We start from the raw sequence: 72,089 nt of genomic DNA on the forward strand, positions 1-72,089 counted from the left end.
CGGAGAGCGAGCGTGCTTAATCTAAAGCGAACGCCGTGTGCAGCGACCTCTTTCACCAGAAGGAACTTTGTGGTGCCTCGCAAACTCGATAGGCCAAGGTCTTCCCGGTCCGTCCTCGCATGCTCGGCCTTCATCCTGGCACCCGCAGCAGATCACATGACCTCACATTTCTCCAAACACGACCGACGGGCCGCGTATGCACTCGCCCGCGCGGGATGCATCACGTGACCTAGCACGTTGGGCGTGCGGGAATAAGTCGGCAGCCTTCTGGCTCACCCTGGGATTTTCGCGCACGCATCCACAATGATCACATGACCTCTAAAACACGGCGCGTAGGTCGGCCGCTCTCGGCGGGCTGTGCCACACGGAACCCGCTTGCAGCCTTGTACTCGAGACCACCAGGTGGTGGTGGTGAAAGCGTGGCTCGAGTTTCTATATAATTGCTTAGTGCAGTAAAACGAAGTTGTGACACTGCGTATGAGCTGTCAGAGTCACGTCCTTTGAAGAAAAAAAAAGAAAAACATATAGTGAAGCTTGTATATGAATATATTGTATTGACTCTAGACCAATATGTTTAGCTTTCTGGAAGATCGTTTCTTTGTTTCATGTTTTGGTGGACGCTCCGTTTTGCTGCCCTCTCAGCATGTGCTGTCCAGCTGTAGGGCTTGCTATCTTCAGGAAATGAAGTAGTTGGAAGTGCGTGCCTCTCCGTGTGGCACATCAAACTGCGCCCGGTGCTGGATGTCCTTGTAGTTTCATATTTGATTATAAGACCAGATGGCTACGTACTGGAAGATAATAAGAAAAGAAGTCAGTACAATTTACTAGACATTAGATTAGGGTACCTCATCCACACTGTACAGGTAACCAATGCATACGTCTAGCTACCTGACGTGTATACTAGGCGGGAAATGTTTTTTTTTTCAGTTCTTTCAGCATAGCGGGTCACTTGATAAAAGAACATGCAACGAAAACGTGTAATGCTATTATCACCTACATATTTCCAAATATCCGAACAACGCGATTTACTTTAGTGTCGTTGCGTATTGTAAAGATGCCATAAGCCGCTCATTGTTGTGTCACGCGCTGTTGTCTCGCTAGGCTTCTGTCTTGGCGCTCGTTGGCCATACGTGGCCTTTGCGCCACTAAACAACACACATTAATTCATTTTACGCTAGGCTTGACGCAATGGGAGCTATATTTAGCCCCTCTCTCGGCAATCAGAGCGAGAGGAATTTTTTTCGTCGATCCGAGCAATAGTGATCGCGCTTGAGAGCTCATTGAGCCATTATAGGTATAATGCGGGAAACTCAAATCTGTGCTCATCAGGACTTATAAGATTCAAAACTTTATCCGCCGCGATGACTTCGTGGCGGTGTTGTTCTGCTAAGCACGAGGTCGCGGGATCGAATCCTCGCCGCGGCCGCCGCATTTTGACGAGGGCGAGATGCAGAAGCACCCGCGGCCCATGCATTGGGGGCACGTTAAAGATCTCCTGGTGGTGGAAATTATTCCGCAATGCCTCACAACGGCATGCCTGATAACAAAATCGTGATTTTGGCACATAACACCCCGGAGTTCAATTCATTGAAGATTTAAAAACTTCGTAATTTATTGCAGAGTATGGACAGGCGCTCGACTATGGCTGCACCGTGTTCTACATGTGCTGCTCAGATATGGCGTGAAGAGAATCGAGCAGCAGTACGGAGCCACGCCAATTCGCGCCTCCATCTTTGATCAAGGGCGCACTACGAATATAGAGTGAGCGCGATTACAAGGTTAGGCGGTGGGACCCCCACTAGCTATGTGATAAGTTTCACGTGTGAGCTTTGTAATGCGTCAGTAACTACGCAAATGTTGTTAAGTCGTTTTTTAACCCAGTGCCCATACACCCTCAGCAGCATGCCTAAGAATGTTCATGTACCCCACTGCGGCTGTGTACTAGACGCAGCCGACTCCGCTGTATTTTCAACCGTACAAATAAACCAATGAGCAATTTCTAGGAATTACGCAACACCAATAAGCTATCCCAGGTTTTTTTACTCATTGCGCATAATTTACTAAAAACACGCAATCTTATCAAGTCCCTCGGTACAGGAAAAGTTGTCGATCGCTTTTCCAGGCCTTTGATGCGTTAAAGGGCCCCACACCAGACCCCATGGCAAATTTCGATTATGCGCTGGAAGTTGTTGCGTGTCCTCTAGTGAGCGTTCTGCCGCAAACATTTTCCAAATCGGCACGTTAATAGACGAGATAGAAATATTTCAGTGCCGCGAACCCATGATTTTGGGAGGCGAGCTCCACTGCCAAGCGAGACACTCTGTCCACTCTCCCCACTCTCCCCATCTAGCCTCCGCAAGCGAAATCCATTCCCTGCGTTTTCCCATACCGGACTTCGAGGATCACGTGACGCATACGTCACGGGCCGCACTTTCATTTTTTTTTCTCCTCGCTTTCTTGCGGCTCGGCGTACCTCCGCTGACCGCATCCCGCGTGAGCTGTCGTGATTGTCTCGCTGCGCGCAGGGCACGAACTTGCGCGATGTGCACGAGGACACCCGACTGACCGTGTAAGTCAGAGCTACACGAATACTGAGGCAGACACAAGCGAATCACAGAGCGTGATCTCGCGCTTGAACGCAGTACAAAATGACATAAATTCAGTGTCTGCGCGAGCGATTGCACTACGTTGGGACAAGCAGACGAAACGGAAGTACATCTCTCTTGCAGCGGTGGGAAGCAAAAAAAAAGAGCATGCAGACATTCGGTTTGTGTGTTGCATTACGCCTCTAAGCTTTAATTAGTCTATTCAAGCTACGTATTACACAAATAACACATGTTGCCTAGAATAATTCTCGAAGTCACGTGTCACCGCGAGGGACGTCACAGCAAACGTGTGTGTAGGCGCCCTAGCACGTGTACGTAAGCCTCCTGCTTGGAACACGGCGGCCGCGAGGAGAAGAGAAAACGGCATTTGGTTTGAAAATTGAGGTGTTTCCGCGGCGCGTAACGATGTAATACTTCGCAGACATGATCGTTATGGCGTATTGTATGCTCTGCGCTTGACAGCTCAAGGTGGCCAGATCTAGTGAGGGACCCTTAAACATTCATGGACCACCTCACGAGCTTTCTGGGGGCTGTCTGTGTCTGTTTGTACGTTTCATTTTATGCGAAGCGTATTACGAGAGCTCAACCCAGCTCCTCAGGCGCGGCGGTGTCGCCTTCAATACCACGTGACACCGTGACGTCAGGACAGAGGAGAAACGGGGCTCCAACTCGCGCCGTCGCTCGCGGCGTCGCGGCGGTATATAAGCAGCTGCGCTTGCCTCTGCTAGAAACTCACGAGGTGAGATGCCTCCTGGAGACAGAGCTGCTCGTTGGGATGAGAAGCGAAGGTTGCGGCGTGCTACAGAGACTGTTTCTAGGTGGCTTTGCTACGGCGCAGCGACTACGCGCCCCGCATCGGACGCGGTGAGCGTCGAGCAACGCAGCGTTCGGCGCGACAACGAAATGTGCGCCTGAGCAAGCGCCGACGCCGACGACACCGGCTTTTCTGCGACACGAGCTCCTTAACGCTGTCGCGTTAAAATAAACGCTAGTATGCTTCGCATCCTGGGCTTAACCTTAGCTAAGCCACAGCCATTTTTATTCAAAAATACCTTACAGGCCTTAAAGTGAGGCATCTATGTGTCCATGTATGTTTCTATGTTTGTATCTAACCATTTTCCCGCTTATTTGGGTCGCTGATAGTCAAAGGTCGCGGCGGTAACGCATCAAGCTGCTGTGTCGAGGGACCAAGGTTCGCATGCAACCGTCAGGTCAGCTCGAGCCAGTGAGTATGTCGCAATGCGTACAATCGTGCCACTCTTTAACGAACCCCTTTCACACCGACATGGATCAGTGAGGACGTGGGACTCGGTAGCGTGTCGCTGTTCGCACTGGGTGTGTGTCACTCAGTCTGCGCCACTCTGCAGTGAACCTCTTTGATGCCAACTTCATGTGCCGGCAGGTGTGTACCGCTATTCAGTGAACGTCATTGGTGGGGCCTAGTTGAGTAACTAGGCGTGCGCCACTGACACTGTGCCGCTACGCAATGAGGAAAAAGATCCCCTAAATTTATGCGATCCCCAGTGGAAACAAGCCCACGCGACACGGGTTCCTCAAGCACAGCAACAACACTACGCATGAAAAGGCTGCGTCCGAAATGCGCTGGGAACATGTCGCTCTTCAACGAACGCATTTCACGCCAATGCTTTGGCGAGCGGCGCCATGAACGCACTGGGTGTAGCTGCTCTTCAATGAAACCTATCACCAACTCGGCTCACTCAGTGTGCGACTTGCGCGGGAGCAATCCTCAGCGTTTATAGGAAACGGCGCGCCGCGCTTATCGTTTTCGGACGCTACGCGCGGTCTTCCCAGCAGTGTCACTAGATGGCTCAGCACGCCCAGCAAGAAGCGCGAGAGAGAAGCCTGGTTGCCGCATGACGCGCGTCTCAGCGTACGCAATCGCAGGCGCATCGTATATTCCGGAGGTCACGTGCAGGCTAAGCGTAGGCGGCGCTAGCTTTTTTTAGGGAAGCTCGAAAGAGGTCTCCCGTGGTGGTACGCGCCTCGTACATAACTCGTTGCTACGGTGGCACTTCGCTGTGTCGCTAGATTGATTTCATGCTAAAGCATTACCATCAGCAGTCGTCGTGAGATGTGTACGGCCAGAAATTTTCACAGCGCATCTCCTAGGCAGCCGTTCCTGAAGTGAGCGTCGGCCCGGTGTAACCGGGCGAACGAGCACAGCGAAAGATGAGAACGAGCACAGCGAGATGAGAGCGAGCTGAGAGACAGCTTATCGTGGAGCTTCGACGCCTAACTGATAAATGCAACTTCGGGACCATGTTGGACCGTCTGCCGCGAGACAGGATCGTGTGCGGAATTCGTAGCAGTGACATGCAGAAGGCACTGCTTTCTCACCCGAAACTGACATTGCAGGAGGCAGAAAATATAGTGCTTGCAGCAGAGGCTGCACGACAGGCTCTTCAGCTTATGAAGCAGACGGAACCGAAAGAAGAGCCCGAGCTGCGCAGACTAGCGGGCGATCGATGGCAGCGACAGGCAGGAAAAGCTTGCAGTCACGCGAGTGGATCGTCTAAAGGTTGTCATCGGTATGGAAGCCGTGAGCACGGTGAGGCGACTTGTGCATTTAAACACGCCAAATGTTTCAACTGTACGGAAACGGGGCACCTAGCTACAGCGTGTCGATCTAAAGGACATAGACCGCAGCAGAGCTTGGCGCTGAGCAACGGCTTAATGGAAAATGCCGAAGCCGAGCTCTCCGCACAGTTGTATACACTAAAGCCGTGACCAACCGCAGACAACGGAATTGTCAGCCCGGTACGACGCAGTTTTTGCTGGGGTGGAGCCGACATCGTGATGGAAATTGGCACCGGCTCACCCGTGTGCGTGGTGTCCTGGGACGTCTACTGCCAACATCGCACAAGCTGGCTCTGCTTTGAAAAATCCAGCTTGAAGTTGTCATGCTACTTGGGTCCGTTGCCTATAGCCGGGAAGCTAACGCTCCCAGTTTCATACTTCGGCACGACTGTTACGGCGTCACTGACCATTCTTCGCGTCTCTGGACCGAGCCTGTGCGGCCGTGATCTCATTCAGGCACTGAACAACGAAGGGGCTGCGGTTTTGAGCGTGTCCAGCATTAAGGAGCAAGGGCTAAACATGCGAGCGATCCTGTGTGAGTACGAGGACGTGTTTGCACCTGAACTGGGTATGTTCAAGGTTCATCTCTATGTCCCGCTCATCTATACATGAAGGAGGATGCGGTTCCAAAGCCAGGCCACTTCCATATGCAATGCGAGAAAAGGTTTTTAACGAGCTGGACAGGCTTGTTAAATCCGGAGCACTGTCCCCGGTGGCTCGCTCGGAGTGGGCGACGCCGATAGTTCTGGTAATTAAGAAAGCCGGAACAGTTCGATTGTGGGACGATTACAAGCTAACGGTAAATGCCAGCTGTGTGACGGAGCAGTACCCACTCCCGGTAATCAAAGACCTTTTTGCTGCACTGCACGAGGGTGACGTTTACAGCACATTGGACCTTCGAGACGCTTACAGCCAGGTTCCCCTGGATGAGCAGTCAAAGAAGCTGACGGTCATTAACACACATCGGCGATCATTCTACTTTAATCGCCTGCCATTTGGTGTGTCTTCTGCCCCAGCTATCTCTCAGCGAATAGTGTACAACGTCATGAATGGTTTGCCGGGAGTCCAGGCGTACTTGGACGACGTTCAGGTTGCCGAGAAGGGGAATGACGGCGGAAAGAACCTCAAGGCAGTTCCCCAGCGCTTTCGAGAGTATGGCGTCATGCTAAGGAAGGACAAGTGCACATTGAGGATGCCTGAGGTTTCATATCTTGGCCACAAGATCAGTACTGGAGGGCTGCAACCTCTGGAGAAGAACATGGACGCTATCATGAAGGCGCCAACACCCAAGAACGTGAGCTAACTGCGTTCCTACTTGTCTTCTCACGTATTACAGCAAGTTCCTTCCCAATATGGCCTGTCTGGTATCCCCGCTCTACGATTTGCTAACCAAAGAACGTCGCTGGAATTGGGGCTGTCAACAACGGGAAGCGTTTCAGAAGTCAAAAAAGGCTTTGTGCAATGCCAAATTGCTCGCTCACTTCAATCCCTCACTGCCGCTGCGCTTGGAGTGCGATGCGTCACCGAACAGAATCGGAGCGCTACTGTGCCATCGCATTGACAACGTTGACAAGCCTATAGGTTTCCGCCCTCGAAGACTTGTCAAAGCGGAAAGGAATTATTCCCAACTGGAGCGTGAAGCGTCGGCCCTAGTGTTCGGGGTACCAAACTTTCGGGGCTACCTACTGGGAAGAAGATTCACCTTGATCACAGATCACAAGCCACTGGTGGGTCTATTTCGCGAAGATCGTCACACGCCCATCATGGCTGGCGCAAGAATTCAGCATTGGTCCTTGCTGCTGGGAGCATACCAGTACAAGATAGAGTACAAACCTGGCTCGGACAACGTGAATGCAGACGCACTCAGTCGGCTTCCTCTAGAAACCACCGAGGACACATCAGAGGAGCTACACGAGTACGTGCACTCGCTGCAGCAGCTGGATGACACGCCCGTTTCGTCGCAAGCAATGAGACAGTTGACCGAGAAAGATCAAGTACTTGGAAATGTCAAGTCCTACGTGCTTGATGGTTGCTTAAAGGAGCGCAAAGCACCCGATCCGCGGTTGCGCCCATACTTCGCACGAAAGAATGAGCCAGCCATTTACAAAGGTCACAGAGTCGTTATTCCCGAGGCTTCTCGTGGTGACATGCTGCAATTCCTGCACGACATGCACCAGGGAATGTCTGCAGTGAAGTCATTGGCCCGTACTGTCGTGTGGTGCCCGACATCGACGGAGCTATTGAAGAAATCAGTAGGAATGGTGCTGCATGCATACAAGCAAGCGCAATGCCGCCAGGCGAAAATACCAGTAAGCTGGCCACTAACGCACGATAATTGGTCACGTGTCCATTCGGATTATGTTGGTCCAGCAAATAACACCATGATCCTAGTGGCCATAGATTCACATTCGAAATGGATCGAAGCAATTTCAGTGCGTCATTCCACAGCACAATCGACAGTTACATCCTTGCGTGAAATCTTCAGCAGGCTGGGCGTACCAAGAAACATTGTGACAGACAACAGAACTCAGTTCACGTCAAAGACTTTCACGAAGTTTCTGACAGGAAATAACATAAAGCACTTTCCTATGGCACTATATCACCGCCAATCGAGCGGGCTTGCTGAACGCGCATTGCGGACGCTGAAAGATGGCCTCAAGAAGGTTAGGTCAGGTGACTTGTCTGAGCGATTGGCTAAACTGCTCTTTAGCTACCGTAGAACGCTCCTGGATGATGGACCATCACTGTCTCAACGACGTTTGGGATACCAGATCCCTTCTTGGTTGGACACATGCCTTCCACCACCCATAACCTTTCCTATCTGTTCACAGGCAGATCAAGAAAGCAAGCTAAATCCGGGCACTCCTGTTTGGGCTCGCAACATCGGAGGGAGAGAAAGGTGGCTGCCAGCCACAGTGAAAGAAGCAAGGGAATCCCGAATGATCACCGTCGAAATGGCAGAAGGGGAGCTTCAGCGTCACATGGATCAAGTCCGTCCTCGATACAGTCCTGTGCCGGCACAACCTTCGCAAAATCAACCAGCTGATGTACCGACGCTACCAGAAGAGGCTGAACCAGCTGCGCTTTGTAAATCGACCCGTATACGAAAATCCCTACAGCGGTACTCACCTTAAGTAGGGAAGAGTGCTGCAAAGTGAAAACGACAGCGAAGACAGAGAAAGCCGCGTTCGCCTTGGTGCGAGACCAACGTCATCGCACGTGCCGGAGCGGCTTGAGAACGTCTGAACAAAGGACTGTCACTGAATAAACGGGCGCAGTGTTTCCGTTCTTGTGTGGGCATCATTATGCTCCTGGCCGTGCGGCCGGATGCCGTTCCCGTACGGTAGCAGTGTAACAGTTGAGTTATAACACTTCCTTTTGTGTGCGTTTACAATTGTGACAAATTACATGTCTTTCTGTTACCAGGAGCCAGCAAGGAGCATCATTATCATCATCATCATCATCTAGAATGTGATTAGCATTCCTTGCCTGCTTTAGCGGTTTTGAGTGTCTGTCTGTCTGTCTGTCTGTCTGTCTGTCTGTCTGTCTGTCTGTCTGTCTGTCTGTCTGTCTGTCTGTCTGTCTGTCTGTATGTCTGTCTGTCTGTCTGTCTGTCTGTCCGTCTGTCCGTCTGTCCGTCTGTCCGTCCGTCCGTCCGTCCGTCCGTCCGTCCGTCCGTCCGTCCGTCCGTCCGTCCGTCTGTCCGTCCGTCCGTCCGTCCGTCCGTCCGTCTGTCTGTCTGTCTGTCTGTCTGTCTGCCTCTCTGTCTGTCTGTCTGTCTGTCTGTCTGTCTGTCTGTGCTTCCACGCTAACACAGTGACCTCGTTGCCTACTAGCTTGAACCACTAGGAATGTGCACATGGACCTTATGCCTTCATGGTCATCTCATCGTCGACATTGCAGCTTCGTGATCTGACTCTCGTCATGCCAGCGTCTTCAGGCCTTGTACGACTACTCAGTGGCATAAGTTGTTAAATAGTTTAAGCCACTAATTATGTGACGACAACTGCGGTTACTAATGGTCCTTATGCCATCGTGGTCATTGAATCGTCACCAGAGAGTCGCCAATCATTCATTATTACATCATATGGTCACCCCCCCCCCACTTGGGACTCCTTCGCGGTAGTTCAAATGTCGTTCAAACTTTAATTTCGTCTTCCGACTGTCGTCATGTTGTCTGTGTCTTACCACCACCTTCACGCAGCCTTGCTGATACAGTCATCGTCATACTAATTCCGTCATACCCTCGCCGTCATCCTATTGTTTTATGCGACCGCCATGCCATTGTCGTAAAGCATTCGTTGTGTAACCGTCGTTGTGACAGCGCCACGGTCATTCCATCGGCATCATTCTAAATATCTTTTCAACACTCGTCAAGCCATCGTCGTCGTACAGTCATCTTCACACTATTGTCGTCATTGTGTCGTCGTCACACTCGTTTTACCACCGTCGTCACTTAAGTAACGCCATGCCACTCTGGTCAAGCCTTCATCATCCTACCATCTTCGTCAATCCATCTATACGATTCTTTTTCATTCAATCGTTATCATTCTGCAGTCATTCAGTCATAATTGTGCACCGTTGTCATGTCATCGGCACCTTGTGTCATCGTTAGACAGTCGCCATCACTCATGCGCTGGCATGCCGTTATCGTTAAGCCTTGTTGGTCATAACAACCTCGCCATTCCAGCTTCGTCATTCGGCTGTCATCACACCATCGTTGTCACGCTATCATTGTCGTACACTCGTTGTCATCCCATTATCGTCATGTCCTCGCCACGCTGTCGTCATTACACCATCGTCATAATTTATTAGTAATATTACTGTCGTCAAGCCGTCGTTACGTGTCATGCCGCATTTACCATTACATGAACGTCGTCCCTTGTTCATCATTCCGTCGTCATAATTGCGTCGGCGCCATACAGTCCTCGTCATGCCACGATGCTCATGGGCATCCTTTGCAAATGAGCGCAATAGGGCAAAGGCTGACAAGAGCGGAGCATGTCGCGTATATCCAAAGCCTTTGGGGTTAAATCGTAATTGTTCCGGCATTCTTACAGTGCCATCATCACTTTGTCCTCGTCTGTCCTGCCGTGGATCCATCACCATTGTTCCACCGTGGTCACTTAGTAGTCTGCGTAGAAACGGTAATATTAAATTTCAATTACTCATTCGTCGTCATTCCTTCATAGCATGTCATCCTTACAACGCTGCAATCGTGCAATATTCTGCATGCCGTCATCTTCACGCAGCTGTTGTCATTCCATAGTCTGAATGGCATTGTTCTCATTCCGCCGTCTTCAGCGTGCTTCATCACTGATTCACTAAGCGTCATTAGGTCGTCTTCATTAAAATGTCATTCTATTGTCCCGTCACTTCTGTTACTACATCGTTGCCATGCCTACGTCACATGCTGCTCTGGCAACTCTGCCGTCCTTGTGCAGCGATTGCCAGACAGGCGTGGTTACATTACGATCACTCCGAGTTCGTTATAGCGTTGCCATCCCATTGCCATCAATACGTACAAACCATTACCCCAGGCAAGTAAAGAAATCAGCAAAAGAGAGGCATGCAAGGAGTTAGCAATGCAAGTCATCCCTGTAGTGGGCGCGCACATCTAATGTGCACCAGTGTTGCCTTTAAATGGCGGCTGCGTCTGCATCTAAAGAATTGCGTTACTACGCTTGTCTCGCCATGCTACGTTTCGCTTAACATCGCATTGCCCTTGCACTAGTATACTCTTTTATGTGCGTAAAATAGCGCTTCATATGCATAATGCTATGAAAGTACTTCAGTTATTAGCTTTCAGTTGACATCATCGTCATCACCAGCATGTTTTATGTCCATTGCAAGACGAACGCCTCTCCCTGCGATCTCCAGTTACCTCTGTCCTGTGTCAACCAATTCCAAATAGCGCCCGCGAATTTCCTAATTTCATCGCACGACCTAGTCTTCTACCGCCCTCGACGGCGTTTCCGTTCTCTTGGTACCCATTCTCGAATCCTAATGGTCCAACGGTTATCTAACTGGTGCACTACATGACCTGCCCAGCTTGATTTTTTTCTCTTAATGTCACTTATAATACCGGCTATAACCGTTTCCTCTCTGATCTAAACCGCTCTATTTCTGTCTCTTAAGGTTATGCCTAGCAAACTTCGTTCCATTGCGCTTTGCCCGGTCTTTAACTTCTCAAGCTTCTTTGTCAGTCTCCAAGTCTCTGCCCTATATGTCTGCACTGGAAAAATGCACTGATTGTACACCTTCCTTTTCAATGATAATGGTAAGCTTCAAGTCAGTAGTTGACAATGTCTAACGTATGCGGTCCAATCCATTTTTATGCTTCTATGCATTTCTTTTATCATGATCAGGGTTCCCTGTGATTACTTGACCTAGGTAAACGTACTCCTTCACAGACTCTAGAGGCTGACCGGCGATATTGAACGGTTGCTCCCTTGCCCAGCTATTCATCATTATCTTTGTCTTCTGCATATCAATCTTGAACCCCCCTCTTACACTCTCTCTGTTAAGGTCCTCAATCATTCATTGTAACACGTCTGCATTGTTGCTGAATAGAGGAATGTCATCGGTAAACCAAAGGTTGCCGGTTGCCGATGACAGTTTAATAGCTTGTATACTTCTGCCTAGCACGCAATGAATAGCGTTGGAGAGATTATGTCTCCCTGTCTGACCCATTTATTTATTTATTTATTTATTTATTTATTTATTTATTTATTTATTTATTTATTTATTTATTTATTTATTTATTTATTTATTTATTTATTTATTACATGCTGCAGACCCTTGGGTTTCTTCCTGCTTTTCTTGCGTAGAACTAAGGTAGCTGTGTTACCTCTGTAGATATTTTCTATGGTATTTACGTAAGCGGTGTGTACTCCTTGATTACGTAATGCCTCTATGACTGTTGGTGTCTCTGCTGAATCAAATGCCTTTTCTTAATCTATGAAAGCCATATAGAAAGGCCTATTGTACTCTTCGGATTTCTCGATAACCTGATTAGTGACATGAATGTGATCCATCGTCAAACATCCTAGGTTTGCATAACATTTACTTTATGGTCCGCACAAACATCCTTGAAGTCTTGACTTAACACCGATGTTCACATAAACGTGGCACGAGAAGAATTACTTGTTTTTCAAGGATAACGGCTTTCTTTAGATGTTTTGTTAAGTACGTACTGCAGCCCGAATACCAAGCAGGGAATGCAAGAAAAAAAGAATTTAGTGAACGAAACTGAACAAAAACACAGAAGCATATAGCGACCATTACCACTCAAACATAGACTAGCGAACATGATTAAAAATATCTTGGGAACAAATATTACACAACGCTGTAAAATTACTTTTATGCGCACAAAGAAAAAGCCATCACAAGTTAGCTCATGATTTGTTAAAATATAGAAAAGAGTAAAGCGTTGTCAACAGTGATGTTTATTACCCATAATAATGCATGTGACTTTCGAAGTCAGGAAGGCCACGTTCTAAAAAAATACTTGGAGGAATGCGTTCCGTTCGCTGATGGCTCGCGGAAAAGATATTACTGTTGACTCTCTATCTTACGCTTCACTGCTGTATTTAAGGCAGATGCAATCAGAGTGGTTCCGAACTGACAAGCACAATGTATTTTTGTTGTTAAATGTGCTTTCAAACTTCAAGCACAAACGAGAAGAAACGATAAAAGAGTTACTCTTTGGATTATACTTGGAAGACCGCGATACTCACCGTTTCAAAGTTGAGGACTTCTATATTTTGCATTGCGAGTCCTAAGCATTGGTTCAGCACCTGTATTTTGGTTAAGACATGGTACTCTTTGTTGGTGCTGATGACGGTGGCCTTCTCTCCCACAGACACATGAAACGTTACAAAGTCGCTGGTGCCTCTGTAGATAGCGAAGTCTGCCATGTCACAATCGCTAGTAAGCTGTCTTGTGACTCCTAGGGCAATGCTGCACACAATGAAAAGGTGTTAAAATGTTAGAGAGATCGAGTCGAGAGAGAGCAGGAAAGGTTTTTCTGTGGCTACACGGATGTGCACCTGCAAAAGAGGAGCACCAGGACTGAAACATACACTCCCATTTGCCACTAATGCCTACAACCTGTCACTGAAGCAAGTTGATTTTACAATTTATATCAAAGCCTGCGTGGCACTCACACTGCGCAAAGGATCTCAATGGCACATTTTATTAGCGCTGCGAAAAAACTGCGCAATTAAAACACCGCACGGAAGGAGAACGCAGCATACCGCTTGATTTGTGCGGCAGTTTGCTTGCGGTGGATGTTGGCGGTGTTCTCCTGCAGATTTCCATCAGGTAGAAGAACTACCGCGCATATGGGAGGCAAACGAGGGCTACGGCTGGGGTCCCTGCTGGCAAAAATAGGCACAAACGGGAAGCCGACATGGGCCAATCACCTGCCTCTTGTGTCCCGGTCGTACCCATGCCACCTTTCCTCCATGCGGAGTAGCAAGTCAGCCGCATGTCCTTCAGGTCACAGAGTTCCCTACAACAATTACTAGAGGGAACTCTGGCGCTGCAGTCGTTGCACCACCATGGGAATTATGGGAAGTACATGGATTTGTCTGTTCTTCGTGCTTGTGGATTCAGACGTTCTTGTGGCTTTGTATACTACGCTACATCAATCTCATTGTCGTAAATTTCAGCGCAGTCTATGCTCTTCGAAGTGCAGAAGACGCCGGGAACACAAACAATTGCTATTAATTGCAACGACTGAGCTTGTCCCGGTGGCCGAATCCAAACGCGCCAAGCGTCTCACGGCACTGGCATGCCCGCGATAAATTCACAAGGGCGTTTCATTCGGTCGTCGATACATGCGTCCGTGGCTCAATGGTTTCAATATCAGGCTTCTGTGTTAGATTTCCTGTGTTCATATCCTGTCGTAGGACAATTTAATTATGTTTATTTATTATTTATTACGCCATACACCACTCAGAACGACGAGTTTACAAAGTCACAAAGCCGTTTGAATACAAAAGGACAACGTTTAGGCAAATCCACATAATTCCAATAATTCCCATGCCGGTACAAACGCTGCCATTGCAGCTCCCGCAGACACTAGCGCCCGAGTTCCCTCTGGCGCTAGTGACTTTTAACGCGACAGCGTTAAGGAGCTCGTGTCGCAGAAAAGCCGGTGTCGTCGGCGTCGGTGTCGGCGTCCGCGGCGTTGGCCGTGAGCGATAAATCCCAGCAGGCACTTCTTGAATAAAAAACAATTTGCAAGATGGGCTGGTGGGAATCGAACCAGGGTCTGCGAAGTGTGAGACGGAGACGCTACCACTGAGCCACGAGTCCGATGCTTCAAAGCGGTACAAAAGCGTCTCTAGTGAATGTGGTGTTGCCTTAGAAACGAGCTGTTTCTGCTCAGGCATGCGTCGCTTGCTCAGGCGCACATTTCGTTGCCGCGCCGAACGCGGCGCTGCTCAACGCTCACCGCGTCCGATGCGGGACGCGTAGTCGCTGAGCCGTAGCCCACTGTCTTACACACCTTGGCGGGTCGACAGGAACGCTGTCGCGTTCCACTCTTGAAGGCGAAGCTTAAGCGTCTTCCAATTTTTGTAGAGAACTGTATGCTTCAGGCTCACCTCCCACACTATTTCATTAATGAAATATTCCTCCTTCTCTCTAGATATGGTACTGTTGTGTGCGCTAATGTTACCAGGATGTCGTGCCGCTTAAAAGGCAGGGCACCGACGGAGGCGTTGGCTGTACGATTTATGCCAGCAACCATTATCGCTTGCGCTGCCTTAACGGTTGCCCTTTCGCCTTTCAAACGGCAGCACACCCAGCTAAATCCTATGGTCGTTTGTACGCGAAACGCTTATCTTAGCTCGACGCATATCTTCATATTCCAGTAGAATATGCCCCATCGTTTCCATAGCTTTACCGCAGCAAGCACATGCTGCTTCCTTGATGTACCTCGCTTTATAACTACGCATTCTAAGCATCCCGATCTCGCTGCGCAATCTGAAGAGCTTCCCTTTGAGCTATAAATTCTCTTTCCTGATTTCGTTTTTGTCTCTTAGGTATTTGCTCATAGCCGGTTTCCTTTCTATTACCACCTCCAAGCATATTCTCTCAGCCTCTTTGACTATCCGTTTGGCGTTCTTTGTTGCCGTGTTGCTTACTAAGCAGGTGACGTACTTGCTCGTAAGCTTCATTGTTCTTTTCCTCTACTGTCAGACAATATTTTTCCTGCACTTTCGCAGCCCGCAGCTCATTTTCTTTCTTTCAAATTCCTCTGTCGTTCTTCGAAATCAGCTGCAACCTGCACAGCTTCATTTGTACTCTTTCCGTGAGCGCCCAACGTGAGGCGACCCACTAACCTTGAGTTGCCATCGAGTCCTGAGTTTACCCCTGACTTCAAGCAAAGAACAGCAATCCCAAGTGTGAGTCCTCGAACCATTACACCTTTCCACATACACCGGAGTACCTAGTAGTGATTATATCCGCATAGCGATCTGTGTTTCATCATGGCCGTATTTGTCTTAGCCTTTGCTATTATATACATTTCTGTGTTTCCATATACCTATTATAATCTTTTGTTTATACATTAAGGTATGCGAATTTTTTACCTGAGGTACTTCCTGGCCCTGTGTTGACAGTGTCTGTTCATTGGTTTCATTGAATACCACGAAACATCGTTTTATATCTACATTTCCATCCCACCTTCTCACCTGCTTATCCACAGAGTATCCACAAATTAGCCTGGTAGCAAGCAACACAGTGCCATCTGCATAGAACAAATCTGGAAGCTGCTGCTTTACAATCGTGCGCGTGTGTTTGTATGAGAGAATAAACCCGACATTTATTCCTTCTACCGCCCTCTGGATCGCTTTCATGTACACCTTGTAAAAGAGCGGCGATCAAGGGCAAAGAGCCTCCTCTACAAATGAGTGCGCCCTCTACGGTGACGCCCTTCAGTCGTGTGACTTCCCCGCCCATTTCTAATCGAAACACCGCTTTAACAACACCTGATTGTGACAACTTGGTGCCGTAAATGAATGTGTTATTAGGAAGAAGTGCTCTCTCGGCATGTTATTTGAGACTTTGTTTAAACGCGGCTGGTATTCGGCATATTCGGAATGGTATTGGGAGGGCATATCTGTAAGTGTTCGGTTCGGGTGTTCAATGAGGCCGTTCATTTCAGTGTGATATGCTGTCGGGAACTTGTGTTTAGTGGCACAAGAGCGAAGTAGATCTTCAATAACCCTAGATAAAAAGTAGAGGTCCCTGTCTCTGAGAAGCTGGCGAGGAGCTCCGTGGTGTAAGAGGACGTCTTGGAGCAGGACGTCTGCGACGTCGGTAGCACAACTGGTCTGAGTGGCTCGTGTAAAAGCATATCGGGTTCAATAATTCGTTGCAACGGCGATGTACTTATTTCCAGCTCCGGAGGTAGAGAAAGGGCCCATCAGCTCGAGGCCAACACGATAAAACGGTTCGGTGGGTATATCAGTTGGCTTGAGGGTTCCAGCTGGAAGCAGAGCAGGCTTCTTACGACGTTAGCATTGTTCGCAAGCAGCGACATAACGTCGCAGGGTACGGTAGAGTCAAGGCCAGGAAAATTGTGTCCGGATACGGTTCTTGGTTCTGGAAACACCCTGGGGGGTCAGTGGTGAGAACATCATGGAGTTGAGCGAGTACATTTGCCGGCGATGAGAAGGAACGACTATCAGAAGGTCATGTCCTTCGGTGCGCATAGTTAGGAGGTATAGAATGCCGCCCAAAAGGAGGAACAAGCCAAGTGAAAGGTCTGACTCGTCAGAACGGAGGTGGCTGGTGAGATCGCGGAAGGATGTATTGCGTGTTTGCTTCTCGCCGATGTGGCGGATGGCGGAGAGCGTGAATATTCCAGCAGTTGCATCACTGGAGTCTGGAGCGTCGACGGGGTACCGAAAACAAACAATCAGCATCTTGGTGCAGCCTACCGGACTTGTACACAACTGTGTAGGTGAATTCGTGAAGACGTAGTGTCCAGCGACCTAGACGACCCATTGGATCCTTAAATGTCGAGAGCTAACAGCGAGCGTTATGGTCCGTGGTCACAGTGAAAGGTCGGCCGCATAAGTACGGGCGGAATTTGCTCACTACCCTTGCGAGTGCAAGGCACTGGCACTCTGCAATGGAGTAATTGCTTTGTCCTTTGTCCCGCCCACGTTGACACTGAGCTAAACCGCGCCAATTCCATACGGACCTCTGTTGGGACAGATGGGTCGAAGCGAGCAAGAATTGGAGGAGTTGTGAGCAGGGTGATAAGGCGTTGGAAGGCAGCATCGTGGTCAGCACCTTCCTTCAGATTCAGAGGCCGAGCAATTTACGCAAAGTTTCTAAGAAATCGACGGAAGTAAGAACATCAGCCTACAAAGCTGCGGACGTCTTTGGCACAGGTCGGCAAAGGAACATCGAGAACAGCACGAACTTTTGCGGGATCGGGGCGGACGCCAGATGAGTCGACGAGAAGACCGAAGATAGCAATATGGCGGTGATCAAAGGGGAACTTTGAAGAATTTGATTGTAGCCCAGCAGCATGGAAGACGGAAAGAATAGACGAAGGGTGTACAAGCTGTGTCGCGAAGGTCGGCGAGAACCCGATGACGCCGTCGAGGTAACGAAGGCATATAGACCAGTTAAAGCTGTGCATGAGCGTGTCCATCATACGCTCGAAGGTGGTTCGAGCATTGCACAAGCCGAATGGCATGACTCGAAACTGATGAAGGACATCTGGCGTAACAAATGCGGTCTTCTCACGGTCCGTGTCATCGATGGCAATCTGCCAGTAACCGGAGCGCAGGTCTAACCATGAAAAACAGGTCACACCGTGTAGGCAATCCAATGCGTCATCTATGCGTGGCAGTGGATAGACATCTTTCTTTGTTGTCTTGTTTAGATGGCGGTAACCTATGCAGAATTGCCAGGTGTTGTCCTTATTTTTTACCAAGAAAACAGGGGAAGCCCACGGGCTCGACGATGGTTCATTAATATCTTTGGTAAGCACCTTATCAACCTCCTGTTGTATTACTCGGCGCTTGGCGTGTGGAACGCGATAGGGCCGTCTGTGAATAGGCGGTACATCGCCGGTATGTATGCGATGCTGAACTGGGAGGTTTGTCCCAAAGGCCGACCGTCAAGGTCAAAAATGCCGGCATAAGATTTGAGCAGATGACGAAGCTCGTCGAGTTGTCTGGAGGTATGGTCCAGGACTATCTTCTTGGTAATGCTGTCGTACGCTCGAGGCGACATGGCGGAATGAGAATCGCAGCCAACGAAAGAGTTGGAAGAAGAGGGAAGAGGCTAGAGGGAAGGTCGAACTCATGCGATGGCGACAGTGTGGCGAGAGAGATCCCTTTGGGTAGTACTTGAGGGCAGAATCTGAAATTCAGGAGCGGAAGGTAAGTTTTGTTAGCTGATACGGTCACTACGGTGTGGGGAAACTACACGCCGGGCGAAAGTAAGGCACTGACGCAGGGAGTGACGACATAGTCACCATACACAGGGGTTGGGCACAGCAGTGATACAGGTCAGCGCCTGCTGAGATAGAAGAACAAAGTCGACGCAACAGAGCTGAATCGGCACGGTGTCGGTAAGTTGCGTAACACCAGGGAAATCAAGTTTGACTACACCTGCTGAGCAGTCAATTGTAGCTGAGCGGGCAGATAAAAAATCAAGCCCTAGCATCACGTCCTAAGGGAAATGGTCAAGTACATACAACAATACAGATGTGCGGTGACCGGCGACGCTGACACAAGCGGCACACATTGCCAGCACAGCGGGAGCTCCCCTATCAGCGACTCGTACTACGCAGTAGACGGCAGGAGTGAGCACTTTATTGAGTCGAGTCGCTCCCGGTGATCAGCGCTTCTGCCTGAAATGTGTGCGCCGGTGTCGATCAGGGCAGTGACAGGTAGGGCATCAACTTCCAGGGCGATAAGGTTCGGATCTCTCGGCAAAGCAAGGAGAGGATTTGCAGTTCGAGAGTCCAATACAGCGTCACCTCCGGGAGCTGCATCCGTCAGTTTTCCGGGGATGAGCGTACAGAAGGGTGGAGGCTGTTTCACATGCTGCGACTGGAACGACGAAATTCGGTGCAGTCGCATGCGTCACAATGCGATATTTAGAGGGCCCATTTCACATGATTGCGATTTCAACAATGCGACGGGTGCGACGCCCAGGCTTGATTACCGCCAGGTTTCGTGACACACGCTGTATAATTATTTTATTGTGATGAATAAAACGTTTGCGTTATAATATTATTGACTTTACTTAATCAGAAATAATATGCGTGTTTATTAATTTAACGCGTTAGTTAAGATCTGTCTTGCAGTGCGCGACGGTGGTTTCTGAAGCTCGGTGCGACAAGGCGCACGTAAACAGCTGTTCGCTGGTGTGTTGCTCTGTGTGTTGTCTCATCGTCTTTCTATGACCGTTCCGTCCTGCCTGCGCTAAAACAATCTACAAGATGACCTATCGACAAGTTCATATAGCTGCCCTCACCGCATATGCAGTATTCGGGATTCGGCTGCCACGAAGTCGTCATGTCAGCCCAACAAGATCCTCGCGCTACCCGTGCTCGGCTTCAGCTTCTGGAGAAATGATGCGTGTATATTGCCCGTTATTGCGCACATGTGGGGCCTGCTCCCAGCCACATTCTGGCGTCAAACACAACAAGAACCAACCCGAAAGCCTGCTTGTGCCCCTGAACGAAGCCTGAAATGCTGTGCGTGATTACTGGACGTGGAATGAAAATTGTGTTATGAAATTCGACCTTAGCTCTAGCCCGGTTCGTCCGTCGCCGTGCTTGCGCTGTGAATATACATATGGGAGTGCTCTCCAAATATTTCTAAAGGCGCAAAAGCCGACGCATCAAATGTTTTGAGCAGTTAGCGTCACTTTTGCAGAAACCTGCACGTTGTAACATAGCATTCTAAAAGACAGGCTTGTCGTCCACTTTGTTGTCCTGTGTCTCGCGCTGGTAGTATACTCGGAACTTCTAAGAAGACCATATCAATACGCGCTATTCATAATGCAGGATCGTCACGGTAGGCGCACTTGCCGTAGAATTTTTCAGCTTTCTGTTCAGCCTCGCAAACCGCCCATGGTTAGCCTATATTATGTAAATAAATATTATTATTATATTAATAACGTTAATAAATATAGTTTCTTCACTGTATACTATAGCAATCATCCAGATTTCTTAAGCTAGTCATGCATTTAACCTCTGTTACATCAACATTGTTACATGCTTATGGGAGTCATTTCAAACCAGATTGCTCAGCCAGAGAAAGTACAAATGCAAGTCTCAATGTTTCTTTCAATTTGGTATTTCTAAACAGATTAAATTGGCAGAATTTTATGCCTGCTTGCAATTCCTGCAATTCAGTGATCAGAGCGGGAAAATATGATTCCTTTTCTTGCTGTCGAAAGGCTGCTTCAATCTCGATAGCGAGCTATAATTATTCATTTCGAAAGTGTTAAGAAATGACTATATCTCTAAACTTATCAATGCGTTTTTGTTCCATGAACACAATAAGGTTTTCTTTCTCCCTCTCATTGACAGCCATGGAAGGAAACTGTTCACTTTCATAAGTATCAGGATACAAACTTTCTGGAATTTGCCCTGAGTATTTGTCTGCATCCTATAATGTGCATGTCTGTATCAAGTTCTGGTGTTGCAATCGCAGTGATCTACGCTTATTGTTCTATTGCAACAAACGAATTTATTGAAGTTTGTTTTCAAATCTACAATGTGACCATGCAGTAACGACCACATTAATAAGAAAAAAAATTGCAGACTCAGTGTACGTCGTGGAATCTATGCGAAGTGAAGTTTTTGTCTAGTGGTCAATTAAATGGTGTTAAATGAACTGCGATATATACAATTTGTCTTACTTTCAACAATCCAACATGTTATCTTTTGCAAGGTTCACTTATGCACCGCGTAGGTCAGAACCTTAATTTCATGTAATCTTTATGCATTACACAGTTCACAAACTATATCGAAATGCAAACGGCAGTTAATGTGGATGCACGCTGTGAGACATAACACAGTGACGTTTGTTGAGCAAGGTATGGTGCGAGGACATGTGCTTATGTACTTATTTATTTATATACCTCGCAGGCTGAATGGTTGGAGTATTATGCGAAGGGGAATAAGAAAGTTCTTACAAAAGGACGAAGGGCACAACATTAAGAAAAAACAAGAAAAAAAGCAGTACCAATACAATGCACCAACTAGGCCAACGTGTTTTACTGGCACAACATTATACAATACTTAACAAACCATAACAGAAAAACTTACTGCCCATGCACGCCGTACAGATGGTAAACCAGTGAAGCTGAAATGTGCGGTCCCGGTGTTTATCCCTGGATTAATTCCAATGGTTTATTCAAGTCTTTCTGTATTATTGGTTATGTCTGTGTTTCTTAATGAGGTTATACACACGTTTGGCTTGGGTTTCTCACATTGTTTATTTCGAATGCCACACACCGCGTTTGCAAGATCACCATCATGGAAAGTGCAATGCGTGGTTCATTTTATTAATCCAGTGGGTCCATCAATGTCTTCTTAAATTATGCTACGCGTTTGTGTTTTCTAATGCGCTAATCATAGTACTTATGACTTGGTTATGCACTGTAGTTACCAAGTGACGCACCGGGGCTGCACATTTCATTTAATTAAATACAGGGGCTCATTTTTGAACCTATTGGGAAGTCGGAGAGAGACTGCTGCACGTTCGCTCTGCTGCTTGAGAGAAACGACGTCACTATCGGTCTAGCCAATGGCCCACCACACCTTTGCTGCGAGATAATTATGACATCATGATCTTGTCTTAACCCGTCCCCCTCTGTGTCCCTTCCCTACAATAATACGTAGATAAATGTATGTTGTATGTTGTATAATGTAAATGCATGTGCGGAATATAACCAACCCTTATATACAGCTTTCATTGATTACGAGAAAGCATTTGATTCTGTCGAAACCTCAGCAGTCATGGAGGCATTACGGAATGAGGGTGTAGACGAGCCATACGTAAAAATACTAAAAAATATCTATAGCGGCTCCACAGCCACCGTAGTCCTCCATAAAGAAAGCAACAAAATCCCAATAAAGAAAGGCGTCAGGCAGGGAGATACGATCTCTCCAATGCTATTCACAGCGTGTTTACAGGAGGTATTCAGAGACCTGGATTGGGAAGAAATGGGGATAAAAGTTAAGGGAGAATACCTTAGTAACTTGCGATTCGCTGATGATATTGCCTTGCTTAGTAACTCAAGGGACCAACTGCAATGCATGCTCACTGACCTAGAGAGGCAAAGCAGGAGAGTGGGTGTAAAAATTAATCTGCAGAAAACTAAAGTAATGTTTAACAGTCTCGGAAGAGAACAGCAGTTTACAATAGGCAGCGAGGCACTGGTAGTCGTAAGGGAATACATCTACTTAGGGCAGGTAGTGACGGCGGATCCGGATCATGAGACGGAAATAATCAGAAGAATGAGAATGGGCTGGGGTGCGTTTGGAAGGCATTCTCAGATCATGAACAGCAGGTTGCCATTATCGCTCAAGAGAAAAGTGTATAATAGCTGCGTCTTACCAGTACTCAGCTACGGGGCAGAAAGCTGGAGGCTTACGAAAAGGGTTCTACTCAAATTGAGGACGACACAACGAGCTATGGAAAGAAGAATGATAGGTGTAACGTTAAGGGATAAGAAAAGAGCAGATTGGGTGAGGGAACAAACGCGAGTTAATGGCATCTTAGTTGAAATCAAGAAAAAGAAATGGGCATGGGCCGGACATGTAATGAGGAGGGAAGATAACCGATGGTCATTAAGGGTTACGGACTGGATTCCAAGGGAAGGGAAGCGTAGCAGGGGACGGCAAAAAGTTAGGTGGACGGATGAGATTAAGAAATTTGCAGGGACGGCATGGCCACAATTAGTACATGACCGGGGTTGTTGGAGAAATATGGGAGAGGCCTTTGCCCTGCAGTGGGCGTAACCAGGCTGATGATGATGATGATGAAATGTATGTTTCAAATGCATAAGCATTCTTATGTCTACCCAACAAGAAATTTCTCCGTCCATCATGCAAGACGAATGCAATTGCTCACACCACCCTAAACAATGGCTCATACCCCTACACTAGAGTTTTTGGGATCGGACCACGAGTGTTTTGCCTAGGCATATACAGCTTCACTGTAAATTGAATGAACACCTTTCTGCTAGAGACCAAGACGATCATGAGACGTACTAAAAAATGAAAGTTTATTTTACATGCCGAACAAATGCTGGTTGACAAGCAATAAATCGAAGTTACACAAAAAGCAGAAGCAAAAACTGATGTCCATACAGATCCCAACAGTTAACGCATCCATCTCTGAAAGTGTGACAGATGCCATGATGACAAGATCACCCCAGTGTCTTTGATTCTACAGCATCCATAATTTCTCTAGGCAGTCGATCTCCACAGACTGCTAGCTTCTTCCTCTACAATGCACTCTCGACATCTAGGCGTGCATTGTAGAGGAAGAAGCCAGCATCCTGTGCAGATCGGCTGCCTAGAGAAATTACGGAAGCTGTAGATCTAAAAATGCTGGGAGAATCTTGTCAACATGGCCTCCGTAATAGATGGATGCATTTCCTGTCAGCAAACACAAATGAATTTTTCCTTCTCCTTTTTTCCGGTCTATTGCTTGTCAGCATTTACTCGGTGTGTAATTTAGGCTTTGGGTTGTTAGATCATCTCGGTTTTCTTGTTCGTCCTATGTGTTCTCTGGTGCCATTTGCAGCCACACTATTCTTTATTTCTTTTAGACTGCAACAAGACACTTTAAGGGCCCTTATGATGCTTCTGTGCACCTTATAAAATCTTTTATTTGGCCAATGTAGCAAGAATGTATGGTGTGAAGCAGTAAGAACAGGGTACGCTGACTTCTACTTGAAAGGTTCATTGCGAAAATGAAGTGATGAAGTTCATTTTCTTCATTTCGCAACTTCATTGCGAAATGAAAATGAACGAAGTGAAGTGACTGTGTGACCAACTGGTAGGTCGCAGCCGAAAATCGGGTGTCGGCACTGCGACTGCGATTTTCATCGCAAACGACGGAAATCGCACTTCCGGTGCGACGAAAATCGCAACATGTGAAACAGGCTTGAGGCCATCAACAACGACGGGGCAGGGCAGAGCGGGACCGACGATCGTGTGGCGACGCCGAACGGCTCGAGAGTCCGGTGGACGCAGAAGGGCCGCCGGTCATGGTATGTCGGGTCATTTGGAGCATGATATGGCTGGCGCTGGTTGTCATTGTGGCGGTAATAGAACGTTGAGCGTGTAACCGAGGGCTGACGATAACGGCAATAGCGAGAATTGTGCCCCACGCTGCTACAATGAAAGCATATGGGCTTATCGTCTGGTGTTCGCCATTGGGCCGCATCTCGATAGCGTCGAAATGTCGGTGGAGGTACATGAAGAGGGCCAGGCCTAACCGGAGGGCGTGTTACGAAGCACACAGGTCGAATTCCAGCGTTGACCAGTTCTGCGTGGGCAACTGCGTGGATGAGGGAGATCCTCGATTGCGTATATCAGAAGGGCGAGCGAAAGAAGATGGCGACGCAGCTTCGATTTTGCGCTGCACAATTCGGACAACGCTCTCTGTAGTGGACGATTGAAGGGCCGAATGAGCGTCTTCGCACGACGACGTAGCGGCGGTGTTGGGAAGCCGCACGAACTGTCCGGCAATGCGACGGCTCTTTGCGTCTTCGAATCGTCTGCAATCAAGGATAATTTCGTCTACCATCGAGCAGCCTTTAAAAATCAGCAAGTTAACCGCATTATCGGCGATGCCTTTCAGAATGTGCCTCACTTTGTCAGCCTCGGTCATACTGGCAGCGATGCGGCGGCAAAGAGCTTGGACATCAAGGATGTACGCAACGTACGACTCGATAGCTGTCTGAGCCCGACAGGACAGGCCTTTGGCAGCGGCGCACTTGCGACGAGCGAGCTTGCCGAAGTTTTTGCTTGCATAGGTCCCAGCATGTCAACTCTTCATTGTGCGTGTCAGCGTGCTGGTCCCTGGAGGTAGAAGAGAAGATTTGCGAGCATCACTGTCGGGTTCCGCCGCTTATTTGCAGCGACGCGTTTCGTTTATATATTTCAAGCCATTTTTCGATGTCCACTCTGTCGGTGCCATTACCAGAGAAGGTGCCGGGGTCGCGCGGATGGGTCAAGACGACTGGCGTTTGTGGTGTAGCGGATGCTGATTGCGCAGATGCACCGTGTGGTGGCACCGTGCTTAATCTAGCGGCCTGATCGTCTGTCAGCATGGTACGACGGCCGAGGAAAAACCCGCTGCGGAGTTCCGCCTTGTGCAAAACCTCGCAGCGCCACAAAAATGAAACGGGCAGAGACACAAGGTTAAATGGGACGTGTTTACTCTGCAGAAGATATGGCTGGTACAACCAGTTTGGCCCAACGTTAGGTTAGCCCCACTTCGTCGTCTCTTTCATCTTGTTCGTGATCGTCGTCTTTGTCCCTCTCGTGACACCGTGACAGTATTTTTCGTAAGAATTGGGCCCATTTTTTTTGCGTTGAAGCAATGCCATGAAGTTCCATAGAATGCCGAAGGGCATTGTCCAATATTCCTTGGTATGTCAATGAAGGAACATTAGTAACGAAATCAAGAGTTCGATGAAAACTAGTCTGGTCTGGATTGCTTGCAGTCAAGGCTAAAACAGACGCCGACCAAAAACATAAGAAAATCCCAAGGGGCTTCACCTCTCATACGAAGGACTTTGCTCACAGTGTCCCCTGGGAGCCATGTAAATAAACAAGGCGCCGGTAGGGGAGCCGAAACATCTTGGTTTCTTTTCGTTTGTAGTTTTTTGTCGGAGTCCATTTTAGCCTTGACTGTGAACATCAGCAGTGTCAAATTAAATTGATGAACATATTCTTTTGAAGCGGACAACACGCGTTAGACTGTACCAGTGTGATGACGAGAGAAAAAAACGCGAACCATGCTTCGAGGAGGTTGTAGCGGCGACTTTATTAGTGAATCTTAATTGGAAGATTTTACAGGAATCCATCTATTACCGGAGAATTTCGAGGGCATTTTCGATACAAAGTGCAAGGCTTCAGGAATTTTGCATATGCTAAGGCTGCGAAAACAGAAAATGAAGACGGACCTCGCGCTGTTTTTAAGTCAGTCCTCATTTTCTGTACTCGCAGCCTCAGCATGCGCATCTCCCTGTCAGCAGCGAAGTTCTCTTCCAAATGACAATGAAGCATGACACTTGGATGCATGTGACAATACAGCGTTTACTGTATATGAGATAAGATATATTGCCCGTTTTTGCGTAATGTAATTGTCGCTGTCTCATGCAGAGTTACGATAGCTTGTTGTGAATAACTAAATTGTTACTAAATAACTTGGAATCATTCGTACCTTGTGAGTCAAACCTGACCCGCACCGTTTAAGCCATTGCGGCGTCGCATCCACATGGCGTGGCGCATGATCACGTCGTGGCTTCAGCACGTTAGAATCCAAAAATTAATTTTCAGGTGGTATTACCGCGGCCATAATTGGCGGTGTCTGCTACAGGTGAGATCAAGAGTAACGCTAGTGTGTGATGAACATGACAGGGCAATAGTCAAGCAGCAGAAAGAAAAAGGAAAGTGAACAATTGCTGAGCAGGTAAATTCTTTGCCCAAAATTCTAAAACAATTCATGAGTCAATATGTGACAACTTGTAACGACCAGGTTTAGGTAGAAATTTCTCCTGGGCTCTATTATCACTAGTAAAGGTTTTTGCGTGTAAACAATGTATGATAGCGTATTTCCCTTCATATACTTACCCTTTGTACTTTTTAGTATTTTTCCTATACGTTCCCTCTATCACGGCCGTGTCTCCAGCATAGAAATAGGCCAATTTCGTGAAAAGTTTTACCTAAAAGAAAAATACTTTTTAATATGGCATCGCCGTCATTGTTGGCGGTCGCGGAAAGACACTTTGAATCGATGGACTTTGTTAGTATTCTGACGCGAAAATCTTGATTGTTTGAGAACCTAGGGTACGAACTTGCTACCTTACCCGTTCTTGTTTATTGAAGAATAGCTTCTTTCGAGTGAGCTGCATGCTTCGACGGATACATTAGGACGAAGAAAATGAATAAATGCATCGGGAGACACAAAGTATATGTTGTAATCAGTGATGAGCTAACCTTTTTTATGTCTACTGAAATGTCTTAAATTCAATTGTTCTTGATTTCTGTTTTGTTGCTAAAACCATTTGTTGGAATAAAACATGAATTCGCGATGGATGCAGCTTGATTATCTTGTCGTCCAAGATTTGTACGGGACTCCTTTGTTCAGAAGCCATGTTGCCGCAGCTACCTGTCTGCTCGCCTAACCATCTGTAGGTGGTCTCGCTGGTTCGAGCTAGAAAGTGAGGCCTCCGACTGGTCTAAAGTGAAGTTGAAAGTGGTTGTAAAGGTGGGTGTAGTTTGTTTATTGCTACTCATAAAAGCCTGCGCGTGTCGCATACGTTAAATGTATTTTTTCCCTGCACTTGGTAGCTTCTGTTGCGAATTTACTCTTCTGTGGAGTTCAACTCTCTTCGCTCAATGCACTCATTGGTACCATGCCTTTGCATCTTCCTGCTGATTCAGCTGCTTTTCTTGCGAACTTGGCTCCTTCGTAGCTCAACACTGCTCCCTCAATGCTTGTGCTGCCATCATGTCATCCCCTTTACATCTTTCTCCTGACCCGCCCGCTTAGGTCACGGACATCTCCTTCGCTTCCTTGTAACCCAATGTTCTTCGCTCAATGCATAATGTGATACCATGTCGAACCCTTCATATCTTTCTGCTGACTCGGCTGGGTTTATTGCGAACTGCTTGGCTTCTTTGTAGATTGACGCCCTTCACTCAATGCATGCTCTGGTGCCATGCCGTTGCCTTTAAATCTTTATGGTGACTACGTTGATTTTATTGCGAGCTGCTTGGTTTCTTTGTAGCTAAATGCTCTTCGCTCATTGCATGCTCCGACACCATGTCGTTCCTTCCATGACATCCTTCTGCTGACTCGGCTAGTTTTGCTGCGAACTTCTTGACTTCTTTGTAACTCAACGCTCGTCGTTCAATGCATGTTGTGATGCCATGTCGCAGTCTTTACATCTTTCTTCTGACTCGGTAGGTTTTGTTGCCAACTTCCTGACTTCTATCCAACTAAAAGCTCTTCGCTAATTACATGCTCTGATACCTTGTCACTGCCCCTTACATGTTTTGCTGACTAGGCTGGTAGTGAGCTTGCCTGGTTTTAGTGCGAACTGCATGGCTTCTTTGTAGCTCTACGCTCTTCGCTAAATGCATGCTCTTATACCATGTCATTCCCTTCACGTCTTTCGCCTGACTCGGCTGCTTATGTTCCGAACTTCTTCTTGGCTTATTTGTTGTTCAATGCTCTTCCCTCAATTCATGCTCGGATACCAGATCTTTCTTTGCGCCTCCCTACTGACTCGGCTGGTATTGTTGCGAACTGCTTGGCTTATTTGTTTCGCAATGCTATTCTCTCAATGCATACTCTGCTACCATGTCGTTCCCTTTACATCTTTCTGCTGACTCAGCGGCTTTTGTATCAACTTGGCTTCTTTATAGCTCAATGCTCTTCAGTCAATGCGAGCTTTCACACCATGTTCCTTTAGATCTTTCTGCTGACTGAGCTGGTTTTAGTGCGCACTTCTTGGCTTCCTTGTAGCTTATTGCGTTTCGATCAATGCGTGCTCTGATACCACGTCGTTCCCCTTATATCTTTCTGCTGACTCTGCGGCTTTTGTAGCGAATTTGGCTTCTTTGTATCTCGAAGCTGTTCGCTCAATGCACGCTCTGCCACCATGCCATTCTCTTCACCTCTTTCTCCTGACTCGGCTGCTTATGTTCCGAACTTCTCCTTAGCTTCTATGTAGCCCAATGTTCTTCGCTCAACGCATGCCCCGAGTCTATATCGTTCATTTACATCTTTCTGCAGAATCAGCTGGTATTGTTGCGAACTTCTTGGCTTCTTTGTAGCTCGATGTCCTTCGCTCACTGCATGCTCTGATAACATGTAGTTCCCTTTGCATGTTCTGCTGACTCGGCTGGTATTGTTGCGAACTTTTTGACTTCTTTGTAGCTCAATGTCCTTCGCTCAATGCATGCTCTGATAACATGTAGTTCCCTTTGCATGTTCTGCTGACTCGGCTGGTATTGTTGCGAACTTCTTGGCTTCTTTGTAGCTCAATGTCCTTCGCTCAAAGCATGCTCTGATAACATGTAGTTCCCTTTGCATGCTCTGCTGACTCGGCTGGTATTGTTCCGAACTTTTTGGCTTCTTTGTAGCTCAATGTCCTTCGCTCAGTGCATGCTCTGATAACACGTAGTTCCCTTTGCGTGTTCTGCTGACTCGGTTGGTTTTGTTGCGAATTGCTTGGCTCCTTTGTAGCTCGAAGCTGTTCGCTGAATGCACGCTCTGCCACCATGTCATTCCCTTCACGGCTTTGTGCTGATTCGGTTGCTGTTTTTGTGAACTTCTCCTTGGCTTCTTTGTAAGTCAGGGCTCTTCTCTCATTACATGCTCTGGTACCTTTTACATGTTTCTCCTGACTCGGCTGATTTTGTTCACCAGGGGCGCTATAAGATGAAGCTATTCCGATCTAGTTAAAAAACGATTCATTAGGCAAAAATGAGGTGAGGCGTGCAGGCAGGACACAGGAGTAGAGAAGTGGACAGCACGAACGCGTTCGCGTTGTCCACTTGTGAGGCGTGCAGCCGTCTGCACGCCTCACCTCAGCAGGGAAGTAGTTTGGGCATGTTGGTAGGATACATACAAACGGGGATACATAGCGCAAAAAATGAGACAAGGGTAAGCAGGAACACAGGACGAGCGCTAACTTTCAACAATTGATTTATTGCAGCTGGTGAGCATACATACACTCACTGAAACGCCACTGCAACAGATACACTGAAGGGAAGGAGAAAAAGCAGTCATGTGGCTACTATGCCCAAGAAATGAAGCTCTTTGTTCGATAAAAGAATAGCCGGCGTGCTAACGCAATCGTCACCTGCTCTGGCTATCTCAGCTCCTTCGACAATTTCCCTCGTAATCTTATTCCTGTGGCGATAGACAACAACACTTCCTTTTAAGAGAGGGAAGCATGGTGCCTTCGCGTCACGTTTTCTAAAATTGGCAGCTAAATGCCCATCTATTGCGATGGTCTCCACTTTATTGCTAAGTTCCGCAAGACGCACTTTTAAACATCTGCCCATATGGCCCACGTAGTACTTCCCACACGAAAGTGGAATCTTATACGCCACGTTGCGAGTGCATGTAACAAAAGGATCTTTGTGCGCAGTAGCGCGACCTGGCTTTCGTTTCCTCATGGGACAGCTCATCACACTCAACCTCAGGAGTTTGTTAGGTGCTGTAAAGACAACGTTTACACCAGACCTTTGCCCAACGTTTTTTAGGCTTTAGGTTTTAGGTTTATTGAAACCTTTAACCTGATGGGAGTGTATTTTCTTGTAGTTTTTCTCGTCCACCTGACGGCATGCAGTAATGCCTAAAACTACCTTATAAAAGTAGGGAATTACAGCTACCCTTCGTTTGTCCCTTTGTTCTTTTCTCTCTCTTTCGTCATCCGCTCTCTGCTCATCGCTCATGCGTGAAGTTAGCTTCCTTCGACGATGCAGGCTTTCAGCAACCGAGATAATGATGTGTCTCGGATCGTTCGCTGCTTCCACACAAGCCACCTGCTTACTAAGGCCTTCATCCAGCAAGTGAGCACATGATTTAGAAAGAGCGCATGACAAGAAAGAAGGTGCGATACTTGTAAAGCATTTTTTTGCGCTATGTATCCCAGTTTGTACGCCTCACCTCTTTTGTTGCATAATGAAGCGTTTTGAGCGCAATATTCCCGGTGTTGGCGCAGTGCAACAAGCCGACGAACACTGTTACTTCTTCATCGAACTGCTCGGTACATTAGGGGTGGGCATACAACCGACACAAGTGTTAAAACAGTTAGAAATCGCCCCCCCCCCAAAAAAAAAAATTGTTGCGTATTGAACCAATTGTGAGAAGCAGGTGACGGCAGCGACTTGATAAGAAAGGCCATTCCAGTCATTAGATGTTCGCTAAAAGAGCGCAGTAATTTTACTGCAGCAATTGCTATTTGATAAGTAAAAAAAATCTCAGGACACCTAAGCATGCACTCTTATGAGTTGCGAATGCGAAAGCATTGATGCACAATTGAACGCCGCTGAGCGGTCCCTCGAGTTCTGAACTCTTGGCGGGCAAACAAGCGCGTTGAGACGGTTGGCCAACGCCTCCTAGATCTCACTAGGACGGTGCACTTCGATCCATGACGTCATGCTGCCTAGCCCTGCTGTCATTGAATCTAATGGGGAGGGTTCCCAATAAGCCACAGGGATTTTGACGTGACAGCTTTCGTCACGCCGGGTTTGACAATAAATATTTCGGTCCAAGCAGGCTGATGTCACAAAGCAGAGTGCACAGGCTTGCTATCTTGGGGGTTTAGCCCAATCGTAAGGCACTGACCTTCTGAACGCGCGATCGTAGGCTCGAAACTCACTACACACTTTGGCAAAGTTACACCCTTTGGCTTGCCCCTTCTGCCACACAACAATAATCGTTATCTGCTTTGATGCGTTTCCTTTCTTTAACGCTGTGAGCCCGGTACATTCCACTAACGAAGGGCACGCGCGTTATCAGCATAAAACAGTTTACACCCTCTGGAGTGCCCCTTCTGATAACGCGCGTGCCGTTCGTTACTGGAAAGTTCCGGGCTCGCAGCGTTGAAGAAAGGAAACGCATCAAGGCAGATAACGATTATTGTTGTGTGGCAGAAGGGGCAAGCCAAAGGGTGTAACTGTGCCTAAGAGTGTACCACCTATGTTTCTCCTATCGAATGTATTCTGTTTTCTTTTTTATACACTAATTTCCTTACAGCGGTTCGCGGACGCGAGGTTAGAACGCAGGCGATAACTGGCGCGGACAAGGAACGTGTGCATGGATAACAAGGGATTCCGAGGGTGATGCGGCGACGCTGCGATTCCTTCTTCCCTCACACGACACCCGATGCATGAACGCACCCGCCGTGGTTGCTTAGTGGCTATGGTTTCGGGCTACTACTCACGGGGTCGCGGGACCAAATCCCTGGCACGGCGGCCGCGTTTAGATGGGGGGCGAAATGCGAAAACACCCGTGTACTTAGATTTAGGCGCAGGGTAAAGAACCCCAGGTGGTCGAAATTTCCGGTGTCCTCCCCTAAGGCGTGCCTCGTAATCAGAAAGTGGTTTTGGCAAGTAAAACCCCGTAAATCAATGCGCCAGCGCAGCAGCAGGTGTTCCGTTCCGCCCGCTCTGCTCCGTCGATGTTCCCACATGACGTGGTGCCACAGCCAGCGCGAGTTTAGGTGCCGTGTCGCTGCTACCGGCGCTCTCTTTTTCGCTAATGGGCCACTTAATGCTTTCGCATCGCTGTTGGAGACAAGTCATTGGGGTTTCTGCTATAATACACGTACAATGTATGCAAATGCAGGAAAGTAGCATCGCTGTTCCTTTTGGAAACAGGAGCTTTTTTATTGAAACCTTTAACCTGATGGGAGTGTATTTTCTTGTAGTTTTTCTCGTCCACCTGACGGCATGCAGTAATGCCTAAAACTACCGAACGGCTGAAAGCGATTATTTGTTCGTCTCTTGTACTACTTGCCACTTAAATACCTACCCTCACACGTGAAAACTTCGATATATATATATATATATATATATATATATATATATATATATATATATATATATATATATATATATATATATATATATATATATATATATATATATATATATATATATATATATATATATATATATATATATATATATATATAATAGACGTTGCACTGATGTACACTTACTTCGTCTAGCCCCACTATTACAGGGACTTCAGGAATGGCCCAAGCCATCGTCTCCAGGAAATTTTTGTATTCCCAATGCATCTCTCTTGATATTGTACCCATTCCATAGCCAAGATCAGTGATAAGTCGGAACGTATATAACAACTCTTTATGTATTGCACGGATATATCCTGGGATCTGCGTGCCATTGAACGTAAACTGTAAGTAAAACGGTGAAAATTAGTTGAAAGACGCTTCAAGAAAAGAACACGTGTGATTGAGTGGAACAAAACAGTGAATTGTTATTATCAAGGCATACGTGGTGTTCGGGCGACCATGCGTTAGAGTTAAAACGACTCAGTGCATGTAGAAAGTCGCCATATCGGAAATCTTAGCATGATGGGCTGCGGTGTAGTAATACACGAATCCATCAGTTGTATACATGATTACATGAATCACTTTAGATTTTCTTTCTGCGAAACACATTTATTGACAATATGCCTCTCAACGCGCTCCCACGAGGATATGATTCTGTATTGCGGAAAACATCATCATGACAGATGTAAACTAGGCCGTACATATAAAAAAACATGCGGAACCTCGCGGTGATGACCACGGAAAAAATTCGCTCGGAGTGTCCATATAATTGCTGCTGCAATGAAACTTAAACCTGACATTTCGAAGAGTGAGCCACAACAGGTATCGAACGGCGGACCACATCTCCTGCAAATGCCTTGTTCGGAAACTGCGCCTTGCTTTTTTTAAGTGTTAGAAGAGAACGGAACAGCATGGAAACCACTACGCTTTAGTGATTTCTAGTGGACACGCAAAGGCGTCGAAGAAATTCATTCGCCGTAGTTTTGTCCATTGCTGGGTCCTTCCACGGCGGTCAAAAAACTGACTTTGTCCAATTCGTCGCAACTTAAACAATGTTTATGTGCTGCCTCTGGGCTTACGACATTTTTGTGTTACCATTAAATTAAGTGAGGAAATAACCATACCGGATACTAAAGCATACAGGTAGCTTCAAAACGAATGAGTTATCAATTATGCGATGCGGTTACATAGCAGAGCAATGTTCAGATGCGAAGGATTGAGGCAGTTTTCCTTGCTGCAAAGCAATCACCAGATAGCATTTATAAAGCTGTGAACATACTCGGTACAAAATTTATTTCAATATACTTATGGCAGTATTATGCGAAGCCCTTCAAAAGTTATCTTTTTGCGTACGTGAAACCTTTGCCACGACGTCTGATGCGCAGAAAAGCACACCGTGCACATTGTGCATGCATGTGTGCAAATATAAGCACAGACGCACTTTCGCACATCATTTCTTGATCTCCCTACAAAAGCAGCCCATTAAAAGCTCATATTTCTTTCATGAATGATTAGGACATGTTGATGCATATTTGCTTTGATGAAGCAATATAGGTGTTCGGCCAGGGCGGCCGCATTTCGATGGGGGTGAAATGCGAAAACACCCGTGTACTTAGATTTAGGTGCGCGTTAAAGATCCCCAGGTGGTGGAAATTTCCGGAGTCCTCCACTACGGCGTGCCTCATAATCAGAAAGTGATTTTGGCACCTAAAACCCCATAATTAAATAGGTGTTCGTTAGTTGAAACGCATCGCGACAAATATTAAGATGTGAAATTTCACTCTGCTTCTACCTACTTTCTTTGGTTGGTAACAAATTTATTTATAGTCCTGCAGATCTTTCACCGACGGGTCCTTAGGTCACCAACGTGGGGACGTCGAGGGGTTGCCTCGACGTCGCCTCGCGTGCCTGCTGGACGGCCAAGAGTTGGTCGCCGAGGCTGGGGCTGCGCAAGGCAGCGGCCCACCATGGCTGTAGGGTTCCCGAGTTAACACCGTGCGGGTTTTTGTTACAGTCCCAGAGCATGTGAGTTAAAGTGACTATATCAGGGTGGCAGACCTTGCATGTATTTGCCGGTTATGCGCCGTGGTAGAGCCTGTGGTATTGTGCCGTGTTAGCTTACGTGAGCGTCTGCAGTTGTCTGAAGGCCACCGCTTGCAACCTGTCCAGCTTGTCGCTGGGCGGAGGGAAAGTTCGGTGGGCCAGGCAAAGGGCCTAGGTAATTTCGTTGTAGCTGGTCCAGCAGCCTTTGGTGCTGTCCCATGGACGACGGTCGCTGGCGGTTCACGAGCTCGCACGCCTTGGCGTGTGCCATCTCGTTTCGGTTGCGATGTGTATCCGATACTTCTCCTATGTGCGCCGAGAACCACTGGATTCTGGTTTGAAAATCTACCTCCCGCTTGAGTTGTCGATTGCTCAGGACTCGGGCCGCTTTGCCTGAGATCCATCCTTTGGCGAAGTTCCTGACCGCTTGTCGCGAGTAGCCGAGAAGCGTGGTGCACGTCGGATCCTTACTTTCATTTTTTTTTTTGGGGGGGGGGGGGGGAATTATTCGAAGCGTTACTACTTCACGAGGGTTGCAATGTGGGCTTGTTGGTAATGCATCTTCAAGGGGAGTATGGTAGCGCGATTCAAAGACGGGACAAGAGAAGACACAAAGGGACACACACAGCGCTGTGTGTGTCCTTTTGTGTCTTCTCTTGTCCCGTCTTTGAATCGCGCTACCATACTCCCCTTGAAGTTACTACTTCACCGTTTTTGTCATGTTTTTGCCTAAAGGTACTGGCAACCTATTTTCACGGTACTCATTTTTTTTCAGGGCAATGGAAAGCTTACCGGTCAGAATGTCTAACCATGAAGTGATAATTCGGAAAACGCCTTGGAATATTTTTATCTGACTATTTTTGATTAACAACGCGGATGTAGTCGTTCACTGGAAGCATGCTGAAAAGAGGGATAGGTACGCGCGACAGCCATTATAAGCACGCCGACCTTGGAGGAAGGAAGACAACAAGCGCAGCCGTAACTATGAGAAAGTATTACTTTGCTTACCAAACGCAACTTCTTGCGAATCATGTTATCCGAAGTGTTAAATTATTTCTTCAGTAACAGCTACGTGTTTTTCCGGTTCCCTGTTCAATTGAGTTAAATTATGGGATTTTCCGTGCCAAAACCACTTTCTGATTATGAGGCACATCGTAGTGGAGGGCTCCGGAAATTTCTACCACCTGGGGTTCTATTAACGCGTACCTGAACCTAAGTACACGGGTGTTTTCGCATTTCGCCCCCATCTAAATGCGGCCGCCGTGGCCGGGATTCGATCCCGCGACCGCGTGCTCAGCAGCCCAACACCATAGCCACTGAGCAACCACGGTGGGTGTCCAACTGATATGGTCGTTAAACCACCAAGGGGGGTTTTTTTTGCCGAGTCAAGTTCTCAAAAGGGAAACGGCGCCTTTACACATAACACGCATTTCAGCGTTATGGCGTAGTCATGCGGGTGCTAGTACAGTGAAAGCTCGTTAATTCGAACTTCAATAATTCGAATTTATAGATAATTCGAACTGTGCGATTTGGTCCGGCCAAGCTCCGCAGAAGTCTATGTATAAAAAAGTCCGTTAATTCGAACGCGAGAAGGTTCCCTCACGGATAATTCGAACTACGCTCGCCTGGCACACGGCCAGAGGAACGCGCCTACTGCCTACACACAAGGCTGTATTGCCTCCGAAGCGGAGAGAACGGCGAGAGAAGGCAAAATCGGAAAAAAATCTAACCGACGCGGGGTCAGCCAGAAGGCAGCGGCGGCTGCCGCCTCTCCGTTCTACGTAACCTCCGAGACTTCTTGCCCATTGCGAATCTCGGAGGCTTTGAAAATCTTCTACAGCTGTTAATGTTGTGCGGATATGGCACGGCAAGCGCCAAAACACAGCGAATCAAGTCCGTCGCGGCTGTGTTTGCAATCAAGAACCAACGAATCAGGGCCTTCGCCACCTTCACATGTTCAGCGTCTTTGTCTCGGCAGTCTTCATCGGTTGTGCACCTCTGTTTTCAGCCTAGGAGGTATCGGCCGTCGCGATTCATTGTGATGGTGTTAAGCCTCGGCTAACGTTCGTTTCGGTGGACATCGGTGGTGTGGCACAGTCGGACCCAGAGCTTCGACTTGAAGATGGCGTGTGCCCGCGGCACACGCCATCACTTTCTGACACGCCAAATTTCTGACATGCCCTACTGCTTCCAAATCGCAGTGTACTGTTGCTCTCCTTCACTTTCGTTAGTTCGAACTTTCGTTAATTCGAACTGAAGCGGCTTCCCCTTGCGGTTCGGATTAACGAGCTTTTACTGTATTGCAGTGCTGGTATAGCGACAAACTTTTCGCGCTTTCCTAAGAGCGACGTAGCCATCTAGTGTCGCCGCCGCGAAGCCTGCGCATGGCTCCTCTCTCGCGCTTCTTTCTCGACACGCTACGCTATATAGTCGAGCTACTTTTTCAAGCTGGCATCAAAAAAGTTCATAGGAGACCAGCACTGACCGAGTAGCAGATATACAGTGCTGCAAGTCGGCGTCAAAGGGTCTCTTGTCGCCAAAGAACGACCCACGTTGGCGCTGAACGAGGTTCGTTGAGGAGCCGCACGTTTCTGCACACTGCTAGATACTCTCTCAGTGAAACACGTAGGTGCGATAGTTGCTTTGGAGCCCTGTTAACCCCATTACAGAGGACCGATGCGCTACCCATTCGACCACGGTATACCCAATGACTTAGCTAGGTAGGAAAGTAGTTAGGTACAAAGATACATAGCCAGCGAGATGCAACAAATATATATATATATATATATATATATATATATATATATACAGTAAAAGCTCGTTAATTTGAACCGCAAGGGGAAGTCGCTTCAGTTCGAATTAATGAAAGTTCGAACTAACGAAAGTGAAGGAGAGCAACAGTACACTGCGATTTGGAAGCAGTAGGGCATGTTAGAAATTTGGCGAGTCAGAAAGTGATGGCGTGTGCCACGGGCACACGCCATCTTCAAGTCGAAGCTCTGGGTCCGACTGTGCCACACCACCGACGTCCACCGCAACGAACGTTAGCCGAGGCTTAACACCATCACAATGAATCGCGACGGCCGATACCTCCTAAACTGAAAACAGAGGTGCGCAACCGATGAAGACTGCCGAGACAAAGACGCTGAACATGTGAAGGTGGCGAAGGCCCTGATTCATTGGTTCTTGATTGCAAGCGCAGCTGTGACGTACTTGATTCGCTGTGTTTTGGCGCTTTCCGTGCCATCTCCGCACAACATTAGCAGCTGTACAAGATTTGCAAAACCTCCGAGATTTGCAACGGGCAAGAAGTCTCGGATGTTACGTAGAACGTAGAGGCGGCGGCCGCAGCTGCCTTCTGGTTGACACCGCGTCGGTTAGATTTTTTTCCGATTTCGCCTTCTCTCCGTTTTGGAGGCAATACAGCCTTGTGTGTAGGCAGTAGGCGCGTTTCTCTGGCCGTGTGCCAGGCGAGCGTAGTTCGAATTATCCGTGAGGGAACCTTCTCGTGTTCGAATTAACGGACTTTTTTATACATAGACTTCTGTGGAGCTTGGCCGGACCAAATCGTACAGTTCGAATTATCCATAAATTCGAATTATTGAAGTTCGAATTAATGAGCTTTCACTGTATATAGTAAGCACTATTAACGTGCTTCTTCGTTTTCATTTGTACATAGCCAGCATCATCTTCCCTGTTCTTCAACTTCGCGCGGCAGCTGGGGCGTTGCCTTTTTGGGGAATAAACGGCGCTGGACAATTTCGTCGGGCTAGATATCATAAAGTCGTGAGATATATGTATATATATATATATATATATATATATATATATATATATATATATATATATATATATATATATATATATATATAACGCACTAAAGAGCATGGTAGTTCACGAATATAACCGAGGTAAATAATACGAACCTTGAGGTGCATATATTCATTACACTTTTCTTGGTCCTCGCACGTAGATGGGCCCTCAGGCGTGCAGGTTATAGACGAGATAATGTAGTCCCCTCTATTGAGCACAACTTTCTTTGGAAGCTTGAGAGATTTTTTTGTGGTGGGACTCGAAAATTTTGCGCTAACATTATGTTCCTTGAGTTCAATACTCATGCTAACATTCGTGCCGTCGCCGATGGTATAGCCATACCTGGAAGGTGAAGGAAACGTTGTGCGTATAATTATTACGCAATTCATGAGACGTTCGATCAAACATACTACGCCAATATTTGATCATCATCATCATCAACCTATGTTGAAGTACAAAGCATCACGAAGGCCTCTCCTAGCGTAATCCAATTACCCCTGTTTTGCGCTAGCTGACTCCAACTTGCATCCGTTAATTTCATAATTTTATCACCCCACCTACTTTTCTGCCATCCTAGAGTGCGCTTCCCTTCCCTTGGCACTAATTCTGTAAATCTGATAGTCCGCGAATTATCTACCCTATGCATTACATGTTCTGTCTAGCCCCATATTTTGCTCGTAATGTCAACTAGCATATCGGCTATCCCCGTCTGCTTTCTGGTTCAGAGGGATTTCTTCCTTTTTCTGAGTGGTGCGCCTAACATTTTTCGTTCTATCTCTCCTTTCGCAGTCCATATTGTTACGCGAAGGACGAGTCAGCAAGTCGACAACTATTTACAGGTTATATTTACAACAGCGGTTGCAGCGCTGACCGGTTGGATACACAGAGCGAGCCCAGTTCGTTCTTCCTTCTCTTTTCTCGAGTAATGGCGCCCACGCGCCTCGTTCAAACAATCAAATACCACGCACGTGTAGCATAATCCCCCGGCGGCAGAAGCAGCGTCCCGGAGCGTCTAAATGTCATTAGTGGGGGGGGGGGGGGGGGGGGGTTGATATTGCTTCAGTCGTGTAACGTGCACGATATCACTGAACTGGAAAGCAGATGGAGCGTCAGGGACGATCTCGTAGGTGACGGGAGTCCCGGGACGAAGCACTCGGTATGGTCCTGTGTAACCAGACAGCAGTTTTTTCTGACAGGCCGGCATGACGCGACGGGGACCATAGCGGCATCAAAGAAACAGGCGGGAAGTGCACGTCTCTGTGTCGCCGGTCCTACAAACCCCTTTGACTCTCTTGGGATTTCAAAAGGCGGTCATGGGCAATTTCCCTTACGCGGGCACCGCAGGCGATGGCGTCAAGTGCATATTCACCCGTCGGTGCCGCGTGAACAGGGAGGGTTGTGTCGAAGGGCAGTGCTGGTTCTCGGCCAAACAGAAGGAAAATTTTGGAATAACCGGCTGTCTCGTGGTGCGAGGAATTACATGGAATTGTGACAAACGGTAGAGCGAGTTCCCAGTCAGTGTGGTCTGAAGAGACATGTTTCACGAACATGTCTGTGAGAGTGTGATTGAGATGCTCCGTGAGGCCAGTTGTTTCCGGATGGTATGACGGGGAAAGCTTGTACCTCGTGGCACATGACTGCAGGATGTCCGCGATAACTTTTGATGGGAATATCCGATCACGGTCTGTGAGAAGTTGTCGCGGAGCTCCATGTAATAAAATCACGTCGCGTAGAAAAAAATTGGCGACATCTGTGGTGCAGCTTGTAGGAAACGCTCGGGTGATGGCGTAGCGCGTGGGGTAATCCATGGCCACAGCAACCCACCTGTTCCCAGAGGTAGAAAGAGGAAAAGGGCCAAGTAAGCCCAAACCAACCCGAAAGAATGGTTCCTCGGGAATGTCGAGTGGTTGAAGGTACCCAGCCGGAAGCGTTGATGGTGTCTTGCGTCACTGGCATTTCTCACACGCAGCTACGTATCTTCGAACGGAGCGAGCAAGCTCTGGCCAAAAGAAGCGTCGGCGGATCCGGTCGTAGGTACGTGACACACCCAGGTGACCGGCCGTGGGGAGGTCATGAAGTTCGTGATCAGCCGAGCGAAGGTGTTTAGGGATCAGAAAGAGTAATGCAAGGCCGTCGGGGTGAACGTTGTGGTGGTAGAGTACACCATCTTGAAGTGTGAATAAGCGAAGAAAACTGTCGGAAAGTGACGATTCCAGGCGGTCAATAATGATACGCAAGGACGGGTCACGGCGCTGCTCGTCGGAGACATGGAGCAATGGAAAAACAGAGGGAACACAGGCGTCGGTGTCAGTATCAGATGTAGAGGTCGCGTCTTCGACTGGGTAGCGAGAGAGGCAATCTGCGTCCTGGTGTTGGCGTCTTGGCTTGTAAGTCACTGTGTAGGGATATTCTTGTAGTCGGAGGGTCCAACGACCCAGCCGGCCAGTAGGATCCTTGAGCGACGAAAGCCAACAGAGCGCATGATGGTCTATGATTACTGAGAAGGGCTTACCATATAAATATGGGTGGAACATTCAAACAGCCCAGATGATAGCAATACAGTTGCGCTCAGTAATCGAATAGTTGCGCTCTGCAGTAGTCAGGAGACGGCTAGCGTGGGCTAGAACGCGGTCGTGTCCCTCTTGGCGTTGCGATAACACGGTGCCGATTCCATAATCACTGGCATCGGTTTGAACCTCTGTTGGTGCGGATGGGTCAAAGTGTGCCAAGACCAGTGGATTGGTAAGAATCGTGATAAGGCGTGAAAATGCGGCAGACTGAAGAGAACCCCTCGTAAAAGGCACGTCTTTCATCAGAAGTTCAGTGGGTGGTCGAGCGATTGCTGCGAAATCTTTCACCAACCGTCTGAAATAAGAAAAGAGCTCCCCAAAACTCCAGACGTCTTTGACAGATTGAGGTATAGGAACAGCCGTTACTGCTCGAACCTTCTCCGGGTCGGGTTGTACTCTGGAAGCATCGACGAGGTGGCATAGCACTGTAATACGTCGGCGCCCGAAGTGGCACTTCAATGAGTTTAATTGGAGCCCAGCCCTGTGGAAAACGTCAAAGATAGCTGCGACACGCTCAAGGTGCATCTCAAATGTAGGAGAAAACACAAGGACGTCGTCGAGGTAACGAAGGCAAGTGGACCATTTGAAACCTTGAAGCAGAGAGTCCATCATCCGTTCGAACGTGGTGGGGGCATTGCATAAACCGAACAGCATAACCTTGAGTTGGTGGAGGCCCTCTGGAGTGACGAATGTGGTCTTTTCTTGGTCTTGCTCATCGACGGAAATCTGCCAATAACCCGATCGAATGTCGATGGACGAAACGTACTTGGCACCGTGAAGACAATCAAGAGCGTCGTCGATTCGTGGTAAAGGGTAAACGTCCTTTTTAGTCATTCGGTTTAAGTGACGGTAATCAACTCAGAAACGCCACGTGCCATCTTTATTTTTTTGCGAGCATGACCGGCGACGCCCAAGGACTCGACGAGGGTTCAACAATGCCTCTGGCGAGCATCTTGTTTACTTCCTGCTGAATAACTTGCCGCTCTGCCGTGGACACGCAATACGGTCGGCGGTGAATGGGAACAGCATCACCAGTGTTTATCCGATGCTTAACAGGGGACGTCTGACCTATAGAGGTCGATTGGCAGTGTCAAATATGTCGCGGTAGGAAAGCAAAAGGCGATATAGGGCGGTTGCTTGGTCAGGTGTGAGGTCCGGAGCGACCATGGGACGTAATGGGCCGTCGAGGTTCAAGGCATCCTGCGGATAATCAGGAGGATCTGTAGACGTGTCGGCTGCAAAAGCAGTGACGTGGTGGTCTGTCACTGACCGGAGCGTGGCCACCGCTATGCTTTCAGGCAACACTTGCTTCGCCAAGCCAAAATTGATAACGGGGAGGCACATCCGATTAGCGGCGAGGGTTACGACGGAGTGCGGCACAGAGATGTCGCGCACCAGGAAGACATCACGAATAGGTGTGAAGACATAGTCGCCATCAGGCACGGTTGCCGCTGAAGCAGATTCGGCGAAGGTTAGGGTTTTCGGAGGTAAGCGAACAAACGCTGTAGGGCAGAAGGTTTTTGGTTGTTCGGGGTGAACGTCTGAACAAAAAGGAAGCTCAAGACACAGCGTACCGGTGGAACTGTCGATTAGGGCAGAATTCGTCGTCAGAAAGTCAAGCCCGAAGATTAGGTCATGAGGGCAAGCACGGTGAAGAGGACTGGAACTTGGCGGCGAGCAATTCCTATGCGAGCAGTGCACATGCCCCTGACAGCAACAGTGGCGCCATTGGCTACGCGTACGGCTCGAGTTATGGCAGGTGTAAGAACGTTTTTGAGGCGACGACATAGGTTAGCGCTCATTGTGGACACTTTGGCTCCAGTATCAATTAATGCCGTCAACAGAACACCATCTACGTTTACTTCAATAAGGTTCGTGTTGGTGAGGAGCGTCAACGGAGGATTTGTACAGGATGAACGTGATGCAGCAATATTGTTTCGAGTCATTTCACTGGTAGAACGTAACGACAGTGGTAATCTTGATGTCAAGATTTGGTAATGCCCGCCGCATGCCACTCCGATCTATTTTTATTTTTCTTTAAGTTTCCTTCTCATAAAAAGAATCACACGTGAGTAATTGACCTAGGTCAATTACTCACGTGTGATCCACCTAGGTCAATTACTCACGTGTGTACACCTACAAAAGTACATACAAAAGTGCACATGTACAGACTGTACAGGCGGACCACCGATCATGAATTATTGTTCCTTTGCCAGGAAGAGTCGTAGGTAGGCGATGAGTGTTGATTCAAGGAATCAATTATTTTCGCTACCAGCCGCATCAACGATCGCTGCATAACCGTAATCGTAATGACGATTAAGAGGTATACGCGGTAATTCCCGGAGGCGAGAAAGTTTTGCACAAATTAGTTATTCAGGCGGCAGCACACTGTTCGTTAGGTATACGTCTCGTGCACCGCCTATAGAGGCGCCACTGAAAGCCACCTAGCAGGCGCTTCCAACAGTACACGCGGGAACAGTAGCAGACGACAACCCTTTGCAGCAAGGGTGGCTGAAGTTCGCGGCTGCGATTTCTCCTTTGTTCGGGTGCCAGGCTGCTTCTTCTGCGGTGAGAGGTGTAGGGAAGATGCTGACCTCTGTGCGAGCGGGTATGAACACGATGTTACCGGTGTTTGGGACAACATGGTCCGCATACGTGCAAGGAGTGCCCCGCAGGCAAACGCCTTGCACCCCATTTACATGATGTGGAGCTCATGTTCACTAGCCGATAAATTTTGTTGAGTGATGCGATCTCTCAATGGTTTTTTTTATTCTACCGTTGCCGCAATGCTGCTTATGTACCTGAACAATAAGCACCCGTCATTAGTGCAGACTCATATCAAACAAATCCGCACGGTGCAATCTCTGTATATGCCGTTGTGATTTTTTCTGCCAATGAATGCATGTGACATCGCCGAATAAGTGCAGTCGAAGTCGCCTCAAGAAAAGTAATTGCCAATTTATTGATGGAAACGCGTACACTAGCCAACGAAATCACCAAACACACGGGTTAAGAACAGCGCGTGTTAGTGCTGTACCGCCGATGCAATTCTGCTGCATACGCTGGTGAACTACCGTTCCCGCTGCAGTTTGTGCAACTTTAAATTCCCCAAGGGAGCTGCTTGGAAACGTACAAAGCTAAAGATTAACTAACTTTTCAGTACTTTATTATATTACTAGAGAGAGATGCCACATGATACATTTAAAGGCAGAGCAGCGCCAGTCAAAGTAGATGAGCGCTGGCGGCAAGGCCCGGTTTAGTCGTCTGCAGCGTAAGTATAAGAAAGAATTCAGTTGAGTACAAAACTCACATGCAAGAAGGGACTACGTTGTGAAGCAAACAAATCACTCGGCATGTTAAGTTTGCTCAGGCAGCATCGAGGTGTGATGACTTCCCAAACGGGACGCGAACTTTTCAGCGAGAAATGGAGCGAAAATACCATATGCAGCAGCTATTAGCAATTTTCGCCCTGAAATGCCTATTTTCTAAACACATTTCCAAAAACGCAAACAATATCTAAGATGCCCTCGGGCGAAAAGAATAAAGCTGTTAAAGAAGCACTTCCTTGGTATCATTTCGATAAGACACAGCGTGATCTATACCCTTTACAAACAAGGCAGGATGAAAACTTCGCAGCTCAAAAGAATCAACAAGAGTTATGCAGGGAGCAACTAGCAACAGTTAAACATGTGCAAAGCCACGCATAAAATAGATGTAAAACATGAAGTGCGCGACAGCTGGTGCGAGGATTTACCGCGCCACATGAAACCAACAATTTCAGTTCTTGTAAACCTCAGTAGCTTTAACATACAACGCAATGCGCTCGTGCAGTCGTGCTGCCTAGCTAGCGCAACGTGGTAAAGAAGCGGAAAACAATATAAGCTGCAAACATCATTCTGAACTTTAGCGAAATGCCTTTAAACCTCATGCTGCACTGCAGACAAAATTCGTTGCTCACGCGTCTATGATCGAGTGAAAAAAAAAACACCGACGAGACAAAGGAAAGGATGAGAACAAGAACGATCCGTTTTTGCTAGCATTGCTCCCGCTGATGAGGCTTTGCCGGGAATGATTAGAACCGTATCGCCGGCACGTTTTCACCGGTATTTGAGCTCCCCACCCTGCAACAATTCTTCGACGTTCCCTGAAGCTTTGGCCACCCCACACATGCGAATGGTGTTGCCTATCTTGCTCTGAAAACGTGAATAAGACAGAAGAGCAGGATCAACGACACAACAAACTACGGCGCGCGCCAGGCTCCTCTCCCGCGTGTTCTGCGCAAGGCCGCCACCAGTGGCGCGTACGTCGGCGTGCACAACGCGAATATGGATTCCCTGTGGGTTTTCTAGAGTTATGTGTTCATAACGCAAGGGGGTGATTACACTCCAAAACATTTTAACGTTACTCTTTAACATAAATGGAAACACGTTAGATGTAAAGTTATATTTAATATGTTAGTGTTGTTACGTACGTGCTGAATGCGGACTTATAAGCAGACTAGCATGTGTCAGTTGGCCAGTGTTTCATGGAGCCGATCGTAGGCGTTTCTTGCAGTTAAACAGGCACTTCAGATGTGCATTGTATCAAGGAACGTCAGAATTAGAGGTAATGATGTGAGAGTGGATGTATGTTTAAGTTAGTTCTTGACCATTAACGGCGAACATGTCCCAATTGTGCTGAAAGGAATGATTTTGAGAAATGTGTTGAGGAACGCAGGTAATTCGTTATTTATGGTGGTAAAGTTTGCTTTTTGCACAATTCGGATTTGAGTTATTCCCTCCCGCAGTCTTGCCTAATGAAGTGCAGTAAAATAACTATTGATGACTGCGATGCTTAGCTTCTATTTTTTGTCTACTTATATTCAATGACATGCCAGCTCCTTGCAGCAAAAGTGAGGCCTCGTACATGGGCATTTTCGCATTCCTCCCCTATCGAAATATAGCTGCCGTGGCCAGGATTTCATCTCACGCTCTCCGGCTTAGCACCGCAACGGCGACGCCATCACGGTGGGTACAATTAGGAAGCCAATGTTTCTTAGTCCTCTTCAGAGATGAGGAAATATGTGAGCATGCTTCGAGTATGCTAGACACAGTGATGTGAATGAATTTGCCGACACTTGTGAGCAAGGACTATAAAATTGTGAAGAGCTATAGTGCATGAGACACACAAAAGAAAGAGGACCTATGTTGGCTTCAAACGATTCAACGATATTTGAGGGCATGACAAACAGCTATGCCATTAAGAATAATAAAACTGCAGAAGAACACAGGACACCGAAGGGACACAGGATATACACGCATAGCACATCCAGCTCTTTGTTCTGTGTTTTGTGCACTGTGCTCCACTCCATGCAGACACCGAGTGTCAAAACCATGTTTGGATGCCTTCGTGCTCACAGGCCCGCTTTGACTGCCTCAAAGAAGCATGCAGAGAGAATTGCAAGAAGAGCAGATGTTGCGCAGTGACCAGCGTGCCACATGGTATGTTCAGCAGTACCAAGTAATGATGTACACTGCAGCATTGGATAGGCTCTTCTCTACAGATACTGATTTGGCATACACAAGCGCTACTTGATTGTTAACCTAAATAATTACTCTTAAAGGGACACTAAAGGTTACCAGAAACTCAAGTTAAAGCGGTATAGCAATGTTCTAGAACGTCTAAGGCGTCAATTTAATCGCGAACAAAGCTTTAGTAACCGAGAAATTGAGGTAAATTCATGACACGATGTGAGACCCCCCAGCGCCATTCCGGTACTAGCCCGATGACGAAAGGACTCCTCATAATTTGTGTTACTAATACTCAACTACTCGTATTAAAAATATCATTTCATTCGATTATAGGACGGAAAAAAATGCTACTTGTCTACGTCTATTTGATTCCAAGAAAAAATAACATTTTGACGTTGCCCTTCAGTAATATGGGTGTTCGAAAGGTTTCGTTTTCACTCGACTCTGCGCGCTCGACTCTGCGCCGCGCACGCTTTGGAGTTTCAGTACTTTCGTTATCGCGTCGTGCTGTGAGGGTTCTGCTGGCTCGCGAAACTTTCATTTGGAACAAGCAGCGAGAATGCCACGTCCATGTGATTTCGTGGGAAGCCCTCGTTGCTTTCCCGCTCCGGAGAGCCGGTGTCGAGGCCGCCGTCGTGGTACGCGACGACGCCGGCAGTGCGAGCCCTCAGCAGCAGGTCGCGCTCTTCTGTGCTCAAATCGCTGGAGTTGAGCCCACCATCGCGAGCCAATCTGTCGATGTCAGGGATCATTGCGACGAGCGTCGAAGTTTGCGTCATAGAATGAAGTACCAGCTTATGGGCGTCTTGCGCTGGAGTTTGAGGTATAGTGGCGGTGCCTGGTGGCGGTGCGGGAAACGACATCTGGGTCATGCCAGCGTGGCTGTGGCGAAGCACGTTTCTAGGCCGAGTTTTGCGTCGATTCGCACTTTTTTATGCCCTGTTGCGAGTGCGAAAAGGCTCACAGACCACGCCGACCACGCTGCGAGCTCGCCGCAGCCTATAGTTTAACGAAAACAGACTCTCCGTGTGCCGTGGGACGTAATGCGTTTCGCCTTCCGCTAGCCACCATACTCCCGCTTTCGCTCTGCTGTCGGCTCTGTCTTGGCTCTGTTTCTGGCCGCGCGTTTGCGTTTTGCGCAGAAAAGCCGTAGCGCCGTCTGCGGACGCCGTTCTACTCACCGATGGCGCAACGTAACTATGAGACCATGATGTCAGTGCTCCTCGATCGGAGGGCGGGTGATTTGAACTGCGCTAGAGGTACGCAGACGCTTCAGAACGCATTTTCTCTTAAAATAAGTCTCTCCTTGGCACGAAACAAGCGTTTCGAGGTTTCTGTGATGGTATTTCTACAGTCCACGTTGACTTAATAGTAACCTTTAGTGTCCCTTTAAGCAAGCATGCACCAGGACAGCATGTTCAGTCTGTTTCTTTTTGCTCGCCGGCAGAAGTTTATGGCTCGTTACACAGGGCCTTTCGGCATCACGAATCCCCTATGTGATGTGACCTATTCGATCGCTCGTCTCGTGTCTAATGCCTTACGTAAGAAGACGAAGCTTGCTCACGTCGCCCGCCCGAAACGCGGTCATACCCGTGACTCTGAGGGCCCATAACAGTCACCCGCCCAGCGTGCTTTGTCTGTGAAGGGACGAGTGTTACGCTAAAGTCACGGGAAGGACGGAACAAGACCAGGACGAAGTTCGCTTGCATTTGGAGCAGCTCGATGTCGGCGACGCAACCTTTTTTCTCTGTTCATCAACTCATCTTTAAATAAACGCACCCCATCGTAACGCTTTCTATAGTTCCGAGTTTATTTGTTTTGGAGGTTGAAAGGTTAACTGAAAATGCAAGTAGACAGTGACCACTTATACCAGGCAGGTGTGTAATCTCCGAGATTGTATCTGCGTGGAATCTCAAAATCAGGTCAAGAGTGTTGCTGTGCACGTGTAACTTGTGGTACTAGCTGTGACAGTGAAGAAAACTCAGCAAAAGTCTGAAAGGTCTTTAGCTTGTACCGAACAGCGATAGAGTGAAGAGGTTGATCGCCTTAGGTTATGTTATGATCACTACAGGCGAGCACGGCGCTCATATTAGACAATCGCACGGTAAGTCACATCGTCAGGCGGCGACCCAGCTGCGGAGAGCGCATGCGCCAAGCCGGTGGAGGCGGCGGCGGCCATTGCACGCCATTCCATATCCCTCTCACCTTGCCCTTCGCCTTTCGTTCTATAGTGTCCTTAGTTATGCCGACCAAGGTGGAGCTTGCCTCAGGGGACACTATAGACGGAATGGCTGTTTTCTTGACTCGGCCCTTCAGTTTTTCCTCCATTCCCTGCCTGTGCCCAAGTTGCACCTACTGAACCTGCTTGCCACTTCTTCAGGTATATTGTAGATCTTCAGTCGAGCTGCAGTCAAGTGGACTGCACTATGCTTATGCTAACGGACGTAAAGTCACACCTACTGGAGACCCCCGGTCACATATACGGAAAGTACGCCATCCCACGGGCCTGCAAGAGGATACCACTGCGTTTTATCCACAGGAGCCTATTACACGCCAGTACGTCTCCAGGCTTGTGCAGTTCGGTCTACCCAAAGCTCTGCTCCAGATGTCCGGAATCCTGCTGGACCTGCAGGCCTCCTCTGGCCCTGCCCTCTTCTGCCGCCCTAATTTTCTCTTCTTCATTTTCCTTTTTTGCTGTTTTTTCCTCATGCTCAGTGAATTAATAAAGAATTGGACGAAACACGAGACGTCACACGCCACAAGCCAATGCAGACAGATATTCCGACATTCCTTCCTGTCGCCTACTTGTAATAATATACAATTTCTGTCGGCTTACCTCGGTTTTTTTTTTCTTTCAACAATTGGCTTTTCCTGAAATTACATTTTGGGTTCTACCCCTCTTCATTTAATTTTGATCGGCCTAAACCTGCTATACCTTGGTGGTGCGGGTTTCTCTCATTTTTATTTACGTTACTTTTGCAATTGCAGGGTCTCAAAAATACGCCGAGATGCGTTGCCAATGCTACGCATGTGATGCGTTGCCAAGGCTACGGCGAAGCTGCGGTCAAATGAAGGTCAAATTCGCGGCGACGGCGAAACTCGGCTGGACGAGGTTACTAAAGCTTTCGCTTTAAAATTTCACCAATGCTAACGATACTTCTTAATGTGAAATTTGGGCGCAGCTCTATACATGTATTGATTTCCCGATATATTGGCTGGCGCGGACAATCTGCGTCGTGCGGGACGTTGCAAAGGGATACAAGCGGTCGCAGGCAGTACTCCCAGACGATGTATGCATGGATGGATCTTATGAGTGTCCCCTTTAGAACGGGGCGGTGGGTTGCGCCACCAAGCTCTTGCTACTATGCTGCCTAATGTCCTACCTAGGTTAAGCAAGAAGAAAAAGAAAAAAAACACCTTAACTCCAACAACCAAATTTTCTGATCCCCTATTGCGACCTGTGCTTTTGCACTTCTCCGTTTTTTGTCGTTTCCCTACTTCCACCAATCCTCCAATTGCCTCTTACTAATCCCGATTGCGGACACGTTCACTTTTCCACGGCTCTCGCTGAACCCAAGAGCTTTAAGGAGGCCAGTGGTGCCTAAATCGAGCGCTATGCAGACGTCTTCGCATTCTAATAAAACATGCTCCATAGTTTCGCTAGCTTTACCGCAGCAAGCACATGTTTCTTCTTCCTTCTTATATCTCGCTTTAGGGCCGATTTACGCTCGAGCAGCCCATCGCCGCAAGCCTCACCGCACGCGTGCGGTCGCGCGAAAGATTGCACGTATCAAACACTTGTGCACAAATTTCGGTTCACAATGTGTAAGGTATACACTGTGCACACAGTGTAAATGGTAATTTGTGCACATGTGTTGGATACGTGCAATTTTTCACGCGACCGCACGCGTGCGGTGCGGTTTGCGGTGATGGGCGGCTCGAGCGTAAATCGGCCCTTATAGGTGCGTGTTCTAAGGCATCCCTATCTCGCTTCGAAAAGTAATGAGCTTCCCTTTCAGCTACCGGAAATTGTTTCTTTCCTGATTTCGTTTTTTCCTCTTAAGTAGTTACTCATGGCAGGTTTTTTTTTTCATTGCCGCCACGCATGAGATTATTTCGGCCTCTTTGACTTTCCGCTTGACGTTCTTTGTTGCTGTGTTGCCCTTCCTACAGCCCGCATACTTGCTGGTAAGCTTCCTAGTTCTTGTCCTCCACTATGAATCAATGTTTTTCCTCTACAGATACCTCAACACTCTCCCAGCCCATTTATTTTCTTACATATTCCTCAGTCGTTCTTCATATTCAACTTTACTGTGAGCTTCCCTCACTTCAAAACTAGTCCAGACCATATCACCCTGCGCAGCTTCACTTGTAGTCTTCCCGTGAGCGCGCAATGTGAGGCGTCCCACTGATCTTTGGTTCCTATCGAGTGCTGATTGTACCCCTAATTTAACGCAAACAACCGCACTTCCTAAAGTAAGTCATAGAACCATTACACCTTTCCACATACCTCGGAGGACCTCGTACCTATTGTATCCCCATAGCGCTCTGTGCTTCATTATGGCTGCATTTCTCTTCCCCTTCACTGTTATTGTTTTTTCCGTGTTTCCATATATCTATTGCCTTCGTTTATCCATGTGCCAAGGTATTTATATTATGTTACCCGAGGTATTTCCTGGCCCTCTATCGCCACTGGCTGGTCACTGTTTTCGTTGAATACCACAACACCTGATTTTCTAACACTAAATTTCAAACCTAAATTGTTGCCTTCCTGTCCACAGATATTCGCCAGACGTTGCAAATCACTTTGCTTCTTAGCTAGCAGCACAATGTCGTCCGCATAAAATAAACCTTAAAGCTGCTGCTCTACTACTGTACCCACCTGTTTGTATGAGATATCAAACCCGATATTACTTCCTTCTAGCGCCCTCTCCATCCTCACCATGCACATCATAATCAGCAGTGGCGATAAAGGGGACGCCTGCCTCAGTCCCTTGTTGATATGATATTTCTCCTCACTCCTCATCTCTTTCCATTCAGAGCGTTATCCCCATAGTGCTGTGTGCTTCATTATGGCTGCATTTCTCTTCCCCTTCTCTGTTATTGTTTTTTCCGTGTTTCCATATATCTATATCACGATAACGAGGTTATGTTGCTCGCAAAGGTCTAGCATTGACTTCCTGTTGTTGTCGGTATAGCCATCTAAATCCTGTATGTGGGCATTCACATCCCCTAATAGGATAATTTCAGCACCATTCGCGAAACCCTTAATATCAGCGCTTATGCATTGCGCTAACTCTATTCTTCTCTGTGCAATTATTTCCGATCCACAAATACGTAACGCCCAGCCAAGTTTTTTTCCCACTCATTGAACCTGATAACCAAAAATGCTCTTGACATTTTGAATTTACTCTTTTCCATTTGGCTCCCTGATGGGCGAGCATTCCGACCCCCCTTCCCTTTCTTTCCGACTTAGTTCTATTGCACCCTTCGCAAACCTAATTTTCAGTCACTGGCGGATCTTCCGAGTTTGTAAGGTGCGTTTCTGTAACCGCATACACCCCTGTTTGTTCTCTATGTAACTGCTCCTCAATCTCTGCCAACTTTTCGTTTCTTCTGCCACCCTGCCTGTTTTTGTAACCTATTGCATGGCGAGCTCTCTTTTTTGCTTTCTTACGTTCCTTTAGGGGACCTTCCTCATTACTACCTACTCTGGCCTCCTGAGCGCCCGTGGGAGCCTAAAAAAAGCAACTGCCGGATCAGCAAGTCACCAGCCCACTTCACATGCAAGCCTTTAATTGAAGTGGATCCCGTTCCGTTGAAAACCACCACACCTTCTCACTTCCCTGTTTACTTCGACAACATCGAAGCCTTTCTCTCGGCTCATTTTCCATATCGTCTCATTAGCAGCCACTACGGCTCTTTGTATGGGAGTGTCACGCACAGGCACCTCCGGCACCGTGCACACCATGATCGGCACCTTCCACCCCCTTCGCCATGCGCTGGGCTAATCCTGTCCCTTTCCTGTTTAAGACGTGATTCAGCCCACCTGCTACTATGAAAAAGTGTCGCACGTGGGCAATTTCCGCGAGCTTTGCTTTCGCTCGCTCCATGACATAACCCAGCGTCTGCCCCGGTAATGTCCCTACCGCTACTCTTTTATCACCTATCACCCTCTCCACAATTGTTTGCGAGCACCTATCCAGGTTTGAGTCACCGGCGATAATCACCATTTCACTCTCTCCTACCTCTCCCTGCTTCCCTTTGTCCTTTCTGGCGTGATTCGGACTCGACAAGGGACATTGACCCCTGTGCTCCTGCTTTTTCCACGTGGCGGCCTCAAGGTAGGTGACGCTCTTTTCAGCTAACCCGTCACCACACTGCATGCATTTCACGCACTTTGCTGCCACTCCCTCTCCTGTCACGTCGGGGTACTGCGTTCCATTGTCACCATCATTCTTGTTCATTCTTGTTCATTCAGCAGCCGTGGATTTCCTCGGCTGCTTCAAGTCTTTTTTCCACTTTTAGCTTTTAGCTTTCCACATTTAGCTTTTTTTTCTTTTTTTTCCATTTAGCTCATTTTCGAGCTCTTCAGCCTGCTTGACAAGCTCTTCCTGGAAAGCTTCCATTTTCTTCAGCCTAGCATCGACATCATGGTGTTTACCAATTAACTAAATTCCCTCTCCATTTTCATCCGTCACCCCTTTTCTGCCTTGAGGGATCACCCGCGCACTTCCTGCTTTTGCGGTTTTCTTGCCGCAAAAATCGACGAACGCCGTGCCGGCGTTCGTCGATTATGCGGTCGTCGTGCAAGGCAGCATGACGTCATGTCGATTCCAGACCTCCGACCCCACGTTCAGAAGTGGCTTGCCCACTTGGCTAAACCACCGCCTCCTAGCTAGCAGGCCTATGCACTCTGCTTTATGACATCATGCTACTTGGACCGACATTTCTATTGCCAAGCCCAGTATTGCCATGTATTGGACAGCTTTTTCTAATGCAAACACTATAATACTATAATAATGCAGAGCACGTGCCTTTTAGCAAAAACCGATACGCACAGAATCCAAATCCTCAAAATGTCGCAAAGCAACTCTCACCAATGTTTTAAAAGCAACCAATGCCGCGGACATCCGCGGTATGACACGCTCTCGCACGCGCTCAAAGACGTGGCCACGCACTAACTTTCTTTTCAAAACACACTGAGACCACTAATAGATATTGGTCTTACCACCTCTAAGCCCCCATTTCCGGGCTACAAAGACTTCAAACACGTTCAAACATTACAAACACGTTCGCGACGCGGGCTACTCTGGCGCCATCGCCTAGCCACCGTCGCCGCGGTGCGCGTACTGCACGGAACTACGCTTTTCATCTCATGCTTTCGCAAAACCATTCTCCTCCATTTTCCGCCTCATGCTCCCACGGCACGCTCCTCCTGCGCTTTCCTCCTCGCGCTCTCTCTGGTCTCGCCGCTTGTTTTAACGCGATAGCGTTAAGGAGCTCGTGTCGCAGAAAAGCCGGTGTCATCGGCGTCGGCGTCGTCGGCGTTGGCCGTGAGCGATAAATCCCAGCAGGCACTTCATGAATAAAAAACAACTTGCAACATGGGCTGGGTGGGAATCGAACCAGGGTCTCCGGAGTGTGAGACGGAGACTCTACCACTCAGCCACGAATTCGAAGCTTCAAAGCGGTACAAAAGCGTCTCTAGTGAATGCGGTGTTGCCTTAGAAACGAGCTGTTTCTAAGGCTCAGGCATGCGTCGCTTGCTCAGGCGCACATTTCATTGCCGCGCCGTACGTGGCGCTGCTCGACGCTCACCGCGTCCGATACGGGGCGCGTAGTCGCTGCGCCGTAGCCCACTGTCTTACACCCCTTGGCGGGTCGACGGGAACGCTGTCGCGTTCCACTCTTGAAGGCGAAGCTTAAGCGTCCTCCAATTTTTCATTCCTCGGTGCGCTCTGCACTCACTCTTTGATCTGGTAGGCTCGTTCGCTCGGTTACGTCGGGAGCGCCGACGCTCGACGCAGGTACGGACGCGTAAGAGCTGCGTTTTAAAACATTGGCAGTGGCTTAGCTCGGCTATGCCAGGATATACGTAGCGAAAGCTAAGTAATGGTTAGAATTGGTTAATCTTGATTGAAAGTCCAGGTTACTCTAGCTGTGTTGCGGCATTTAGCCATACGTTCGGCGCACTGTTCGTTTGTTTCCTGGGCGATTCGTTTCCTCTACATCTCGTTCCGATGTCGATTCCAGGCCTCCTGCATCTTGTCAGAATTGTCGCGGTCCATACTGCCGCCTCAACTGTGGTTGCGGCGCACGCGAGCTCTCCTTTTCAATCGGACACCTTATAAGGCACGTGACGCCGCTGGCGAAGACAGCGGAGGCGAGCACAACGACGAGGAACGTGGTGTGACGTCATACCAAACGGCGGTGGAGGAAAGGCGCCGCACTGCGCAGCGACGGAGCACCTGTGGCTCGGTGTCACAAGTGGCGCATGCGCAGTAGTTACTAGGGAGCGAGAGAGAGAGAAATATCCGTGGCGAAGCGCGGGTTGTGACGTGAAGTGCCTCCTCGGAGCACCCCCTCGTCGAAATTGCAAGTTCGTGGCCAGCAAAGGTTTTGCTTTAAAAATCCGCCTTGATTCCACCTCTCAAAGTAGATACACAATACAGCGAAGCCCTTGCCGGCGTTACACACCACCATTACAAGCGACGTACGTCACCCCCGCTGGCCCACCAGGCGTCGTAGCGTCGTGATCAATGTAACGTCCGCGACCGCGTTCGTGTCCTTTTCGTTTGTTCTTCGACACCGCGGTACTCGCTGTGCAGGTTCGCGGAGGACGCACGTTTGCACGTAACCCACGTTAACGAAGAAACGTCACTAACTTCTTGGACAATCTCTGTCATGATGTTGATTACGGCCGCTCCGCACTCTGTGCGACAAACGGTCGCTTGACTAAACCGCTTTATGACGCCGTGTGAAGGCGTCATCATGTCAAACGTGAAGTCACGCGATGGCGTGACTTCACGTTTCACGTGCCTTCACGTGAATTCACGTGATGGCGTCATCAGGTGATGTCACCTGATGACGTCATGGGATGCCTCCTGGAGAAGCGGCACGCAGTGAACTGCCCGCTTTTTTGTGTGACAAAAGTCTCGCAAGCGGACATGAGAAATCCCAATCAACTAGAGGCTAACAGACTCGCTTCGAAACTACGATCCCACGTTCAGAAGTGGCTTACCCACTTGGCTAAACCACCGCCTCCTAGCTAGCAGGCCTATGAACTCTGCTTTATGACATCATGCTACTTGGACCGACATTTCTATTGCCAAGCCCAGCGTGGCGAAAGCAATGACGTCACAATCACTGTGGCTTACTCGGGAGCGTCCCATTAGATTATGCGGTCGTCGTGCAAGGCAGCATGACGTCATGTATCGAAGTCCAACCGCCTTCTGCTATCTAGGAGGCGTTGGCCGAGTGTCAAAATGCGCTCGCTTGCTCAGGAGGAGTTCTCAACTCGAACGATCGCTCAGCGACGTTCAAATGGGCATTAATGCTTTCGCATGCGCAACTCATAAAAACTGCTTAAATCTCGTCGGATATTTTCAACGTTATTTTCCCTGTGTATATTTAATTTGTACCAGTGATGCTCAGTTATTATTTTGCGTTGTGGCACACCAGTCTTCATCCTCATATTTAATTGAATTCTACTGTCTTAGTCGATTTAGGAACCGGTGGCATTCCCGCAGCTGTGGGCTTTGTGCTCTAACTTAACCTGTATATAACGTAACCTGCTCTAAATTAACCTGTATAAAGGCAGAAACAAAGCTCGGAGGCTGTCACTGCTGACCTATTCAGCGTGTTCTCATACTTACACGTGATTATCAGAATTAATATAATTGACATTGGTGATTTTTAATGTCTGGTCAGGGAAGTAAAGATTGAATAGCGCTATGCCACTGATAGGCGTCTCGTAGGAGCCATCCTAAAAAAGAAAAAAAAAGCGAATTTCGGACTGCTTTTGTTTGAAAAGAAAGATGGCTCTATTTAGTGCCACCCGCCTTTTATTCTTGTATTCATGATTACATAGCTCACTGGTTATATCTCACTTGGACGTCTCCGTCCGTCTGATACATATATAAATTGTAGCGAAGAATGGCGCACCCTATGGACCCACTATCATCATCGGCCCGCCGACGAAGAGGGGCTCGCGTTCTCGGTGTCCGACGCTCGACTGAGACGAGCTCTTATCTATTATTATTATTATTATTATTATTAGTAGTAGTAGTAGTAGTAGTAGTAGTAGTAGTAGTAGTAGTAGTAGTAGTAGTAGTAGTAGTAGTAGTTGTAGTAGTAGTAGTAGTATTAGTATTAGTATTATTATTATTATACGCGGTTTTCTTGTGATCATTATTCTCTCTCCAAGCACAAAACGTATACTTTTAAACTCCAATGTTCAAATTGTTAGCTCCCTTATTATTTTATGCACCTGATTTAACCACCCGATTCATGGCCAATCCCCCACTGTTGGTATGTGCCGCGGCCACACAGCACAACAACAACGACTGAGACGGTGGCGTTTGTGAGTGCTCAATAAACCGCGTTACACAGTTGCTGAAGCTGTGCTGGGTAGTACTTCCCCAACCACCCTGGAACTACGTAAGCGGACACTGCCGGCCATCATGCCTGACGATGCCAGCCAAACAACACCTCCAGCATCGCCAACATTGATTTGTCCTGGCTCAGTGCGTCAACGCGATCCACCCATCTTCAGCGGTTCCGACGAATACGACGTAGAAGATTAATTTAAATTGAATTATGGGGTTTTACGTGCCAAAACCACTTTCTGATTATGAGGCACGCCGTAGTGGAGGACTCCGGAAATTTGGACCACCTGGGGTTCTTTAACGTGCACCTAAATCTAAGTACACGGGTGTTTTCGCATTTCGCCCCCATCGAAATGCGGCCGCAGTGGCCAGGATTCGATCCCGCGACCTCGTGCTCAGCAGCCTAACACCATAGCCACTGAGCAACGACGGCGGGTGTAGAAGATTGGCTCTCGATATATGAGCGGGTGAGTGCCCACAATAAATGGGACGGTGCCGCGAAGCTCAGTTACGCGACCCTCTATCTCACGGGTGTCGCTAGCGTGTGGTACCACAACCACGAATCCGACCTTTGCACCTGGCCAGATTTCAAGGTGCGCATTACGCAAGTCTTCGGTCACCCTGAGGTGCGGAAGCTCCGTGCCGAAGAGCGCTTGCGCAGCCGTTCCCAGCAACGCGGTGAAAACTTAACAAAGTACATAGAAGACGTTATGGACCTTTGCAAGCACGTCAATCCATCGATGACTGAGTCTAACAAGATCCGTCACGTAATGAAGGCCATCGAAGACGACGCATTCTAAATACTCCTCTCGAAAAGCCCGCGAACCGTGCTAGAAGTCGCAGAACTTTGTCAAAGCTACGATGAACTCAGGAGGCAACCTCTACTCAATCGACGTTCTTCGTTCCCCGATACTTCCTCTGCAAGTTTAGCCGCTGCGATAAACAATGACCATCTGCTCGGCGAAATCAAGGAATTTATGCGCTCCGAAGTCTAACGCCAGCTATCCCTACTCACCGCCGTCCCAGGACTTAAGCCGTCATTGGCTCCTACGCTGCGTCAGATGCTCCAGGAACAAGTGCCCGAAGCTATTCAGTCCCCTCGTACAGCGCCATCATTGCCTGTACCTCTAAGCTACGCCGAGGTTGCAGCACCACCACCTCCATCGACTTTTTCAGCAGCACCGTTTGCTGCACCGCCAAGTCCAATGCCTCCAGTGTACACCCAAGGTCACCAGTTAGCACGAGACCCTCGCGTACACCCTAAAATCGCCCCGTGTGCTTCTTCTGTGGAATCCCTGGTCACGTGGCACGGCACTATCACATCGCCTATGGCTTCTATGTAATGACCAACCTGTCAACTCCTACGTTTCGCCAGCTTCGTCCTGTGCCCACATGAGATACTTTGTGAGTTATGTTTTCATGCTGCATTTTGAAAAAAAAATGTCCGTGCAATAATTTGCCCACCAATATAAGGTCTCGTTTGCACATCTTCGGTTGAATTGTATAGTACATGCTTTCAGTACAAGTCATAGACAAACGCATACGATACATATAAATAAATATATGCAAAATCTCACGACGATCACGACGGCGAAAGTTCGCCTAGAGGTTCCACGTGATTACTATTTCATTATCAAAATGCACAGTTCTTCCTGCTATTTTCCCTTCATATGTAATCTTCTGGTGGCCCTCCAACTGTTATTGACTGTGTCCTGCTTACTGACCTCAGGATTTTCTCATGCTCTGCCCGCAGGAGCTTCTTGTGCAACTACAACTGCAGTGAAACTACACATCTTAATTCAATAGGTTCGCGCTCAAGCTAGTTTTCTATCATTTTGTGTACTGCGGCCGCATTCATTCTTGCTACTACTAAAGCTACTTACTGGCAAGAAAAGACGTGAGCATGTAAGATAAGCAGTTTACCCTGAAATAGCTGTGAACACCTCGAGCGCTTCTTGCTTGCGTAACCAGTGACAAAACTTTTGGATTTCTTATCGGCGGGAACACGAATGGCATAGGAGGCTGATTCGATATGATCCGACGTGATCTTGCTGGCATGATGTAATTGGCAATCTACTTAGGAAAAGCGTAATTGGAAATAACCGACTTTGACCGCGCCGAATGAGCGCAGCTGGTGGTGGCGGAAGCTTTCGAACAATGAGCGAGCGTAGCTGCTTGCAACGTTTACGTTTAGAATAGTCCTTGAGTGAGAGGAAGCAGGTGGAACTTTGAATGCACAAGCAGGGATCAAATCATCTGCATTGGCTTGCTGCAAGCAATGCAGTGACGTCTGGGCGGTAGAGTAAGTACTCTCCTCGGGTGCTATTTAGACAGTTCAATAGAATTTACGTCCGCACACTTGAGCGAGCCACGAATAAGCCTCCCAAAAACATCCTACTAATGCACAGATGCACCTTTTAGGTGCGAAGTATTTTAGACAAAAAACGTTGATAACGTCTTTTTCGATAGTGTTTTTTAAGGTGATCATTCATGAAAATACAACTAAGAAATACTTTTTTGCTCCAGGAGCAATGTCATAGGAAAGACATGCAAATGCACAATGGTAAAAAAAAACTGCCAGCAGCCGCAGATGTAGTATTTGTGCAAAGGAGTATAGTTGCAGCTGTTGAGACGGATTCCATTTGCGTTATGTCAAGGCAGGGTTTTCGCATACGTGGTCTTCGTGAAAATGAAGGCCGCCCGAATAATTGCACAAGTTTCTTCGTTTCGAACGGACCGGCACGATGAAACCCAAACATTGTATCTTCTGTGTGCAGCGCACATGCCTTATGAATTTAACCATAGTCGCACCGGTTCTCGAAATTTCAGAAGTACAAATGGTCGTTAACTCTGTACCAGCGGATGCTATAAGTCCGAATATCATCCTGCGTTCCCAGTATGCGGAAGTATCAACTTTTTGGGGGGGATTCCGCGGTCCATGAGCTTATGACGGTGGTTTTACTTTACGACGAACGCAAAAGAGTATTGAATATTTGGGGATGTAGAGGGGTGTGTTAATGCGACCTGTCATGTAAAAAGCGGGAAGGATCCCAACCACCGACTCATTCTTGAGGTGCGCCCACAGAGCTCTGAAAAAAAGACCTTGTTATCGGCTACAAATACCACAGCTGGTACACTGGCACATGCACTTATCGTTTTCTCGGGGACAGCATTTCACTCACTAAATACTTAAGTTATCGCTCAACGCAAGACGCGCCTGCTTGATTCAGACCTTACTCGAGTCACGAAACCTTGCATAATCAGGCTGCATACGCGACACGAACTGTGTGCTAGTTTCTGGAAGGAACGTGGGCGCCAGATTAGTCTGGAACTTTAAACGGGTCGTGTATAAAAGCTCGACGCGCTTAACTCGCGGATCAGATTTTCGACGATCATCGACTTTGTTCGCCGCTGTCGTTGCGCTTGAGTGTTACGTGTGTTGTTGGCCTCTACTTCGCCCAATAAAGTGCTAAATTTGTAACCCACAGTTCTAATACAGCTTCATTCTTCACCGTTACTACAGCGTAACCATATCATTCTGGGGTTCAGTTCTCGCCTCACTTTATTGCGTAGTCAGCTTCTTAGCACCCTGGCATAACTACTTGTGCAACTCTTCCGTCTTTCTGCTGAAATATTCTTTGACCTTTCTGTTAAAGGGTTTTAAATTGAACAAGAATTATAAGTAAACGCGAAGGTTTGCTTAAGACATTCCTTCATTAGAATCGCTTACGTCCCACATCGTTAGGGTAGTGTTGTCATGATCACGCCAGCGCCCATGGAACACCATTTATCACTTTCCTCACTGTCTATAAGCACAGCTGAATGGTGTCATTCGTTCAACAGCAGCTCAGCCTTTACAGCAAGCGTTCCTTTGGGACTTCAGTGTTGGTCGTTAAGGGAGGTCGGTGCAACCACACATAAAAGTGCCGTAGTCTCGTCGTCCTGGGTGCTGCCCGAGGTCTCACCGGTACGACGGGTGGGGCCCGGGTAAAATGGATACTCCTTGGGTCAGCGCAGTCTGGCAAGGAAAGGTAATGGAAAACAAAAAAAAACAGAAGAGTGAGCTATTGGGTCTTCGGGCTCCGAAGTATTCAGTTTGCGACAACGGATGGTTCCGACAGCGTAAGCCGCCAACCATTGAAGAGCAATTTCCCCATAGCGATGCACACCGCGTCGCAGTCGTCCCCCACAGTCGGAATCTTCGACTGCCCGAAATCCTGCAATTCACAGCGCTCATTGCCAGATAACAGTGCCTCTCGTAGTCCAAGTCACATGGATGGATTATTGAAGAGGCCTAGTCTTGCCATCTGGGATCTTACAAAGATGCGCGCTAATTACCAAACGTCGAGACTGCGCTATAAGTTATAGTGGCAAAAACCTCAGGTTACTAAATGTACGTGCATTACTGCAAGTAGACGAGCGAAAATCCTAGGCCTTATTGGTTAGGTCGAAGCGTAAAATCAGGGGCGGCTCTACTGCATCAGGTCAGACCAGTTTATTTCCATAAAGGCCTCTTTATCACGGCTGTTGCATAAGGGGTTGGGTACATCATGCAACAATTCAAGGTGACAGTAAACGGAACATTTGAAATTCGGTAGATACCCTGTATCAACAAATACATACTCCCGACAAATTGTGAATTAGAAGAAAAAACTAATAATTTTGGCAATACAGAACAAACATCGCCCATGGACAATTCAGAATAACTAGTGGAACATTTCTAAAAAGGCAGATACCTGGCATACAAACGAAAACGTCCGTTAGACGAATAATTTGTACAAGAACGGATAATTAATATGGCAAAATAGAAGCTACATAAGCAATGAACATATTGTGATTATTTGTAGATACAACCTGGGGGGGAAGGGCATTCCAATCTGTTCAGGTTAGAGAAAATAATGAAGTAGAGAAGGTAGTTGTGTGCGAGCGTAGTTCTAAAACTTGGAGCGGTTGACCAGTGCGTTGTATTATTCGGGTTGGTGGAATGATGTATGGCATTCGATTAGGTGAACTGTAGAAAAGATTACGAAATGTACGAATGGCTCTGGCTCTGGCTCTGGCTATATTACGGCGGTGTCAGTGCGACTGTAACTCAGATTTCTCGTTTAAGGATGATTTGCTTACGTCATATGAGTAGGATGAAGGAATTTATTTTGCTGCATGATTTTGCAAGTTCTCAATTGTGCTATCGGGATATTATTCATATGGGTTCCAGATAGGTGACGCACATTCGACTTTAGGCCGAATAAGCGATTTCTACGCCACAAGTCTGACATCCTGAGACGATATTGAAGACGGCGTAACGGGGTGAATTGAAACAGTAAATTGAGTTTCGAGTTCACCGCTGCTGTCGCAATAATAATTAAGGATAGATTTCTTATTCCAATTGAAGCACCCTAACGCAACGACAATATGCAGGGGAAAAGTGGATGTGAAAGTGGATGTACAGCGAAGCGATTGCCGACGTTAGTCAAGCACTACCACCACCACTAGCGACGTTAGAATACAACATACCACTGGCGCTTCCTTTCCCTCTGTAATGATTCGTTTTCACGCTGCAGGCAGGTGGCGTTCCCAAATATGATGAATACGTGCAGGTGCTTCTTTTACACGATCAGTTTGCCACATGGCCGGCTGGCATCACTAACAATATGTCAAACGTGATCATTTTCTGGCACTTATTTTCACGAACAGTTCCAACGCAAGAAGTATCTAAAATGAAGTTGTCTATGGCGTAACGCCTACAGAAAACTATCATCTATGGCTGAAATCCCCAAATCCCATGACACATACCCCCGCAAGTCGGAGACTACAAGTACTCAGCAAAGTGAAGCGAACAGTCCATACATTCTTTGGAATCACACGTACGACATGCAGCACAGCATACGTTTCAATAAACTACATGCTCAATACAAGCACTGGAACCACATAATTCACGATAAGGCTCTCCTTCGCCTACATGAAATGCGAAGCAAGTACCGCTCCCCGCATACGTTCTCCGTTAAATAATACTATTGCGCAAGCTGCTTGGGCGACGGCAGCTTCACTGTAGCCTACGCAAAAGGGAGGGACTTAACTACAATTTTGTACGCAAGGGAAGAACCCTTCAAACCAGTTATCTGCGCTGTGACGGGACTCCTGAAGAGCTGCCTGCATACGAGGCGCGGCGAATTTCTCTCCTCCCTGGTCCACTCCTTGTAGGTGCACGAAGTAGCGGCACAAGCCAAGTCGCAGGCCGTCGAAGCCTCTTGGGCTAATAATCAGGTAAAGTGTATGTGAATGTCGCCACGTGAATAATTCCGACCTACGTCGCAATGTGTACTCGTTGTAGTTATCGTTCGCAGCTTCGACGTCCAACCACCTTGAAATCGTGGGTTGGAGACCATTTTATTTAACATGAAGTGCTCTAATCTGAGCTCTACCAAAAACATGTCCCGTGCACGTAGATAACACAATCATTATAAAATGAACTACTCAGGTGGTGATACTTTGCCACGTTCTGCCTACCTAATGGTTAGGGAAGCCCGCAATGAAAGGATAGAAAGGTTTGTTTACTAAAGAATCTGTGCTCTCCATGAAGAATATCCTTCCCTAAGTACAGTTAGTGCATGTCAACTGGCAATAATTGTTGACGAGTTCTTTACTTGGTATATGTAAGTAGTTTCATAAGCTAGCGAGATGACTGTTGATATTTAAGATTCATGCACAGGTAAGGTTACTCAATCGGTTTGTCAGTCTGGCTAACCAGTTTAATTCAGAATATTTGCAGTCAGGTTATATAGGTTGTCTCGTTTCTTGCTATGCGTCAAAAATTGCAACAGTGTATTTAACCCACTAGTCGATCTAGCGTATGTCGGGCCTACTCCTAATGTCGCGTTGGATTTTCCTCTATTCTGCAGTGATAATATTATATTAATCACGTTTTATGCTCAAGAAAACCCAGCTGCATCGGAGAACGCGCACTTGATGGTGTTATTAGCCGGTTGGTCGAGAAAGGTGTCCAAACGCTGTCAAATGAAATAAGATTTTCGCACAGTTGAACTTGCGCCAATTAATACGGACCTATGTGGTGAAGGTCAATGGCCAACTCTTCCGTGGCTCTTTGAGATGCTAGAGTTTCGGCTTGCTGTAAGTGTATATGCTCGAAATGAGAACAGCGCGATAAGTGCCGATGGCATTGATGTAGGCGATGAAAAAAGTGAAGAGTGCCTGACATACCGGTACCGTGATGGCGATCCTAGCGAGCAAAAATGAGTGACACTGACGTTGTTGCAATTCAAAGAGCCAGTGGTTTCTAGCAACGCTTCTTTATCCACAAGCTAGCCCTTCACATTCCTGTGAACCTCTCCATAGCTTGCAAATTCAGTTGTGGGTTGGGTGTTTTCTTTTCGCTTTCTTCAGTATCTCCTGCAGCATTTTTTATTGATGTAATTTCTGTATCGCAGGGTGTCAGCAGATTTTCGTTTCAGTTATAAACGCTTCCACCCATTGTAATTTCATGCCGTACGAATAACCCCATTTGGTACCGAATATATATACACCGAAAAAATTTTGCAGCCATGAAATGGCCGACACATTGGCGCAACATAGAAACACACGTAAGAATAGCGTGTTAGGCTCTAGTTTTTTTATTTATTTGTCGTCGTCTCTCTAGATAGAAAAAACTTTAATGTCCAACAGAAAAGGCGATCTACCCACCCCCCGACACGCAGGTCAGGGGCGAGTGCTGCGGCCTCAGATGCAGGCTGGGAGGTCTTGGGTCCCAGCAGCCTCTTCAGCTAGTTGGACGAGCCGGAGCTGGAGCTCAGAGTCCGAGCTGCGCAGCAGGGTCTCCCAGTTGTCTCTACTATCTATTTTGTGCGTTCCCCCGGGAGAGTACGGACATTCCCATATTACGTGGCCGAGGGTCCCTCTCGCCCCACAAAGATTACATTTATCGCTCCTGGCCTCGGGGAACATGTGGTTCGCCATAACCGGGTGCGGATATGTATAAGTTTGTAGTCGTCTCCACGCGACTGCTTGTCTGTTGTTTAATTTTGGGTCTGGCGGGGATACCAGTCTACGAGCCAATCTATAATGCTGCGTGATCTCCCCATATTTTAGCATGCGCTCTCCGCTCCCTCGGTCATCGAGGGGCCCCGTAGCGGCTCGACGGTAGAGATCTCGAGCCAGCTCGTGGGCCGCCTCGTTGCCGGAGACGGCTTCGTGCGCCGGAGTCCAAATTATTTGAATTTTTCTATCTAGCTTTCTCTGGCCTAGAATTCAGCGCCAAACACTAGCTCGAAGAATAAAAATGCAGGATTAATCGGACAGCGCAACACTTCGTGCTTCCCTATTGTTTGTTCGCGCGTGCATGCATGCGCACTCCGATCTTTTTCTACGAGCCACCGTTCAGCAAGCGTACCTTTGGGATCTCAGTGATAGTCAGCAAGGTACCGAAGCCCCGGTGCAGCCACACGGGAAAGTGCAGGAGTCCCGTGCTTCTGGTTGCTGCTCGAGGGCTCACCGATACAGCAGGTGGTTTCCGGGTGAGATGGATACTCCTTGACTCTGCGCATCTGACAACAGAAGATAGTGGCAAAATGAAAAAAGGCACTTTATTGGGTTTAGTGGCTTTGAACTGTTCTGTGTTCCACAGCAGCAGGACCTGACAGCAGAGACCGCCCAGCTTTGAAGAGCGATTGCAAAGCAAACCGCGTCACCATCGTCCACTAACGTCGGAATCTTCGACTGCCCGAAACCCTGCAATCCACAGCGCTCATGGGCTGCAAACAGTGCCTCGTGAAGTCCGGATCTGCCTTAGATGGATTATCAAAGTGACCCAGTCATGCTAGCTGGTACATCATAAATACATGCAAAGGCATCCCCCACTGTCGAAGTTTTGCGCGGATCTGTGAGTTGTAGTGCTCCTAATTGTACATGCCTTAGTGCAAACCTATGAGTGAGAACCGTAGTCCTTTTCCGAACGGCGAGGTTGAAGTGAAAAATGAGGGGCTTCGTTAGGAGTACTCTCTAGTACCATTTTTGGCATTATTTCTAACGGTATTTCTGTCAAATGAAAACACGAACTTTACCTACTTAACTATTTCTTTGTAAGTAGTTCGCCGGTGCTCGTTAGCCGCTGTAAAGATTAGGGGCTCAATCCCATCGCTCGAAGTCAGTTGTCAAGACTGGAGTCGGGCATGAATTAGAAGGTAGCTGGCCCATGCCGTCATCCAACTTATCCACGCTGAGGTCATTGTTGAACAGAAGGATTGCTTCTATTCGAGAACGAAGAATATAGGTTTATTTACAGTATCTACATAAGGACGTTGCAGTTCATCAGTCTAGCATGACTGCGAGATAAAGTGCACTCAGCGGCCATACAACAGCGATTTATAAACCGGCGGTCCTCCCTCCATCCCAAGGTGAGGGGAACATTCGACCAGTCATCGTAAACAAGTCGCCTCTCCGCGCGAGGGATTACACACACACACTTCCACACAGGTTCACGGTACTCAACCAAGGTCAGGCGGTCTTCGCCGAACTCGGGGCTTACGTCGGGAAAGGCGCCTTTTATTCCCCGAGCTGACCCCCACAGCGCGGCCGCCGGTTGCCCATTGTCTTGCGTCTTGAACTGCACGTGGGAAGGGGCCTCGAACTACGTTCCCTCGGGACTCCCCCGCTCCGGCAGACCAGGTAAGCAGTATTGTGTTCCGGCACAGAGCCTGCTTCGTCGAACTCATCTCGGCTCCTGCGACGGAGAGTCGAGGACGCGCGTATGGTCCTCCGGACAACGTCGACTTAGTGACGCCGTGGCTAGAGGGCTGCGGCGGCCTTCCAGGAAAACTTTGACGCCGCTGTCGCAACCGGCTGGCAAAACTTGCACCTCAGTAGGCCGTTCTTAACACCGCCTATAGCGGTGCTTTTTCCAGTTTTATTTCTCGCCCTCCATAAGGGGAGAGATCTACGAATTTCACGTGCGTCTTCAATTACATCTGCCGGCCATAATCAAGCAAAAGGCATTGACGGCAAAATCGGGGCCCACATCAGAAAGTGCTACGCATCCTACCCAGCCTTGCAAAGCGGCACCCGTTGTAGACGAAGCTAGGCCTTCTCGCTTAAGTAACCACGCTGGCTAGTGAGCATACGCCGTCTGCATCCGAAGAAATACGGGGCGAGGAGCGCGGGGGCGGGGTATGAGATATCGTCTAAGGCAGTGCAGAATACGAAGGAACTCACGGTGCGCTATCCACTTGGATTGCGGCGAGGAGGAGACGCTTGAGCACCTTCTGCTCCGCTGCCCGGCCTTCGATGTTGAGCGCACTGCGCTCTTTGCATCATACCGTCGTGTGCGACCGCCCTGTGACTCGGAGGGAGCACTTCTTTTTCCGGCAGCCCACCCTTCCATTGTCAAGAGAGCGCTTCCTGCCCTACTTGACTTTTGTTGTGACACGCAGCTTAAGAGCGCGGCTGTAAGCCCCGCATTGCTTTTTCAACCTTCTTGTTATTTTTTTTTCAGCCTTCTTTTCCTTCTCTTCCTGATCTTTTCTCCCCACTCCCCTTTCCCAGTGCGGTGCTGTTGAGGTGTCCTCCTCTGAGAGACAGTTACGGCACTGCACTTCTCTCTTCCTCTCCTTCAAAAGTCACTACACACTACACACACAAGTCGAGAGGTCCGTGCACACGGGGTTCAACGGCTCGAACGTGTCCTCGTCTCTCGTGCAGGGACTGCGCGCCTGCTAAAAGCGGGAACGTGCTGTGACAGATGATGATCATCGCGACGTTGGCCTCGGAAGAAAAGAAGCGAAGGACGCTGGCCCTTGTACGGGAACGCTCGCACCGCGGCATTTCAGCGTGACCTTTGCCTCGCGATAGTCGCTCACAAGCGTGATGGCAAGTGCGAATAGCGTCCTTCCAATTTCTGTTGCTCCACTAAGCTTGGCCAGCTGATTCACGCAGCCGTCATGCGCATCGCCACTGACCCGGTGTCCTTCAGGCGCGAGCGTTTCCCCTATGGTTTCTCCTTAAAAATGGCTGTGGCTTAGCTAAGGTTAAGCCCAGGATGCGAAGCATACTAGCCTTTATTTTAGTTGTTGAACCACTGTTTAGCCTGGTGAACTGCTGTTGCTTGGCTATATTTGGTTCGGCCAGACGAAGAAACAACTCGTGCAGGCGAGCGCACGAGCTGAGACCCGGCTATGTAGCTACGCGGCCGCAAGCGAGCGCACGAGTTGAGCCTCCGCTTTTGCAGCTGTTATGACGTCATATGGTAGCTACGCGGCCGCGCGCGGCGCAGCAAGGAAGAGCGTGGTTGTGCGGCTAGTATGCTTCGCATAAAAACGGCCAGGCTTAGCTTGGTTAAGCCAAGAATGCGTTGCATATTGCGCGAGTTGGGGCCCAGCTTTTCCTCCGGCTTTCGTGACGTCACGTCACGTGGTTGCGCTAAAGGCCAATGGTGGCTGCCCGGCCGCGCCCAAGGGCTGAACTGAGTGATTGCAATATGCAACGCATAAAAACGGTATGCTTGCTACAGAGTACGTTATACAACGCCGCCGGCGTCGCGTTTGTGCGGAGAATACGCGGTGGTGAAACAGGGGAGGAAACGCATATGGGATGGAGCGGACGTCAGGCGCCGCTGTCCACTGTGGAAAGATTGTGAGCTGCCTAGAGATGATCTAACGTGTTATGTCTCCACAGCCATCGTTGCCTGCCGACGATTCATTAACTGAAGAAAACAGGAACGTTGTAGGCAGCAGTAGTTCAGGCATAGGAGACTGCACTGGCGAGGCGTTCGTTCCGTGAGGCGCGCTCGTGCCAAAAACGAAAGTGCCTCCGCACGCATACGTCATCGTTGTCGTCTTGTGGCGACATATCAGGTCTTCCTTAGACGAGGTCTCCATACCGGCATAGAGAAAGACATCGAACAACAGTGGAAGCTCCCATAGAGCTCAGCGGACGAAATGACTGTAGCGCACCAAGCGGATGGGAATAAAATCTTCCGATTTCGGTTTCGGGCGCGCGTTTTGAACTGTAGCTCGAAGTCGTTGCGCCAGCTGCGCTAATGGCCACGGCAACTTTATCTTTTGCTGTTGTTGTTGTTGCTGTTCCTGCAGTTAAACCGCGCGCCTTCTTAGTACTGAATCGCTTTATTTGGTGCAAATTATTGCGAACAATCTTTACAAGCCTTCATCGAATCTGTGCCACGTGCAATTCCTTAAAGTAGACGCAAGACATCTTGTATATGAGGAAACCTTTATTCTTCTCTATATAAATGCTCGTTCCTGGTTTTTTGCGCGTTCTTCCAAGGTTTTGTCACCAGGTAAGCAGCCGCAGTTCTCGTACGACGCTTCACTGGACGGCATCAGTGAAAAAATTGTAAGCATGTGTCAGTTTGGTGTTTAGACCTTTTAGGAATACTGCGTGTAGAGGCGAAGCGTGTGGAAGTCGTGAATGGGCGGCATTACAAACCAAATCAATTCGCTTCTACGTACACATGGCGTAGGAAATACCCGACTCATCCCAAGCAATACCATAAAGTACGAAAACATCCGGTTTGCAAGCATTTCCCATTGCCGGTCATTACTACCTGCAATTTAATAGCACAAATACACGAGCGACTGCACCTTTCCGATATTTGGCCTCAGCCGACGCAGTGGTAGGCTACATAGACAGAAGTGGCCACACAACGCAGGCTCTCAACCAGATCATGCTAGACGCTGCAGAATTCCTTCTACTCGGAAAGCAGACTTCGGTTTACTTTCATTAGCAATAACGCTTACCAGCAGGGCAACATACTATCGCCTACAACTTGTCGTTCACGCTCATGCCGTGCACCAGCTGCAAGTATCGCTAACCGCAAACTCAATTGTTCCGCTTAACCGTCGGGAGCTCTGCCTGAATGAAAACACGAAAAGGCTTGCATTCTTGTTATAGCCAAGGCGAAGCACCGGAGCGGGATTCTGCTCTGTGGGCTTGTCCAGAAAGTGCTCAGAGCAAACCTGCGTGTTACGCATATTACGTTCGTAGGGCGCAAAGTTTAACGTGGCAGCAAAATATACACAGATCGAATACTCACTTGTGCATTTTCACTGGGTTGGTAGTTCTTCCTATTCACTGCAGCTATCCACCGGTGGCGCAGCTTGTCATTCTTCGTTGCGGATGGAAATCGATGCAGGCTGAAAACACCGCACCGGCACGATTCCCTACGTGTATTGTGCTCTTCGCAAACAGCGCTAAGCAACCTGCTCCTTTTCCGCTGATTATTTTGGCATCCAAACACGGCGCAACGATGCCCAGATGACTTCTTGTACTTTGGATCCGCATGAACGGGCACATTTCCGCACTTTGGAGTCCTAGAGCTAGCCCTAGCCATGTCTGCTGGTCGCCGGCGAACACACTTTGGCAGCGCAGAACAAAATGGCGCTGGTCGACCGGGCAATCCGGGTGCGAGAGTATGCGTTCGATTAGCCTGGGTGCGAGGCTAGCGTATTCTGTTCTATAGGCGTGACATGTTTCCTGTTGCCAGTTTTTGCCGAGTGTCCCCTCTTATTGAATTTCTTTCCCTATGATAGCCGTCTGGAAGCCACCAAACCTCTGGTGGCCGCAGTTGCCGGGCGGTTCCTGCTCGTGAGATCGAGGTCGATGGTTGAGAGGAAGTGCTGTCTTGCGTATCGAGTGAGTCCGGTTCCAGATAAGCAGCAGAAATTGTTTCTTGTGGCATTGTGTACAACGATTCGTCTGCTATGCTCCAATCTGTCGGTGCTTGGATTGCTTGCCTGGTCTGACTCATTTTTTTCATGTAGTTGAGGTGACGTGGAACCTTTTCGAGGATGCTTTTTATAAGCGAGGATCGTGGTCTGATGCGGTGCAGTATTTCACCTTCAGTTCAATCTGGCTTTTTAAAAACTGACGCAAAAGCATTTTTCCCCTATACTGAGAAGTGACGCGATTGATTCAGTTTCTCTTGGCGCTCATAGATCTGTGTTTCCATCTCTGGTTTGAGTAGGTCGAGAGAACACAAAAGTTCTAGTACAAACATCACTCTCGCAGGTTTCATTCCTATAACGGTGAACCGTCGTGTGTTGCCGGTACAGGAACGTCGCCAGTCGACACTGTAGACTACTTTGTATCCATCAGGAATGCTCTCTTCAGTTTTGCCATGTAGCGTTCTGCCTGGCTGGCCGTTTGTTCCAGGGCCGTTCGTTCCAGTCGACACTGATGACGTGGTGGTCTGTGTGCCATTTATCGCATAGAACTGTTTTATCTTGCTAGAAATAAAGGCTCTACTGTTGTCGGAGACGACTTTTCGAGGAATGCGGCAAGTGGCAAGGAGACTTCGGAGTGCACAGATGACACCTGCGGATGTTGGTTGTGTCACATGACGTTGTCAGCTTATTTCGTTCCAAACACAAAAACGGTAACCGGGCTAGTACTCAACCTATTGTCGAAGATTGTAGCGCCGGCTGTTGGTCCTCTCATGATACTTGATGTGCAAGCGGGCTAGCTGTCGAGCTT

At 48.1% G+C, this 72,089-nt stretch overlaps 1 protein-coding gene across 3 annotated transcripts; it reads right to left on the reverse strand.

Moving 5' to 3' along the window:
- Positions 1-534: 534 nt before the first annotated feature.
- LOC135912866 (uncharacterized) lies at positions 535-59,758 on the reverse strand. 3 transcript variants are annotated; one of them, XM_065445439.1, is made up of 7 exons: positions 59,517-59,758; positions 56,862-56,971; positions 39,017-39,245; positions 33,192-33,389; positions 27,079-27,170; positions 12,944-13,166; positions 535-788 (listed from the first exon to the last, which is right to left on the reverse strand). In XM_065445439.1, the coding sequence occupies exons 1-7, from the start codon at positions 59,649-59,651 to the stop codon at positions 756-758; spliced, it is 1,020 nt and encodes a 339-aa protein (XP_065301511.1). In that variant the 5' UTR covers positions 59,652-59,758; the 3' UTR covers positions 535-755. The 3 variants fall into 3 exon arrangements, 1 of the variants encoding a protein (XP_065301511.1); XR_010567805.1 differs by lacking the exon at positions 56,862-56,971; XR_010567807.1 differs by lacking the exon at positions 56,862-56,971 and having other exon boundaries at positions 59,477-59,758.
- Positions 59,759-72,089: the final 12,331 nt, after the last annotated feature.

This window comes from Dermacentor albipictus, chromosome 8 (assembly GCF_038994185.2).
Source record: "Dermacentor albipictus isolate Rhodes 1998 colony chromosome 8, USDA_Dalb.pri_finalv2, whole genome shotgun sequence".
Taxonomy (NCBI): Eukaryota; Metazoa; Arthropoda; class Arachnida; order Ixodida; family Ixodidae; genus Dermacentor; species Dermacentor albipictus.

Coding starts and splice junctions, on each gene's coding strand:
- LOC135912866 (XM_065445439.1), bottom strand. CDS start 59,651: ATGCCAGCAAGATCACGTCGGATCATATCGAATCAGCCTCCTATGCCA. Junction 33,390..39,016: donor ATGAATATATGCACCTCAAG/GTTCGTATTATT, acceptor TTTTACTTACAG/TTTACGTTCAATGGCACGCA. Junction 27,171..33,191: donor TAATAGTGGGGCTAGACGAA/GTAAGTGTACAT, acceptor TTTTTCTTTTAG/GTAAAACTTTTCACGAAATT.